General features: G+C 42.4%; 9 protein-coding genes and 1 long non-coding RNA gene across 24 annotated transcripts in view; 5 read left to right on the forward strand and 5 right to left on the reverse strand.

Annotated features, from left to right (window-relative positions):
- Positions 1-9,407, reverse strand: part of tau (microtubule-associated protein tau) — a 32,248-nt gene extending 22,841 nt beyond the window's left edge. For 3 of the 13 annotated variants that reach the window (XM_070217780.1, XM_070217786.1, XM_070217782.1), the window contains exon 1: positions 1-71. This exon is cut by the window's left edge and continues 1,429 nt beyond it. Coding sequence is in view for 6 of the 13 variants with exons in the window: in XM_070217787.1 (XP_070073888.1) it covers positions 8,695-8,935 (241 nt within the window). In the remaining 7 variants the exon portion in view is untranslated. Of the gene's footprint in view, positions 76-8,694 lie in introns of those variants that run through there. The other 10 variants (XM_070217788.1, XM_017153796.3, XM_070217784.1 and 7 more) reach the window with 9 other exon arrangements.
- RpS10a (Ribosomal protein S10a) lies at positions 3,948-4,565 on the forward strand. Its single transcript, XM_017153855.3, has one exon. The coding sequence runs from the start codon at positions 4,030-4,032 to the stop codon at positions 4,516-4,518; it is 489 nt and encodes a 162-aa protein (XP_017009344.1). The 5' UTR covers positions 3,948-4,029; the 3' UTR covers positions 4,519-4,565.
- A 1,052-nt stretch (positions 9,408-10,459) lies between the features above and the next one.
- Positions 10,460-13,019, reverse strand: Mlc1 (Myosin light chain alkali). Of its 2 annotated transcripts, XM_017154107.3 has the most exons (6): positions 12,902-13,018; positions 12,748-12,775; positions 11,478-11,783; positions 11,324-11,410; positions 10,971-11,017; positions 10,460-10,865 (listed from the first exon to the last, which is right to left on the reverse strand). In XM_017154107.3, exons 1-5 carry the CDS (start codon positions 12,902-12,904, stop codon positions 10,974-10,976), a joined length of 468 nt encoding a protein of 155 aa, XP_017009596.1. In that variant the 5' UTR covers positions 12,905-13,018; the 3' UTR covers positions 10,460-10,865; positions 10,971-10,973. The 2 variants fall into 2 exon arrangements, with proteins under 2 accessions (XP_017009596.1, XP_017009601.1); XM_017154112.3 differs by lacking the exon at positions 10,971-11,017 and having other exon boundaries at positions 12,902-13,019.
- Positions 13,020-15,362: 2,343 nt separating this feature from the next.
- On the forward strand, positions 15,363-35,019 carry unc80 (unc80, NALCN channel complex subunit). Its single transcript, XM_070216751.1, has 30 exons — positions 15,363-15,458; positions 16,115-16,381; positions 17,012-17,038; positions 17,333-17,353; positions 17,410-17,742; positions 17,800-18,099; positions 18,159-18,296; positions 18,357-18,670; positions 18,849-19,048; positions 19,111-19,292; positions 19,477-19,589; positions 19,771-19,788; positions 20,078-20,222; positions 20,643-21,078; positions 21,436-21,633; positions 22,061-22,346; positions 23,993-24,095; positions 24,155-24,772; positions 25,173-25,905; positions 25,964-26,101; positions 26,790-27,088; positions 27,146-27,324; positions 27,375-27,948; positions 28,039-28,596; positions 29,006-29,309; positions 29,544-30,493; positions 31,425-32,888; positions 33,629-33,797; positions 33,864-34,528; positions 34,583-35,019. Exons 2-30 carry the CDS (start codon positions 16,127-16,129, stop codon positions 34,817-34,819), a joined length of 9,957 nt encoding a protein of 3,318 aa, XP_070072852.1. The 5' UTR covers positions 15,363-15,458; positions 16,115-16,126; the 3' UTR covers positions 34,820-35,019.
- Positions 35,020-35,535: 516 nt separating this feature from the next.
- On the forward strand, positions 35,536-37,019 carry Hsdl2 (Hydroxysteroid dehydrogenase like 2). Its single transcript, XM_017154151.3, has one exon. It carries the CDS (start codon positions 35,691-35,693, stop codon positions 36,927-36,929), a length of 1,239 nt encoding a protein of 412 aa, XP_017009640.2. The 5' UTR covers positions 35,536-35,690; the 3' UTR covers positions 36,930-37,019.
- Positions 37,020-39,120: 2,101 nt separating this feature from the next.
- On the forward strand, positions 39,121-41,189 carry LOC108065551 (uncharacterized). 2 transcript variants are annotated; one of them, XM_070216933.1, is made up of 3 exons: positions 39,121-39,260; positions 39,330-40,314; positions 40,367-41,189. In XM_070216933.1, exons 2-3 carry the CDS (start codon positions 40,294-40,296, stop codon positions 40,817-40,819), a joined length of 474 nt encoding a protein of 157 aa, XP_070073034.1. In that variant the 5' UTR covers positions 39,121-39,260; positions 39,330-40,293; the 3' UTR covers positions 40,820-41,189. The 2 variants fall into 2 exon arrangements, with proteins under 2 accessions (XP_070073034.1, XP_017009055.2); XM_017153566.3 differs by lacking the exon at positions 39,121-39,260 and having other exon boundaries at positions 39,284-40,314.
- Positions 41,190-41,242: 53 nt separating this feature from the next.
- On the reverse strand, positions 41,243-42,126 carry LOC138913373 (uncharacterized). Its single transcript, XR_011419077.1, has 2 exons — positions 42,067-42,126; positions 41,243-41,992 (listed from the first exon to the last, which is right to left on the reverse strand). It is a non-coding gene; the product is annotated as an uncharacterized lncRNA (long non-coding RNA).
- Positions 41,448-42,210, forward strand: LOC108065494 (uncharacterized). The gene is made up of 2 exons (XM_017153497.3): positions 41,448-41,581; positions 41,643-42,210. The coding sequence occupies exons 1-2, from the start codon at positions 41,561-41,563 to the stop codon at positions 42,081-42,083; spliced, it is 462 nt and encodes a 153-aa protein (XP_017008986.2). The 5' UTR covers positions 41,448-41,560; the 3' UTR covers positions 42,084-42,210.
- A 64-nt stretch (positions 42,211-42,274) lies between these two features.
- Sce (E3 ubiquitin-protein ligase Sce) lies at positions 42,275-43,892 on the reverse strand. Its single transcript, XM_017154142.3, has 2 exons — positions 42,504-43,892; positions 42,275-42,445 (listed from the first exon to the last, which is right to left on the reverse strand). The coding sequence occupies exons 1-2, from the start codon at positions 43,758-43,760 to the stop codon at positions 42,401-42,403; spliced, it is 1,302 nt and encodes a 433-aa protein (XP_017009631.2). The 5' UTR covers positions 43,761-43,892; the 3' UTR covers positions 42,275-42,400.
- Positions 43,893-49,223: 5,331 nt separating this feature from the next.
- LOC108065901 (uncharacterized) lies at positions 49,224-51,572 on the reverse strand. Its single transcript, XM_017154163.3, has 4 exons — positions 51,362-51,572; positions 50,324-51,307; positions 49,546-49,662; positions 49,224-49,492 (listed from the first exon to the last, which is right to left on the reverse strand). Exons 1-4 carry the CDS (start codon positions 51,457-51,459, stop codon positions 49,390-49,392), a joined length of 1,302 nt encoding a protein of 433 aa, XP_017009652.2. The 5' UTR covers positions 51,460-51,572; the 3' UTR covers positions 49,224-49,389.
- Positions 51,573-53,181: the final 1,609 nt, after the last annotated feature.

Consider the following 53,181-nt stretch of genomic DNA (forward strand, 5'->3'; position numbering starts at 1 on the left):
TACGAAACAGAGCCGCTTTTGGTGGCCAATGCCACATATATTGGCCCATATCATTTGCATATGTATGGCCATATATCGTTGTGGGTTTCAGTTTCATTTTCATTTTCTGCCTGCGGGGGTGGCGAAAGCTAAAGCTCGTGTATCGGAACAGACGTATCAATATAGTTCACATTGAGTATTGAGTGGGTGCTTTCAAATTTGATGGCTCTTTCTGCATTTGTTTACATTTTATTGTTTTGGTATTTTTGTGGGGCATTCTGTCTGTCTTTGGTTACCATTAGGGAATTTTGTCATGAAATTCGGTTGCCAGCTGTAACATGACCCAAATTGTTTTTGTGGCTTATTGATTCAACAAAAGTTTTTGGTAGTTCGGCGGTTTGGCAGGTTCTAAGGCCCAAAAAGAAATCGCAGTTTGATTTGTTTCGCAAAGGGTTCTTCATTCGATTCGACTGCCAATGATGTATGGGCAAGGTCGGTTCTGAATAAAACATCCATTAACCATCCGATTCGGCTTCTGTTATTCAAATTATGCTCGTAAATCATTTGTGCAGGGGCATGAAATACAGTGCTTAAGTGCAGGCTCCAAAATATATATGGTTTGATATATAATGGGTACTTGAAACCCAAAACTCACCGCATCGGTATCACTCATATTAGAATTTTGGACTAGGGATTTACGTTCTCGGCACTGTCTGGCAATTAACTTAATGCGGAAAAGTTTTGCATTTAAATTAGGGGTTTTCTACTTATTTTTTGGGTGAATCGATATAATTGCAAGGAACTAGGGTTCTTTAAACTGGAGGAGCTACACGTGCCACACCCGATTGGCAACTAAAGCCAGCAACTGCAACTTCTGCCGACTCAGAGTCGAAATGGCCAACTTCCTGGCAGAAAAAAATAATACAAAAAATAAAAGAAGAAACAGCAACTGCAAATTAGGGGCACAATGATTTGTGATTTACTGCTGCCGCGGCTGACATAAACCGAAAATTCCACACAATGTTCATGTCAACCGCAAAAGCAAAAAGAACGGCAACTCAACTGTCATTTGTGGCCAAATGGTCTTGGCCAAATTGATTATCAACAATATGGGGTTGGTTGCACAGGTAACTGCACATAGAAAACCCCCCTAGAATGCTTTTCAATTAGATTCACCCTCTTTTCTAGCTGGCAAGCCAGAAATATTGTTAACAAAACTTGGTCCTTCGACAATTGAATTCGCCACTGCAGTTGATTTTTATCCACTATCAGTTGTTGCAGTTGGCCATAAAAAACAAGCCCACAAAAGCCCATGCAATTGTATCGATTTTCCTGGCCAGAGGGCAATAACTTGGCTATAACCACGTACAGTTGCGAGAAGGCTAATGCACTTTGCACTTTGAGTATGTTTTTTATGTCGAGAAGGAAGTGTAGTTGATTTACCTAAAAGAAACACGCACTTTTTATAGGAAAATGTCACTAAACTTTTACTTAATTTTTTTTATTATTTATATTTAAGTTTTCTTAGACTTTTTATTTATTTAAATATTTTTTTATTTATTTCTGAGCCACGAGCTGACTCTCTAGACTGCGTTGTGTTTGGCGCGAGTGTTAAAACTCGACTGCTTTTATTTGCCTTTGAAAAATTTCGAATTACAATACTTAGAATTTGTTTTGATACTGGCGGAGCGTAAACTGTGCTCGTAAACTTCTCGGGGCGCATAAACAGAATGTGTCCTTGCGCAGTTCAAAGAGTAAGCTAGGATATTTCTTTTCCTTTTTTTTCTTTTTGGTTTCTTTTTGTAGAGCCCCGCTTTATTCTATTGACATACAAATTTATTAGTGGGGCGCCGGGGAAAAATGCAAATTCAACACGCCAACAATGAGAGAGCGCTGATTTTATATGCAGATTTCATTTGACTTGATTAATTTAATGGCCAACGGGGGAGGCATTTCGACGCGCATTTGTGCAATTTCTGGGCCGTAATCCTTTTGGTAGAACAGGTAATCGGTAATACATAATATATAGGAGGCACTACCACGCACCGCAAAAATATTATTATCCAGGTGTTGTTGTCATAGGTTCCCCTAATTGTTGTCTATTTTGTTTACAAGCAGCCAGCACGCAAGTTTATTGGGGGCTCTAATGCGTAGACATAAAAGTAAACCAGCGACGAACCCAACTGACATGAGGGTAGGACACTAAGGAATCATCCTTAGAAAGGGGGAAAGGATTTTAGTGTCTGACTAGTTCCTTACCCTAATTCGATTGTCAAGGTTATGGGGGTTTACTTTTCGGTTGGTTGCCGAGGTTGGGTGGGTTTAACAAGGACCGATAGATACGGCTCTTAACGTTTTTATGCTTATTTTTAACATACCCATTAGTGAAGCAAATTTTGGTTTATTTTACACGAAATTGCATTCCATTAAGTTGCATACAAACCTGGAAGAAATAGAAATAATTTGATTAATATTACTATGTCAATGTTTAAAAAAAGAACCTAATAATTGACTTAATTTGTTACATTTTAATAAGTTTGTTTGAACTGTTTTTCTATAATTTATTTAAAAATAACGTTTTATTTTGTTTTAAACGAATTCGCCTGATTTAATTTTCAATTCGCCTCTTGGTTGATGTCCTAGATAAGCTAATACAACAACCCAGGTTAAGCCAATACTACAACCTTTAACTGCTTGCACTGCTTGAATTTAAAAACTGTTTACAATTCAAATTTGAATTGTTTAATATGTTTTTCCTTACAAAATTGTAAGATATTAACTAAAAATTAGTTAAATAATGTAAATTATATAAAATATTTCACTTTACACTAAAAAAGATGCTGAAAAAGAGAGCCCAAACATTGTACATCATAATAATTAGCTTAAGCATTTTAAAAATCACCCTTTAAATGGAAAATTCAATTTTGTAATCCAATTAATTAGTAGAGAATTGCTTAAATATTATGTAAACCGAGTGAATTTAATCGGAAACGCATGCAAAGCAAGGTCGACTGATTTTCGTTGTCACTTGTCGATGGGGTGGATTTGCCACCCCCAATTGCTTTCGTTTTCCTTTCATCCCGGCATTTGTTTTGCTTGGCTTTTGGGGGATGCAGCCGGTCGGTGGGTGGGGTGAGTTTAAGCTCACGTTGTATCCATCGGCATGCCTTCCTTTTGGTTGGCTTCCCTTGGTCAATTTGTGTCTGCGTTTCGCTTCGCTCATTGATTATTCTATTCAGCATTCCTGCGGGGGAGGAATTCCTCATGTGGTTGCTTTGCCGCCCGAACTGCGCATGTTTGGCCAGAATATCCTGCGACGCAATAAAGATGAATCACAGTTTCGCAGGGAGTGTGAAAACAAAAAACGAAGCTAATGCAAGGTGCATGAAAAAGGGTGAATACACCGAAATAAAAGGGTCAATGGAAAAGCCCCTTGGCTTGAAATTGAGTATTTAATTTTTCAACTTGAGATAGAATGAAGAGTTTTTGATTTTATATGCAATCTAGATGTTTTCTTTTCATATTTTTATATATCTAATGGTTTTAATTGTGTGGAAAGGGCCATTAGGTTAACATTTTACAATATAATACGGAAAATTCAAGAAACTAATTGTTGCCAAACTTTTTAAAATATATTTCTATGGGAATTTTATAAATAAAGTTTGTATATAGTGTTCAAAAACGATAGTTCAACTAAAGTGTGGTACTATTTTAGGGATCTTAATGTTTCCGGACGGCTAAAAATAGATTCCTATTTAGTTAATACTTACGGTCCCTGATTTATTTCTAAAATTCCAATAAATATAAACTTTATTTCGAAAATTCCAATAGGAATACATTTTAGTAGTGTTTAAAAACGATAGGTCAAATAAAGTGTGGTATTATTTCAGGGATAGTATTGTAATTCCGATACTATAATACCATCCGAAAAAATCAAAACTTAAGAAAGGTCACATTAATTCAAGTTTCCTTCTTTTTCCTGTGACATTTCATCGAGTTAAGTTTGCTTTTCCGAAACTTTTCGTTTAATTTCAACCAAATAAGTCTAAGATGTTCATTCCAAAGGCCAACCGTGTCGCCATCTACGAGTACCTCTTCAAGGAGGGCGTGATCGTGGCCAAGAAGGACACCCGCGTCCTGATGCACCCGGATCTGGAGACGGTCACCAATCTGCAAGTCATCAAGGCGCTGCAGTCGCTCCATTCGCGCGGCCTGGTCAAGGAGCAGTTCGCCTGGCGGCACTTCTACTGGTGCCTGACCAACGAGGGAATCGAGGAGCTGCGCAACTACCTCCATTTGCCGCCCGAGATAGTGCCCTCCACTCTGACGCGTCCCTCTCGCTCCGACGCGGTGCGTCCGCGTCCGGGAGCTGGAGGACCTCGAGGCGGGGGCTTCGGAGGACCCTCCAAGACCGACGAGGACAGATCGACCTACAGACGTGCTCCACGCGATGGTGATTTCGACAAGAAGGGCGATGTGGGACCAGGATCCGGTCGCGTCGAATACCGCGGAGGCTTTGGACGCGGCTCTCGCTACTAAGGCATTTTGAAAAATAAATCAAATTAATTGGGATGAAATAATCCTCTCATTAATGTCATAATTCTTTGTTTATTTATCGGATTTATTACATTAGAATTTAGAGTAGTAACGATTTTCTTTCAAAATATCAATTTAGCAACTTCCGGTTGCCCTAAAAAGTTCACAACTGGCCAGACTTATAACAGGAATAACCAGTTGAACTTTAAAATAAATGGGCTTTTAAATATTACTTTTGGTTAGTTATGACTAGTGGTAAGATTTTATGTGAAATCGATTTTTTAAAGTTTAGTGACATCTTATTGGATAAAATTGAAAAAAAAAGTGAAAAATGTTTAAATGATCAAATCCTATTTAAATCCTATTGATAAACAAAAGATTTCACAAAAAATTCGAAGTTTTCTACACATGAAAACAAATACAAATGTTTTATTAAATTCTGTTCCTAAATTCCCAAGTTAGTACATCAGTTGTTATTCCCCTCAGCGACCGACACCTTATCAATTAATCAAGAGCCAAATTTATGGCTATATTGAGTTAGGACCTCTGGTGGCGCGTATTTCGTGTTGAACATGGCTTTATTTATGGATGGTCCAACTGGCTGGCTTACCAAACCGCGTAGCTTAAACATTTGTATTTTTGACGCACTTCGATTTATTGATTGGATTGCCCATGCCACAAAATGTGGCAATTGTCTGTGCGGCAGCCGCACGCACGATATGTCAGCCAAAAAGGCGATGGTGAGCCCAAAATGGACTTGGCTGCAACTTCAGCAACCAGAACAACAAATTATGCGGCGTCTGCTGAAAGAGGCATTAGTTAGTTTTAGTTGGGATGGGAAATGGGCGGGGGAATTGAGATAGTGATTGGGTAACCCACCCAACACTGAAGACTCCCCTGCGACTGGGGAAAGTGCCAACTGCAGACTGGCCATAAAATCGTGGAAAATCGGGCAAGTTCCAGTTATTTTGAATCGAAATCAAAGCAATCGCCCCCTGGCCGAGTTTATTGAACTGGAATTGGAAGTGCCAACTTTTGCACAAGGTTCGATGTTCGCGACGAAGCCATTTGACAACTCTTTTGTGGCTTTAATTAGAGGGCCGCTTTGAATTGGGGATTTGCATGGCGTCGCGTGTCTAGCGACACTTTGTTCGCGGGAAAACAATTAAGCAAACACCCAACAGTCCATAGTCCTTTATTAATTTTTTCTTTGCAGCCCGCCTTATTGATCAAACTTTTAATTTTTGAAATTAATTAATCAGCCCCTGAGAATGCCATCAGTTACACAGAAAAAAAGACTAAAGATCAAATTGATATGTGCTGGTTAATTTAAAATATTTTAAAAATAAAGTTATTCATAAAATTTTCAGAAAATATTAAATTTGATATATTTAAACAGTATTTTTATAACTTTTATGAAATGTTTCAATCATAAATATGACAGTAATCGGCTTTTAATAAGGTGGAAATGACCCTATTTCTTATAAAAAATTTTTTTCTGTGTACAAAATGCATTAAAATGCCAAAGTAAGAACCTAATGAATGTAGTTTTGTGCCCCATGTGCATGCTAATTTCGTGTCTAGTCAACAAATTAGCCATAAGGCGAGCTACAAATTCCCTAATCGATTTACCGACTAATTAATTAATCATAAAGAATAGAGACCATATGGGCAGGCCATGCGTATCCCAAAGTCACAAAATCTTAAACCAAAAACCCAAGTTCGTCTTGCTCGAATAGTTTTAGCAGAATTAGAGGTGCGCCACACAAATATGGCTCCAAATATTTGGTAATTGTTTCTCAAAGCGGAAACCTTAACAATTAGCTGAGTTTTTAGAGCTTTCCGTTAAGAAAAAAATAAATACCTACATAGGAAAAACTAGCGCACGCCCCCAAAACCAAGAAAAATCAAGAAAAACGAAGAAAAACCGAAAAAGACAGAGAGTGGAGACAAAAACAGAGAAGCGAAAATCAATTGCAGCGCCAAATGCAAATGAGAAATGAAAAACTGGCAGCGTTTTGTGATAATTGAAAAGCCACCGTGAAAATGGGTGACAGAAATTGCAGCGAATCTTGGCTATTTATAAAATCACTGAGTGTAGAATGAGAGAATAGATGGGTTTGTTTTCAATAGAGCGGCATTACGTCACATGATGAATATTAATATCAGGTGGGGGTATGAAGTATATGATTGACGAAGAAAGTAGAAAGCCTTTTCCCAACATGCTTATCAACACAAAGCACGACCGAGTGCCACTTATAATCTAGATGATATAGATGATTTAGGGCGGGTGACTTCATGTGCCTGAGAGAGCCTCCGATGGTAATCAACAACTATATTTCTACTTTTATTATTCGCCGCGAACAAAGCTATAGTATCGCCGCTCTATTGTTTTTGTTATTATTATTTAGCCGAGCCGGTTTGCTCTTGACTCGAACACACTTGATTTAATCATCACCCGAGGCAGGGGTGTATCTCTTTTTTGCTTTTTAGCTGCACACATATCACACACTGCCCTAATGAAGTCAACTGTTTTAGAGATGGATTCCGAAATGGATCCAAGTCGTGTGCGGAATACCCTTTGCAACAGGAAATTTAGAATAGAATTTAAAATTTAAGCAGCTGATGGGAGAGAAGTCTGGTAAACTAAATGACCCCGTGACAGAGGGTGCACACAGCTTTATTCGAAACGAGGTCAAATGCAGAGCAACCACAACACCAGTGCACTGGGAAAAATATTTACTTTATTTAGAGAAATTTATTTCCATAAAGGTGAAAAATACACTTTGCTCAATTATGCTAATTTTTAGACGATAAAAATAATTAGGTTTTTATGTAATTTTTAAATTTTTTTTAGTCTGATTCCTCTATAGTTTTAAAATGATTTCTTATTTTATTAAAGAAAGTATCTTAAATTATAAAAATGTTTTTTTGACTTGTGTAAATAAATATCTTTAGGTTTTACAACGAATACATATTAGATTTATTTATTTATTTGCTTCACTTTATGGCGACTTTCTTAATGCCAGTTTTAATCTTTCTCTGAGTGCAGCAGCCGCATTAGCACGAGCTACGCTGATAACTTTTATCGCAATCGTCTATATCTGTATCTATATCCATAACCACTATATCAGATAGATACACACTTGTACCTAGACAATGCAGCGGTCTGGACAATTAAAAGCTAGGGGGTGGTCTTGCAACCTGCCATAGTTGCAGGTCATTAAACCGAGAGAGCTGCGGGCACAATGAAGCCACATCCACATCCTGGCCCCTTCCACATCCTGCCGGCAGTCGAGCCCAAAAGCCGTAAACTTGCCGGTCTAAGCTGTTTTTCAAACAGATCACACAGCGAACACCGAACCGGCTAAATCTATTTGCATAATGTGAATGCGAATGTGGCGGGTGAATGACGTGAGTCGCGTCTGCATGTCATGTCCTCCTGACATAACCATCAATGTCCTGGGGTGTGCCGGCAATATAATTTGCCTAATTGAGCCGTATAGCTATCGCCTAATGCAACTGGGCTGAGTTGAGTTGAGCTGAGCTGAGAGAGGCGTGCCTTGAACTTTCCTAATTGATTTTCTGAAGCACACACGGCGTATGCGTAATGCGCTGTGAAGTCACTTTTACTTTGAAAAGCAGGTGTACTATATAGTACACAGATAATAAAAAGTATGGTGCATATAAGGTACTTTCATTTATTTATAAATAGGTGCTAACTTTTTTATGGGTCAATAATATCAAAAATATTACTATCATATCATTCAATAAAAGTACACTCATGAAATTTTTGTTCTATACCTCCGTCTAGAATCATACGAAAAAACTTTTAAAATATATATTTATTTAATGAAACCCGTATTAAGATGTTTTAATAGAATATTCCTGACATTATTATATTTTCTAAAATAAAAAAAAATTTCTCTTGATACTATAATCATTAAATTTAATATTTTTTCATCATCAAAAACATTATCATATTGGATAATTTATATTTTCTCAGTTAGCTCATAGCTTTACCACTGTTAGTAAGCTTTATATAAATAAATAAAATATTTTTATAAGCTGTAGAATATTATATCGATGTTTTTGACTCCAAAGTGCTTACAAAAAATGATCCAAAATATTGTCATTCTGTATCTACATTTTTTCCAGTGCTCTTAATATCCCCCTTACCTTTTTGATCCTGATTAGCCCTCGCAGTTGCAGGCTTCTGTTGTTGTTGCTGTTGTGGTTGCTGATGCGATGGTGGTGGTGCTTGTTGTTGTTGTTGTTGCTGCTGTGGTGGTGCGGCATTTGCTGCCGCTGCTTCCTGTTGCAGCTGCTGGTGGGGCAGCTGAGGGGGGTGGGAGGAATGGGGCTCGCCTAGTGGTGGCACAGCATCCAGCAGCGAGCTTTTCTCCAGGACATCCGCCATATTGAAAGTCGTACGAACGAGTTGGTATGTTTGTGTGTGTATCTGTATCTGTGTGTACCGTGCCTGTATTTGTTGCACTCACGGGAAAACTCAAAGGACCTCCTCAGGATCTGTCGGTATTTTTCCTGTGTGTGTGTATCTTTGGGCTAGTCCTTTTCACTTTTGCTTTGCACTTTGCACGGTTTTTCAGCGATTGGAAAATGATTTTGGGTCGGCGTTTTATTGCAATAGAAATACAATGAAAAATGCTCGCAAACAATAGAATATATATATATTTGACGACGTAAATGACAATATATGTAAATATTGTTTCAATTGCACTAACGCTCACTCACTTCACTGGCACTCGGCTATGTATTTTATTTGGATTTTTTGCTTGGATATTTGCTAGTGCAAATTTTAAATCGGCGAGACAGCACCCGCTCCGTCTTCTTGTCGGTTTGTTATCTCGTTTTCAAATGTTCATTTTAACGTCCCCAAACGTATTATCGTAACGTATCTCGTATCGTATTAAAACGTAACGACACAACGTAAAGTGCAATCAAAACGTAAGAGCATGAGTGTAACTAACGTCCGAAAATGTAACACGTAAGCTTGCGCTGCGTAATCAAATAACAACGTAATCCAAGACACAAACCATTAGAGTTCTCCCAAGTTCTCCATTTAAAATTTGATTAAAGCTCTCTCAAGGATAATTATACCTATAAACAGGGGTTATTTCTATATCGCGCTTTCAAGAAATCGTGATTGCCATCGTATAAACATAGTATATCTGTATAAACGCTGAGATCTCGAAAACTACAAAAGCTAAAAGGTTGGGATTTCGCACACATATTCTTGGACTTCCTCTAACGCCCACAATATCCTTAAGGGACTTATTATATAACGCTCACGTCTTTAAAGAATTAGGAAAAGTTTAAATGCAATTTTGTTGTGATCAAAAATACCTATTCCCATTTTTTTTAGTTGGACCTTTTATTAAAAAGTTATGATCAAAAAATAAATCGGCCGCTAGATCAAAAATTTCAACAGCCGCTAGATGATGCCAGTAGCTTTGATGACTGCTGCTGATAGACGAAGTTCTCTACTTGTTAAATCTAGAAACCTTGTTGGGCACCTATTTTACCAGAATTACGACGAAAAAAACATAGAATAAATCCAGAGCAAAGCTAAATAGTTTCCTAGAATCAATGTTATTTACGAAATCTCTTAAAGAGAAATTAGTTAATTTTCATTTCTTTGAGACTGAAATAATAAAAAAACAAGAAAGCCAAAACTCTTCTAAAATAGGCCGTTTTTATGGGATTATTACCAACCCTCCCTCCCCTCTGAACGGCTTGTTTCATTGGTTGTGCAACACCTTTGCGGCCGCACAATTATTCTTAGTGTTTATTTAAATACATTTGACTTATTTCACTTTCACACATTCACATGGTAAACTGAGAAGGCTCAAGGCAACAGGTAACACAATTGGTCACTGCCCCTTTCTTTGGCTCTTTCGTGGGTGTTGAATTTGCCTAAACATTATTTTATTTGCTATTTGGTTTATTTACGTCTCATATAAAATAATCATTAATTATTGCTTTGCTATTGGGGTGAACCAACAACCAACAAAAAATTCATAACAAAATAATGTGCACGAAACTTTAAATTTTTTTCAGTTTTTTTTTTCGTTATTTTATAATTTAAATTTTTTTATTTTTTAAAAAATAATATTATCTTGAAGTTCAATTTTGCAGTTGTAGTAGCAGAAGTAATTTTTAATTAAAATAATATACGAGAGAGATAGAGAGAGTTAGCGATGAATATAACATCTATGGAGAATGGTTGTCGCTAAAAGTTTGTTGGTGTTGTTGTTGTAGTTGGTTTGTAGCTGTTGTTTTCAACTATTTTAGCTGATCTGGTCTGTCACACATTCTGGCGAGGAATGCTGTGGAATAGAGGGTAAGAAGAGGTCGTTATTAGAAATGGGATCATTGGAATCGCTGGACAAGTAGACATCCAAACGTGGGACCTGGGTTCGATCCCTACTTACTGTTTAGTCGAAGACGACGGGATCGCTCATCAGGCGCTGGACGAACTCTGTTTTATTTTACGGTTTTGGATCGACGATAAACGTGCAGAGACCATTCGATTGACATTCAGGAGTTGGTTTTTGTTTTGTTTTTTTGTTTTTCAAGTGTATTGGTTTTGGACGAGACACGCAAACATGGATTTTTGGGTTTTTTGCAGGTCAAAGTGCACAGTGCAGAGTGGTTTGTGGGATATTTTTGGTTTGTGCGCAGACAAAGAGTGACATGTGGAATAGACAAACGGCGTTTACAAATCGTATACATATGGGCACAAGAAACATTGGACCTGGGTCGCTCGAGGAATACGAATACTTACGAGAGTAGGGGATAAATCCTTCATCATCCTCGGGATCCATGCAGTCGGCGAACAGAGTCTCGACCTGCTCGTCATCCAGGCTCTCACCTGTAAGCAGGGGGAAAAAGTTCCGGTTAATTGGCGGTTAACTTTAGGGTTATCTATAAGTACTAACCAAGCGCCAGCAGGGCGTGCTGCAGCTCAGCAAGCATCATGGTGCCGTTCTCCTCCTTGTCGTAGAGCTTCAAGCACTCAATGAAGTCCTCGTAGCAGCCCTGCTCCTTCTCCTTCTTCACCTGCGAGTAGATGGGCAGGAACTCATCCATCTTGATCTTCTTCTCGTTGCGCTTCTTGGTGCCGCCCATCTTCTCGATCAGCGCCAAGGTGGGGTTCAAGTTCAGGGCGCGGAGGGCATCACCTAGGTCGACGGCATCGATGCCCTCGCCGGCGGAGCCCATGACTTCGAAAACGAATTCGACATCTGCGCGGAAGGTAATTTTATTAGTATTTTATTTATTATTTATTATTTTAAAAACCGAACGTAAACCGCATCAAAAATATTGTTTATATCCGTTGGTTGCATTTTGCATTAATTGTTTTAAAAATACTTTCGGGTTTTGAGATCTTTAGTGGGTGTTGGCCCACCACCCTTCGTAAATGGGGTCGATGTGGTAACCCTGAAAAATTCTGGTACGCACATTTTTGGTCATCATGAAAATCTTGACATGGCCGGGCATTGGTATGCGTGAGTGGGTATCCGGGAGAGTAACACACTACGTATACGTAATCCGACACCCGAACCGAACGCCTTCGCCCTCGTCTACGCTATATACACACAGCATATATACTCTCTCCCTCTCGCTCTTCCTCTTATTTTCTGTGCGTTTCGAAAATTCGAAAATAAATCTCAAGAAATAACTTGGCCAAAATTAGATCTTTCGGCTCGAAGACGATCGCGCGTTCGTTTTTCCGACATATACACACACGATTTTTCGTTGTTGTTTTTCGCGACTTGGCGGCTTTTCTATAACTCAAACTTAACTTTGCACTAGATTTCGATCTACCGGAATTGTGTTGGCCAACTATTCTGGTTCATCGTTCATCTGTCGATCGATGAAAATAGCTCGGGCCATGATGCATATATAGACATTCCTTAATGAAAATTTTCCGCATAGTGTTATATATAGGCATAGGCATACGATATATTCCAAGTGATTACGAAATATGTTCACCGACTTTTTGTGTACTTTTTGTTGTTGTTGTGTATCTCACACGCGCACATTATGCAATCAGAATTTTTTTCTGCATTTTATTTTGGTTTTTAGTCCTTTTGGCTGGGTTATTCCGGGTTTTTTCTTCGATTTATTATAGTTTATACGTTTAACATTGATGGATTTGACGTTTGAGGTTAGAGATAATCCTTTTTGTGCGGGCCTTCAACTTACTTTCAACTTCACGCTTTGGAACATCAGCCTGTCAAGGGAATCGAAAAGAGATTTTTAGGGTTTTGCATTAATTTAAAGAATATATTTTGAATATATATCACTGAATATTTGCAGAGGTTGTCTAAAGATTCCTTGGCCGGATGTGCTCACTCACCATTTTGTCTGTTTGATGCGAAAATCAACTGTATCGCGGATGAGCTCGGTCTCGACTGAACGTTATTCGTCAGCGGCAGTACGGCAAGGTAATTCTGAGGTGAAAGCTAGCCGAAGCACTCAGATACATTTACAGATACAGATTCAAATACGAATACGAATACGCATATTCGAATACGAAAACGAATAGATGACGAAACGCTCGCTCGCTCTTTTCCTGCGCAAGGCTATACACACATTATAATATACGATCGGTCGTATGTACGATGCCAAGAATTTACTTTCATCTTGGGGAACTTTTTCGAATGCCACTCTCTTGGGATCTATTGGGGATCTCTCCTATTAGGCATCCTATGGAGCCTGAGCTCTCTCTGTCTCTCTAAGACCAGGCTATTTTTAACATTTTTGTTTTTTTCGTCTATTCTGTGAATTTCTTTTTATTTTTTTGTGAAGGCAAAATAATAATCGCTTGTGGCATTCCCAGCCGGATAGTGTTGAATATCATTCGATGTTACAGATGATTTTGCAGATAATATTTTCTGGGCAACATATGTAGTTTTTTGAGAGGTGGGGGAGTGGGTATAAGAATTTATTGTTTAGCGCTGCGCAATAGATTGCTGCCTCCATGGGTTACCAACTATATGTACTATGTATTTGGCATATATATGTATATATTTATACACTCATCGACCCTGATCGTCTTTTTGGCAAGCCTCGCGGCCTACGAGTATCTTTTCGAGCGTATTCCTCAGGTCTTGCCTGTTATCATTCGAAATGTTTTGTCAGCCGGTCGTTCGTGGGGGTGTTAAATGCCCGATTTCTTGTTTGTCCGAAACACCTGAAAGCCTTTTTTAATATTTATACTATACTATACTATAGAATAGATGTTCCAAAAGTTCGTTCTCTCATCGCATCTACATAGAAGGCGCATTACTGGCCCCTCAGGCGCCTTATTGTGTCCGTCGTCTCTACAACATTTTAATGCGTGCTATTTATAAAAACTATGACACAGATACACGAAGCGTATTCAGAGCAAAAATGTACAGCAACAAATATTCAGCGTTTGGGTTGTTTGCCTAGGTAAATGGGTTTATATACACACAAGCCATATAAATCCCGATCAAAGCTGATGAAAGAGGTGCTTAGAAGGCGGAAAAAAGCAGCTAGCAATTAAGCTCCATGCACAGGCCATTGGCATTTTGCCGGCAATCCATCTACATGTCCTTGTCCTTGTCCTTGACATTCTATGTAAATGTACGTGCCTGCCTTCTTTGACCCAGTTTTTAAAGCCCAGCTGTGTTGCCAACTTCCGGCTGATGCCACTCTCTTGGTTGTCTGGGCTATCCATCCCTTCTCTCTGTCAATAGAGCCTTCGGTTCGGCTTTTGGCCGCGCAGCCTCCCAGGCCTTGTTATTGTTTACTTCTTAGGACCACCTGTTACTTTGGGGGAGTAACTGGTGCATCGAGATTTGGCCCGATTTGGTCCTTAATCGAACAGCTGCTATCAGCAGCCGATGGATGCGGCAAATCTGCGCAGATTAAAGTGCGCAAGTCATTGATAAATCGTTTTGGGGAGATGTGAAATCATGGGAAATATTTATAGAACTTGTTTTTATAAACAAAGATTTTGGATTAAGGGTTTAATGTTTAAAACAAATACAGTCAATATTATGTAACTCAAAAGAGATTGAGTGCAGTATTTCTAAAAAGATTTATTCTATTTTTAAAAATGATTAACAGGTTTAAAAAAGTTCAATAAATAAATGTAACTAAATAAATAAATAAAATATTTACACTTTCTTCAAGAAATTGTTTAAATAAGTTTTTAATAAAGTTATCAATTTAATTTACTAGGAATTATTGGAATAAAGGAAACTTATTAAGATAAATTTTAATAATTTCTTAGATACATTTGAACTCACAAACAATTTAGGTTAAACCCATAACATATAAAAACCACAACAAACTTAAACTAGATGAACCAAAGTTTGCTCACCTAGCAAATAGAATAATTAGTGGACAGAAGCATGTGTATTGCTTTAATTTCCACCGAAATTCCCACAGGACAGTGACTTATGTTTGGCTATTACTTCTTAAATACTCGACCATTTATTTGCAGACGCACCCCCGGAAAGCGCAGACAAAGGAATTTAATGGCCATCCACCCGGCGTATACGCAATATCCACCCTCTGGCATTTGTTATCATTGATAAGTGTGCTTCAAAAACAGGGTGTCTTGATCAAAGGGCACATTAAACCATCCAATAACAAGTGCAAGGACACCCTCTAAGCGGAGAGCAGCCTTTTTAGCCCCTGCCAGTGCGTATACTTAATATGGAGTGCGGGTGGTTAAGTCTCTCTCCGCAAAATATCCTGTATACGCACTGCTGGCCTGCTGCTGTCGGCATTGGAAACGATGGCGAGCCAGAGGACGAGGGCGCCGGAGAGGATAACAACGACAGGGAGCCCAGAGCTCGTCAGTTAACGACGCTTGTCTCAGTTGCATCCGAACGCTCCAGCAGTAAACGTTATCCAGAGCTGGCTACGCGCAAATCAAGGTAAGCCCTTGCAGAACTATAGAACAAAAGAACTGAAAAAAGGGGCTCCCCAAAAAAGTACACAAATTGAAATCAAACAAAAAGTGCTTCACAGTCCCTGTTCGGGCGCCACTACAACCGTCAGTAAAAGGTTCAGCAATTAGCGAATGTCCATAGCCCAGCCCAGTTAACTTGAAGAAGAATAAAAAACTGATGGCCAGAAGCGATTTCCACCAAAGGGTGCGGCGCCAATCAAGCGTTTGATTTGAGTGTGTGCTAAAGTGCCAAACAATTGACAGTTCGACGGCAATTAGTGTTAAAGGGAAAAGTGAAATTTTCCTGCAATCTTCGGGTTATATAAGTCTGTGAAAATTTTTGTGCCCCAAATTAGCATGTATACCAGAAACCCAGTTCTGTATCTATAACCCAGTCGCCTCGTTGCGGAGTCTGCGTTCTGCGCAGCGTCCCAGGACCGAAATCTCTGTTTTGTTTTTTTCCGAGGAGGGGTTGCGATTGCGGGGGAAGTAACCACGTACCACATGGATGTGGCACTGACCTAGTCGACAAAGAAGAAGGCCCAGAAAGCAACAAGCCTGCGCACGCAAATACCTGTTGCATATATCAAATATTCATGAATGACTCTCACTTAGCCAGCTGTTGCATGTTGTCCTTTTCAGCTGGCCACCACCATGGTGACCACCAATGCCGCCGGAACGGGGACAGCAGCTACAACAACAACGAGCAATGCCACCAACAACAACAACCTGCAGACAAACAACAACAGCCATGGGGCTACAAACAACAACAACGATGACTTTGACTTTGACCAGGATAGTGGATTGCAGGACCTCGGCTTACCGGTGTCCGTGCAAACATTCCTGTGGCGTCAAATAGCGCCCTTTATTCGGCCGAAGTTAGGAAAACTGCACGAGTCCACGTGTCTGGTGAGTTTTGGCTTGGGCTTTGCTAAAAGGAAAAAATCACAGATCGTGTTTGCCAAAAACTAAAGCTAGGATGACCAAAAACAAGGACATTTCAACCCCAAGAACTTGGGTGCTGTATATTCGCTATGCGTGTGTTTGTTGTAAGGATGGACTGTGTAAAATACCAAAAAAATAATTACCCAATTGGCAAAACCAATTCGATGGAAACCATAAACTGTGTTCGATGTCTTCTACTTTTGATTTCTCTCAGCCGAAAAAACTTGGAAAATTGGAAACCAAAATTCAATCCCAACTTTGATGTTTGATGTTTTATATACTTTCCTGCATTCGATTTAGTTTCTTATAACAACTACTAACACGGCCACCTTCCACAAACTAAACATGAAAAACCGTCTTTCAGGTATACAAGAAAAGGAAAAGTTTTACTACATTTTATTTCAGCAACCAAAAAAGTATGCTCTACTTTTTTATAAACTTAACTCAAGCTTAGAAACTTTTCCTGCTCTTGTGTACAATCACATTCAGTATGCTTTCAACACACGAAACCAACTAAAATCACAATAATACAATGACAAACTGTACAAATTAACATTGTAAAATCTTTCGCAATTTGTCTGAATCTGAATGTAGTTTTGTCAACATGCACCGGGACACCATGTAAGTTATAAATGTTTGTGGTAGTAGTCAAAGTAACCCCTTTTTGCTAACCCCTAAAGTTTGTTGCGCTCAATGTAGGATTAGTTAAATAATTTCTTGTACATTGAGGCTACGAACTTATTTGTTTCCCCCTTATATTGTAGTTGTTAAATGTTTCATGTATCTATTTTTAAGATTTTTTTATGTTCTTTTAAGAACCCCTTCTTTTGCTGTAATTTTGGTAGCTTTTAAACATCTTTGCTGCGAATTTTTGTTATAAATTCTACTATTTCTTGCCCACTTTTCGGTGTTCAGGAGTCGAAGGAAGCCTGCAAGGTGAATATAAGATTAAATATCTACCAAATTAAGTATTTATTAAGCCATTTTTCTAGTCCTTTGAGAAAGTGCTCGTGCAGAACATCCAGTTTGGTCTGTCACCGCCGCTCACCAAAGGATTAGGTGTGATTCCCAGATGGCGTCTGTTGCAAGGAGCTCTGCCCCATGTGATGCACGCCTGTGCCGCTCTGCTCTACAACAGGGTGAAGGACATGCAGGCCATTGGTCCTGTGGAGACCAAGCTGTTGTACACCATGCAGTGGATCCTTCTCTATGCCGCCGAGGAGTGTGCCGATGACGAGGGCGGCGAGGATCTGGCCTTGGGCGATGCAGCCGAGCCCAAGTCCAAGTCAATAGATCAATACTTATTCTCGGTGCCAACAATTACGGTGGGTTAAGGTATATAAATTATATTTCACATCCTTTATAAAATCTCTTTCTTTCAGCTCTTTGTGTACCTCTTTGCACCCATCATACACCATCTCAAGGAATCGGATTTCCAGAACTTTCGCCTGGAGAATGGTATTAAACTCTGGCAGGGAATGTGGGATAACCGAGCTCCGGGCGCTCCCTGCTTTACGGCTCCCGTTAAACCCAAGGCCAGAAATCTGCTGTGTGCACCCACTCCTAAAGGATCTACTGATGTTTTTCCCGCTCGAAAGCATTCGCTCAGTGCGGATGCCATGTCGCCCAAGGCGGACTCTCCACAAAGCGGCATCTCTGACTATGGAAGGCAGGATGAGGAGGTTTGTTATTAATGAATACAAGTAGCTTCATTACTTTATTACCTTGATTTAATACGCAGGGCTCTTGGGTTTCTTCTCCCAAGGAATTCGCCTTTCCCGAAACCATTCCAGAAGAGGCCTCCAGCGTGGAGGACGAACGTGTGGTCATATTTAGGCTGCCCTCGGCGCCACAACTAATGGATAACTCCTTCTTTACGGTGGGTGATTGAGCTGAATTTCTTGTTTTAAAGATATAATATTTTTTTCTGACCTATCAGGCCGATGCGAGTCTGCTGCAACAGCAGCAATCGCAGAGTCGCCGTGGAAGTCGCCAATCGATGAACTCCCGCGACAAGGACAAAGTGCCCTCCACCAAGTTTGAGTTCGATCAGCAGGAACTAATGCGTGGTGCCTCGATGAAGGAGAAGCGAAGTGCTTCCATCGAAAAGGAGACGGACTCGGACAAGTCGGAGAGCATTAAGGCAGATGTATCGGCAGCCACTTTCCTGGATGTGGCTGTGCTCCGCTGTCTCTTCATTTCCCATTGGCAGGAGGAGGGCATCTTCTGGAGTCTTCAATATCTATACAACCGGTGAGTAGTTGTTGTTAGTGTGAACAACAAATTTCGTAGCGAGCTAAAACAGTTTATTACATTTGGCGCCCAACGTGGGGCATTACTCTTAACTTTAACGTTCAAGCTAACTTGAATAAGATTAAAAATTTTTTGTATAAAGTATTTAACACTCATATATAATCCCTTTCTAATCCAGACTTAGTGACATTGGTGAGGAGGCGGCCATCACCTTAAACCAACCTCGCAAACGCTCAAATTCCTTGCCCATACCGCAAATCGAGATTTCACTGTACCAGGGACCCGGCAGCAATAGTCGCGATAGTCCGGGAAGCTCTGTGGTCAAGGACTACATCGAAATACCAGATCAATCGCCAACAGTGACAGCCTGTGTAGCAGGTGAGCTTTGAAATAATTTCAAAAGGTCTTAACTAAGATATATTTTTTAACCACCTCTTTAGAAGAACCCCAGAGTGCCCCGAGTACTACAGAAAGACGTGGCAGCGAGAAGAAGAAACGCGTTAAAATGGCAGATCTGAGGCACTTTGTAGAGACCAAGATGTTCTCCAAGTCGGAGAAGAATTTGGAAAAAGTAGGGCTCGACACAAACTCAGCCAATGGCAAGACACCACTGCAACATGCAGTAAGCGGAGCAAATACCTTTTTTTTCAATGTTCCTAAGTGTTTTTGCCTGGCTCCCGCTTATAATCCCCCATATAAATAGTTCATTCTAAATGGTGTTTGTTTGGCTTGAGAGTTTTGAAATAATATTAATGTAACAGCCTTGTAATTGAGTGATTATAATGAAGTTTAATTATATCATTTAGGAGTACCATCGCAGCCTGGACACGGGAGAGAAGAAGCTGTCGCGATCTGCCTCGATGATAAGTCGAGAACCAGCCAGTAACTTGATCAAAGGCAAATCGATGCCCAGTCTCAGGTAAAAGGAAGCCCCGAAACAGAAAACCAATCAGGCCTCTGACACCAGAACCAAAATTATATAATACATTATACACTTCCAAACGATTCTCGAAATTCCACACTCTTCAGAGACTCATTCTTTGCTCTCGAGCTAATGCTATATATTCTATACCCTATGACTTTCTCCACCGATCAACCAGCTGTCTGCTTGATAGCGGGTGAGTTTTGGTCTACGAAGCTAACTAACTATGATTTCTATTTCGATCTCCAAGAAACACACTCTATGCTTAATGTGCTCTAGGTCACAGTTATTTCTTTCCCCCTTCCAATGTCTTGCCTGCTTACCTTTCTGGCACCTGTCCAAAGCCTGTTTCTGTCTCTCACCATCTAAACCCACCCGCTGCCCTACCCCCAAAATATACCCCCCTGATCCCTCAGCTTGCCGCACTCCGTTTTTTGACTAATGCCACACACATGCTTTCTCGCACGTATCCTACAAAATACCAGATTTTACAGATACGTAGAGCCACCCAAGGCCCCGAGGCCATCGCAGGCAGCCTGTCCGCGTTCCACGGCGTTCTATCCCCGGAATCCCATCATCACGGTTACGGAACACACACCCACTCCTTCGCCCGACTACATGAAGCGACAGGTGAGCTGTTATTATTTTAAGGATTAAGGGTGGGGTTATAAAAACAAATGTATTCGGATATAATTTGTAGAGTAGAGCCTTGGTTTTCTAAAAAACCATTTTACAACAATTTTGTAGTATTCATTGTAACAGTTAAGGCCATTTGCTCATTCGAAAGTTAAATTTAAAGTAGCGTTTAAATGTTGAGAATGTATGTTAATTTAATGTTTAAATGATATGATGATATGATTTATTTATCGTGAGAAAAATGAAATAAATTTTGGTATTCAAAAAGTGTGCAACAATACATACAATTTCAAGGTTATATCACTACTTTAAATTTAACAAGCGGACGAGAAAACGACCCTTAGTATACCGGTATTTCCTTATATCTTAACCTTATAGTAAGAACCAATTCAAAGCACAACTATTTTTCTGCAGGGCTCCATTGACTCCCAGCTGGATGCCCTGAGTAATGGCGGAAGTATTGCCGGCATGGGTGGCAATGGGGGTGGTAACGGGAGCACAGGAATGGGCAGCACCACCACCCGCTATCGTGGTCAAATGCTGCGCTCCCACACGGACTCCCACATCGATTACACGGGAGTCGATGAGTCGGAGGCTCCGGGCTCCTCCTTCTATATAACACGCGATGGCGGCATTGACTACGAGATTATCCTGTTGGCCATTAGTAATGTTTTCAAGCGAGATCCGGCGCAAGTTTGCTCACTGCGTGTTTTGGAAGCTGGTCTGAATATTTGCGAACTGCTTATTGAAATGGGAGTTCTGAAGTTGGGCGAGCATGCTCACGAGATCTCGATGAGCATTACCCGAAGAGCCCTGCAGGTACTGGGATGTCCACACGGATGCAATGATGGTGAGTTTACTAAAGTTATAACCCTCTTAGAAAGTTAATTCTTGATTTTAATATTTCCATACTCAAAAGTGATCCAAGAACGGTTTTACATATATCAAGAACAAGTGTTCTTAGTTTGAGAGTACTTTTTTGAAAACAAGTATTCTCGATTTCACTAAAAGTGTTCTTGGTTTCAAGAAAAAAAATTCTCAAGAGCACCTTTACTCTTGATTTTAAGAACACTTGTGCTCAAAAAAGTGAGAAGAAAAAATTATGAAATCAAGAAGATTTGTTCTTGATTTTTTCGTTCTCAAGTTTTCTCAGTGTACCTAATACAAATATTAATGAAAATTAATAACTTAACCACTTTATTCCCAGGTGTTCGAGGTCCTCCAGCCGACTTCCTGCGCAACCAGTGCCAGAAGATCCTGTCGCGCATGCTGAGGCAGGCGGGTCCCAGGACCAAGCGATTCATGCAGGAGATGGTGAAGACCTCGCCGCTGCCGGAGCTCATCGACTACTTCCATGCCTTCCTGGCCTTCTGCGTGGACCCGAGCTCCCTGCTCTCGCCCCTGAGTAAGTGTTTTGACCCATGTCGATCATAAAAAACCGCAAATGCTGGGCTTGGATGCCAAAAAATAACCCTATTTAGGCGCACCAACTACCCTATTTTAATACGATTTTAATCGATCCAACCAGACTCTTGAGTTCCATTGGCCATTTTGTGTTGGGCTTCCCTCTTACCTTGCCTTTTGATTTGCTCTTCCGGCCCCCGAAAATCCGCATCCCCCATGCTGTTTGTGGTTCCATATTGTTTATACCATTTTGATGCATGCCAAGACCTTTTTGCTAATGCTTTTGAGTTGTCCCTCCCGATTCTTTACTGTCACCACCAATACGTTGTATATATATATATGTATGTATGTATGAAATGATGATGCAATAGCTCATAAACGTCAGAGTGGATTTAAAAATGCTAACACCGATATTGGCGGCGTACCAGGTCAGGGCGGCTATTCGACCAATTTTAGCGGCGGCATGAGCGGCGGCGCCGAGGCCCAGGTGGTCGGAGCGGTCTTCAAGCCGCTGGTCAGCCGCTTCGTGGAGGCCCAGAAGGATCTCAAGGGTCCGGAGAACATAGCCCTCTACGGCGACATCCGGCAGCTGGTCACGTACGTCAAGGGCGCCCACGGCGGTCCCTTTCGCCTGGTGGCCCTCAGCGGCATTCTGGCCGTCACCCCGAGGCCCCACAAAAAGGGTCCCTCGTCGCAGACCACTCGAGTGATCAGGTGAGCAGCTTATGAATTGATACAATGAATTATTTTGAATTTATTTATTTTATGTGAATTAATTTATTTGAATTTTGAGTTTAATCGATAAATGAATGAATGGCATGAATGTTGATATAATTCAAACGACATTTTCATTTGAAGGAGCAAGGGCCATAATTTTGAGGTTCAATCTGCCTGAATTTTTGTATATATGCAGTTCATATTGATTTATGCAAAATTTTCAACTATTTGTTTTTAAAAGAAAACACAAACAAATTCTGAAAAATTGAAAAATTTTATAAATAATATTCATTGAATTCGAAGTGAATTAGAAAATCATTCAATTCATTTCAAATATAATTGACTTAAGTAAATCAGAAAATTCATGGCATACTGGATTAAGTTACAAGAACTAACCTTTTTGGTTGGAAATCAGGTTTCGCATTTTGTGTTAAAATACAGTTTTCATAGTGTTTCTTGGATGTCATTTGATTAAATTTTGTCCCAATTTCTGTATGGAATAGCTGCCACTTTTCGGCTAATTTACAAAAATTAATGTTTTTTTTATCAATTTTGATATTTTTGTTTTGCGAATAATGCACAAAAATAATATATTTAGTTTTAAAGGCCAATCAATTGTGACTTTGATGACGAAATCAACGAAATATGACATTCCATATTTGGAGTATTATTTTTCTTATTTTTGTTGTATTATTTTTAAAATTTTTTTTTTATTCTTTTTTTATTTATTTTTTTTATTTTCCTTTATTTTTTGAGGGTAAAATCAGGATCTAGATTTTTGTAAGAAATAGTAGGGGAGAGTGGGGGAATTTCGTCAGCATTTTTTCAAAGCTATTTATTGTCCATCTTGAGACACGTTATCATATTTCTATTTTTATTGTTAAATGCGGTTAGCACTAAGCTTTAAAATGTGACATTCCCCTATTTTTTTAATTAACTTGGTGATTTATAAAAAATTAAAAAGTAAAACCAATATACTGGGGCAATCTCACCACATAGGGGGGTAAAATCACCACACAACTGGGGAAATTTCGTCACCTGAAAAATGTAGGGAACTTTACGCCTGTAAGTATGCTACACTGATCAAGCGTACCATTTTTGTTGACGTCCTATATTTGTTGCTGCTGCTGGTAGTCTGTTCGAAAGCCAGCTCGTCAAATAAAAAAATATGTATTTAAAATAGGTGCGAATTTACCCAAATCATAGGGTGACGAAATTTCCCGACACAGTACTTTTTTAGAAATAATTATTTTTCTTCCGAAATTAGGCGCGAAGTTAAAAATCACTAACGCAGAAATGCACATTATAGCACTGTGTATTATATAAAAAATCGTGTATCTTATTCCTTTTGAATTGTGGCATACAGAAAAAATTTCGTCGCGAACTAAATGTAGCTTTTGAACTGTTAAAACACACGTAATATTATAGCTTAATTATCTTGGCCTTCTGTGCAAAACAAATGCATTGGTTGTGTCTGGCCGTCTTGAAGGACTAAAACAAAAAAATTATATATTTTTACGACTTATGGATTCCGAGATATTGCAGGTGACGAAATTGCCCCTGTGACGAAATTCCCCCACTCTCCCCTATTTTTTGTGCTATAATCATTTCCTGGATTAATGATTCCCCACCTATTTTTCCAGACACATTCCCCAGGCGAATGTGAGTCAGAGCCTGCAGAACGACGACAACCGCTCCCAGCGGCGTCTCCTGCTGAAGAAGCGCAGCACCTCATCGGCCTGCGCCGTGGTGAGTCAATTGCCCAAATCCCAACCCAAGGCTCATTCCCGCCTGCATCATTTCAGAGCCTGCTGGAGACGGAGGCATGCGAGGAGCACTACAAGACCAGCCAGTCGCCGCTGAGCAACTTTCGACGCAGGACAACGGGAGTTCGACCCACCTTGACTCCTCGGCACAGTGAAAGAGCCCTGCTTTCCGATTCCACGTCCAGCTCGGAACGCAATTCGCTGGGACGGCTCAGCGGCTTGGTGCGCTGGTTTCGCGGCACGCCCAAGGAGGCCTCGTCCATCGATCTGGAGATCGGGTCCCTGAACCCCGAGATCAGCTCCACATTTATGCGGCACGCCTCGCTGAAGATTCAGCGCGGACGGTCGAGCGATGGCATTGGGCGGTCCATCCAGCGGGCCAAGCGACGCGTCGAGCGGCGGCTGAACCGTTTCGGCGGCATTGTGAAGGGCAAGAAGAAGGTGGGCGGCATCGAGGAGACGGCGGACTTCAGTCGCCGCTCGTCCTCGGACATGTGCGATGGTCCGCGCGAGTCAGAGGTGGTGATCTTGAAGGAACGCAAACTGGTGCCCACCGAACCGGTGCGCGTGGGCATGCTGCGTTTGTCCTTTCTCCTGGAAACCTGCGCCCCCGGCTCCTTTCCCGATCCCCAGCTGGTGGCCGCCGTCCTGGATCTGGTCAGTATACATTTCTATAGTTGGTTTTGAATGTTTGAACGATGAGATCTCGGAAACTACAAAAGCTAGAAGGTTGGGATTAATCACACTTATTCTTGGGCTTCCTAAGCAGCGCTAGTTTGTTTCATCCGAGCGCCACGCCCACATTGGCTTTAAATGAGTTTTAAAAAAGCCTGGCGCCCACATCTTTACAGATTTTGTAAAAGTTTAAGTGCTTAGTTTCTTGTGCTTATTAATACCTACCGAAGTGTAGAAGGAAATTTTCAAATCGGACAATCCATTAAAAGTTATGAGCAAACAATTAAATGGCCGCTAGATGGAGCCAGTAGCCCTATCTCTTGTTTTAATTATTTATTCTTGAAAGCGAAACCCTTTAATAAACCTTACTTCTTGTTTCTAGCCCCAAGCTCCTCTGGTGGCCAGAGCAACCTTCCTGCTGGAGTGCGCCCATTTTGTGCACTTGTGCAACAAGGGTCAGTGGCCCGCGTGGATGAAACAGAACGTGGGCAGCTACCGGGCATCGGGCGCGAACATCAATATCAACCAGATGAAGCAGCAGGTGAGCCAAACGAGCGCAAGACGCACACACATCCTGCAAAGGGCCGCCGGCAAGATGTTCCATCAGTGGGCGGAGATGGTGGGTGCCCGTCTGGAGGAGATCCTCTTCACGGAGCGTCTGCAGTACGAGGCCGTAAATGCGAGTCTCACGGATCCCGAGAAGCAGCGCGAGCTACTGCAGCAGGACGAGGAGGAGGACTTTCTGGACGAGACTTCGGTGAATCCGCATGGCAATGATTGCCCGCACTCCCTGAAGCTCATTGCCTGTGTGCTGCTCTTCGAGATCACCGCTTTCCTAAGGGACACCTATTTGATGTTGCCCAAGACATCGAAGTTGATACATCGCGACAAGCCGGCGCCCTGGGAGAAGGTTTACCGCGAGGCCAATCGCCGCTGGTCCATGGCTTTGAGTTCCATGGGTCACTCGCAGACCTCCGCCCAGAGCCTGCAGTCGATAGCAGCGGGAAATGATGGGGCCGGTCAGTCGGAGCGGAAGATATCCTTTGTGCTCCACGAACCGGACAATGAGTCGGAGAATAGTAGCAACACCACGCTGACCAAGGAGGGGGAAGAAGGTATTAATCAGATTTTCTTTAGGGTATAATGATTCTCATCTTCTTTCCTTAACCGCAGCTCGTCGACCCACTGCATCGGCTGTTCGACCTTTCCTGCTGAGACGTGGCACTGCCACCACCACAGGAGGATCCTTCAAACGTCGCTCCCTGAAGCTGCGACGCAACACCAAGGACAGCAAGGACATAGAAACGGATTGTAAGTTAATTATATTTATAAAAACAAGAGAGAACGCTATAGTCGGGTTGTTGTCCCGACTATCTAATACCCGTCACTCAGCTAAAGGGAGTGCGAACGCTGTGTCGGGTTGGTGTCCCGACTAATAATCGTAACTCAGCTAAAGGGAGTGCGAGGGAGATAGATATATAATTTTTGATTGCGTATAACTTTTTAATGAATGGTCCGATTTGAAAAATGTCTTCTACATTTCGATAGGTATAAATATACACAACAAAATTGCATTTATACTTCTCGGAAATCTTTAAAGATGTGGGCGCAGGACCCTTTTTAAAATCGTTAGTGGGCGATTGTGGGCGTTAGAGGGGGCGTGGCGCTCGGCTAAAATAAACTTGCGCTGCGTAGGAAGCCAAAGAATATGTGTGGGAAATCTCAACCTTCTAGCTTTTGTAGTTTCTGAGATCTCAGCGTTCATACAGACAGACAGACGGACAGACAGACGGACAGACAGACGGACAGACGGACAGACGGACAGACGGACATGGCTAGATCGACTCGGCTGATGATCCTGATCAAGAATATATATAGTTTATAGGGTCGGAAACGCTTCCTTCTACCTGTTACATACTTTTGCACGAATCTAGTATACCCTTTTACTCTACGAGTAACGGGTATAATAACTAATACTTACCTGTAACTTAACCCCCAGTCAACATGCAATCGCGGAGGAAGGTCTCCTCGCTCTCCGATCGCAGTGACACCTCGGAACAGGGCATGATCAGTGGTGGCGAGGAGTCACCCGGAATACTAAGCGACGATCAGCAGCCAGAGTCACCCACTGATTCGAATGAAAACGATGATACGGCCAAGAATATGCCCTGGCTAAAGGCGATCATTGATTTGATGTCCAGTTACAACTATTACTGCACTCACAAAGGATATTGCCATCCCTTCTGCTACAAACGACACATGAGATCCTGCACTCGTTTGGTTAAGGCCACTAGGAAGGTTAGTAATCCCCAGATTACAGAGATCTTTAATTATAAACACACTGAATTTGATTAGGTTTATGGCGAGGAGTTCGGCTTCACCTTTGATGCGGATCATCCCAATGTGGAGCCCACAATAATCACATCCAGTAAACCACATACTTCGCGAGCCCGCTCCACACGAAAGGTTTCGGAGCAGAGTTCCACCCAGACATCGCCGTCCAAGCGAAAGGATAGCTTGTCGCGCAAGGATCGGTGGGTTGTACCTCTATAACATAATCATAAATAATATGGTTTTCCCACAGCATAAGTGATGATCCCGATTTGGAAATGGCTGAGAAACTAGCCAAGGCATTTCGTCAGGAGAAGGAGATGAAGATGCAGGAGGAGCCACCCATCCTCAAGTTCATCCGCATCCACATACGCAACTTGTTCCACTTTCCGTTGGCCACTTTGCTTAAAGGAGCCGTTGTGCTCACCGAGGAGATGGTCATCGAGGCAATGCCAGCTGCCTGGGAACTTCTCCTTGAAACCAATCACGATACAGCCACCTCCAGTGCCGCTGTATTTCTAATGGGTTCGGTGAAGGCCCAGAACTTTGCCTTTGACATCATGCAGCGCGCCCTGAAGCACAAGGATCCGGACATAAGGATCGGGGCTATCCAGCGATATCTGGTGCTTTGGAAGTGCCGTTTCCATGTCTGGCCGCGAATGGAGGAGAACGCCCATGATGTGACCTTCAAGGTGCCACCGGGTGGCATTGAATTCACACTACCCTCGCCCAAGATTGGCATTGAAAGTCTGCCGGTGGTGGATCCACCCTGGATGCCGGTACAGCAGACAAAGGACATGGACGTCACCCTAAACCAAGATAGACATGTGAGTGAGAAGGCAGCCGAGACACTGGGTTATGTACTGGTCGAGGGGGGTTTGCTTATAAAACTGATTAATCACCTTATAATATTTCAGAGATCCCTGGTCACCGCCACCAAATCCCGGAAGATGCAGCAGACGGAGGCCATCAGGAATGCCCTGCGTCAGCAGAGGGACAAGCAAAGGGCAGAACGACACAGTTTCCTGATCACCATGATACCCATTAGTCAGCAGGCCTCCCATGAGCCTGGAATGGAAAAGCTGGAGGACCATGAGATCGAGGAGGATCTCGATGGCACCCGGATGTCCTCGCACCTTCACCACGCCCACTCGCTCTTCCCCTCCGTTCTCTGCTCCTCGGTGATGCAGATCGTCGGCTGTCTGGACGATGCCGCCATCGGTTCGGATGGCAACGCGGTGTACGAGATTGCCTACCAGGTGATCTGGGTTTGCCTGGTGGAGGAGTCCGCTTTGTTTCTGCGCTATGTCTTCGAGCGACTGACTAGGGATCGTCAGGATCAGATGTTCAAACTGCTGAGACACCTCATCCGATTTGTGCCACGTCTGCCGCAACAGGCGGCCTTTGCCCTCTACAACTCGATTATAGGCTACATCATGTTCTACGTGAGATCTTCGAATGAATTGAAGCAGGAGGTAGGTGGTTTTCCATTAATTTGAATTTAATTTTAATTGATGTAATATCCAAGCGCTGCAAGCGTAAGCTTATTATTATTGAGCCAGTTACTTTGACAAAAAATTGCTTATTACATTTAGATTTAATACTTAAAAGCTAACAATTTTCAAAATCGTTAAACTACAGAACTATTGAACATTTAATTCTTAGTATATAAGATTAATTTTTTTTTTGATTATTTATTTTTTTTTATACGTTTTAATGATTTTTACCTAACAATACTTATTTATACTTTTATTGTGGTTTTATAAATTCCTTAATAATAATTGAAAATTGAGTTGCGCTCCTAATAGCTTTAAATTGATGGGGAGATTGTTTCTCCCATTCTTACTTCATAAATATTTTACTAAACATACCTCTACTCTTCAGCTTGTTGGCTCTGCCTTATCTGTACTTTGGATGGTGGTGCATTCCGTGCATGGCATCATGTTCAAGGATCTAAAGCAGATTCTGCGCAAGGAGCAATGCGATGCTTCCATCCTGCTAACTGCCAATGTGCCGGCGGCCAAGAAGATCGTGGTTCATGGACCGGCCGATGATGACTACAACATACCCTCCCAGTTTCCAGTGCAGGAGGACACTCTGTTCTGTCAGCTGCTGAAGGAGGCCCTCGATTACTATCCCATCGATGAGAAGAACACCAGTCACTATTGTCTAGTGGACTACAAGAGCAGTAAGTCGAATAAACCAACTACACCCAAAAAAAATCGATATGAAACGTAGATCGATTTTAGATTATTTAAGATCAATTTTAATTTGATATGTGGCTAGGTAAATTTGACCTGGTCGAAAAGAGTACTTCATGTAAAAACGATATGGGTTTAGCATGACCATATCGATTTTACGGTAAAATGTTTTTTTGAGTAGCTATTTAATGAGTTAACTTCTCGTTCGTTTGTTTCTTCAGGTAAAATCCTCAATCCCAATTGGTACATCCGTGACTTGTACTTCTTCAAGAGATCCCAGTACCCGGAAGTGCGTCTCATGCTCATGCGACCGGAGGAGTCCTTCCTGGCCCTGCAGAAACAAGAGCTGACCAAGAAGTTTGTCGAGATAGGAAAGGTGCATCTGACCTGGGCAATCCTGAAGAACGTGGACATGGTGGTGCAGCGAGTGGTGTTCCTGCACGAGGAGCTGATGAAGCTGCCCTCCTTCCCGCGCAAGGCACTCGAGGTGGATCTGGATCTGCACCATGGTGGCGAGTACGGAAAGGTGCTGCTCGGGTTGGACGTCCTGCACAAGTTCATGTGGGTGCGTCTGATCGCCCGTATGTTCGAGGCCATGGCTGGAAATTTTGCCTACTCGGCGGACATCCAACTCTTTCTGAACGTCCTTTCCGGCGCCTCCATTCTGCATGCCGAAGATTCGTGCATCATGCGCTATGTGATGGCCACCTTCATCAACGCCGCCTTCAACTTCAAGAACATCTTCTCCACGAACGGTTACTTTATGATAATGCCCACTCTGTTGCAAGTCTATTCCCTGCACCAGACCAACAAGCTGATCACCACCACCATTGAGTATGCGGTCAAGCAGTTCTATCTGCTCAATCGCAAGCCCTTCATCCTGCAAATGTTTGGTTCGGTTTCTGCTATTCTGGACACGGATGAGGATGGCACGTATGGTGAGGCCCACAAGGTGCAGTCGAGCTGCCTCTTCAATCTGCTCCTCAGTCTGGAGGATCCCTCGCCGGATCCTCTTAATATTGCGGAACTGGTCAAGGAACCGAAACCTTTAAAGGCCATTGACTTTTGTTACCACGACGAGGATGATGATGTTACTGTTTTGGACTGCATTACCCTGTGTGTAATGGTGGTATCCTACTCCGCCGAGAGCACCCGAGGATATCAAATGCTTGTGAGTGCAAATTAATGATTAGATATAGAAGATATCTAGAAGATATTACGATTTAGCGGCATCCAACTATGGTTCATAGTTATCTCTTTATGCTGTTCACGTACGGTTTACTATGGTTTACTACGGTTCACAACGGTTTACTATGGTTTACTATAATTTAGTACGGTATACGATGGTTTACTACGGTTTACTACGTTTTAATTTGGTTTACTATGGTATACTATGGTTTACTACGGTTACTACGGTATACTATGGTTTACTACGGTTTACTACGTTTTACTAAGGTTTACTACGTTTTAATATGGTTTACTACCGTTTTTCTCCGGTTTACTATGGTATACCACGGTTTACTACGGTTTACTATGGTTTACTATGGTTTACTACGGTTTACTATGGCTTACTACGTTTAACTACGGTATACTATGGTTTACTACGGTTTACTCCGGTTAACTTTGGTTTACTACGGTTTACTATGGTTTACTACGGTTTACTATGGTTTACTACGGTTTACTCCGGTTTCCTACGGTTTACTCCGGTTTACTCCGGTTTACTACGGTTTACTACGGTTTACTATGGTTTACTCCGGTTTACTATGGTATACCACGGTTTACTACGGTTTACTATGGTTTACTACGGTTTACTATGGCTTACTACGTTTAACTACGGTATACTATGGTTTACTACGGTTTACTCCGGTTAACTTTGGTTTACTACGCTTTAATTTGGTTTACTACGGTTTACTATGGTTTACTACGGTTTACTCCGGTTTCCTATGGTTTACTCCGGTTTACTCCGGTTTACTACGGTTTACTATGGTTTACTTCGGTTAACTACGGTTTACTTCGGTTTACTACGTTTTACTATGGTTTACTATGGTTTACTACCGTTTACAACGGTTTGCTATGGTTTCCTAACCCTAGAATCCTTTCAGATAATTCTAGAGGCCATTCTACCCTGCTACCTCCAGCAGATCCAATCGCCCAGCTACATCCCACTGCAGGGCAAGTCCGAGCGGGACATTATCCTCCAGCTGGCGGTGGCCATCCGCACCATGGTGCACAACTGCGAGGGTCTCGCGAAGAGCTACAATGGACCGTACAGGAATAGTCCGGAGCACAAGGGCTCCTCGCAGCGCAACTGCAGCAGGGGACCTCCATGTTCGCCCGGCTTGGACTTTGAGGAGGAGACGCATCCAAAGTACTTGACGGATGCTCGAACCAAGAATATGATGGACTCGGCAGAGGATTCGGAAATGATACGCACCGAATACCGAAGGCCTCGCGACGTTTTGCTCTCCGTGGTGGCTGATTTCCTCACCAAGTCCACCGTTCGTCTGGCGGAGCTGGCCAAGAAGATGCCCAGTGACACCAAACCCACCGAGGTGCTGGATGCCAAGTGTCACATTCGTCTGGCGGACATTGCCCATTCCCTGCTGAAGGTTTCCCCCTACGATCCCGAGTCCATGGCCTGTCGTGGTCTTCAGCGCTACATGCAGGCGGTTCTCCCAAGGGCAGAGTGGTCCAATGACACCTTACGCAACGCCCTGGTCACCATCCTACGTCGCATCGACAAGGTCTTCCTGAAGATCTCGAAGAAGCCATCGATCAGGAGGAACACGGACTGGGAGGCGGCCGCCGGACTGCTGAAGGGCATCCACGAGACGATCATACGGCACTCGTACGTGCTGCACTGGCAGCAGATGAAAACGCTCATCGGCACGGTGCAGAATCTGATCGTCAACGAGCCCGGATCCGGCATCCCCGAGGGCGTCTCCAGCGCAGGAGCAGCGCTCATGTCTCAGAATCCGCCGGCCTTTTTCTGCTCGGCGGTGGTGCGTCTGGTGGCCCTCCAGGTGGTCAGCCCGGTGGATTGTTTCTCTCTGGTGCAGATTTGCGGCGGCAGTGCCGAGTTTGCCACGCAGGAAAAGGCCGAGGGCTTTCTAATGCATCTGATAATGCCACTGTGTCTGAAGGTTTGCTCGGGCCGAGGCGTTTCCGATGTGGGCGAATTGAAGATGACCGACGTCTCCTTCTTGCTGACTGCCGTGCTGAATGCGATGAGTCCGCCGGCGGGGAGAACCGGACAGGCCGTATCGCAGATAAACCGTGTGACCGGCGACCTACGCGCCGGCTCGCTCACTTTCACCGGCAGTCGGGATGCCAAGCGCCCAGCCCGCATCTCCGGTTCCCTCTACCAGGCCGCCTTCCTGGCCCTGCGCATCGTGTGCATCTGCTTCGAGAGCCGGCTCTCCAACGAGTGGCCGCGCATCGTCCGGGTGATGAGGGATCTCGGGCGACGCAACGAGGCTGCCCCGGATCTCTGGAGCTTCATGGAGTTCGTCGTCACGCACCGAACACCCTTGTACATTGTCCTCCTGCCCTTCATTCTGCACAAGGTAATTTTGTGATTTCGTTGGAATATTTCTAGCTAAACTTCGAACTTGGTGACTTGGGTGTATTGTCTGTATTTATATGACCCCAGAAATGTTAATCTTTTTTATCATCATTAACTAATAATTAATTAACTCATTAAGCAGAGAGAGGAATGAGGTCTAAAGTGGTATACTTGGTAACCCTTCTTCCTTCCACCTAAACCTTGATTTTGTGACCCTTATTATGTATTCATTGGTGACCCCAACGTATTGAAATAGTGTTGGGTATAACTCTTTAATTTTGTTCAATACAATTGGTGACCTTTATTCCCTTTTTTTCAAGTAAAGTGGTATACTTGGTAACCCTTCTTCCTTCCATTTCAACCTTGATTTTGTGACACTTATCCGTAGACTTCGGTGACCCCAACGTATTCAAACCGTGATGGGTATAACTTCTCTTTTTTGTTCAATACAATTGGTGATCCCTATTCCCCTTTCTTCAAGTAAAGTTGTTTACTTGGTAACCCTTCTTCTTTCTTTCACTTTAACTTCCATTTTGGGACCCCCATTTGTAGTCCTTGGTGACCCCAATACAAAGTTTATTAAACTCAATGAGTTTAAATCTCTGAAAAAGAGTTGGGTATAACTTTCCATTTGCTTTCAACATCCTACCCCTGCACTTTGACCAATACCCCAGATTTAAAACCCCTAAATCTTAGTGATACATTAAAAAAAGGACAGCCCTAACGCCTCACCTCTTCCAGATATCCCAACCACCCATCGGCGATCACGAGCGGCACATGCAGTTCATCATCAGGGAGCGACTGCGAGGAACTCCACCGCAGGGAGGGATCAAGTCCAAGGGAGCCCTGCTACTGGAACTGGCCCGGGAGCTGCGTGACCTGCGCGACGAACTGGAGGAGAAGCGATACGGTAAGATGCGGATAAAGGGATGCCCCATCCCATTACTCCCACTGCACACGACCACTCATGTTTCAGTCTCCACAGATCGCGAGAGTTCCGAGCAGAAGAAGAGCGACACACCGGCGGCAACTAGTGCGGCAGAAGCCCACAAGTCGCAGCAAAGACCTTCACTCATATCTATCTTCACAGGGACCACCACGGGCCAGGCCACGCACTCCCACGTCTCCGCGGTGCCGATCGACTCGCGCAGCGGATCCGGCGGCATTTGCACGCCCAGCGACACGCTGTCGCAGCAGACGCTGCACCCGCCGCGGGAGTCGCTCTCGAGCAGCTCCACGGGCCGCGAACGGGAACACACGACGACCAGCGAGAGCCAGAGCGGCGAGGCGGACGCAGGATCGGCGCCCACGCTGGTGGGACCGACGCCCAGCGGTTCGGGTCATGGTCACCAGGGAACCACCTCCGCCTCCACCTCCGCCGTGCCCTCGCATCTCTCGCATTCGCAGTCGTTGCAGCAGGCGCCCTTCAAGGCCCAGCCGCCCAAGCTGCGCTTCGTTTCGTCCGTGGAGTTCCGGCACTCCTCCGGTGAGACATCGACCACTCCGCTCTCTCCGGAGAGCCCTGCGGAGGATAGTTCGGGGGATCATACCAGGTCAAGGCTGCAGCGTTCCAAGGCGGCCAGCAGGAAGACCTTTAGGCTGAAGCGCAGTCGCCTGACGCCCATGGAACCACCCAGCATTGTAGGTGCTACGGATATATCCTAAGATAAACCCACTAATAAACCTCCTTCATAGGTCACCTCGCAGGAGGAGCCACCGCAGCAGGCACAGCAGGCCAAGACCCTGGGTGAGATTTCCTGGGACTCGGTTTCGCAGACATCCTCCACTTCCGGGTATCGGGACAACAACAGCCTGCAGACCGGTCTGCTTTCCCCTGATGGTTCCTTGGGTGGCATGACCCTGGGTCGCTCACCCTCGCAGCACTCGCTTTTGATGGTCTTCGAGGGTCAGGACGAGGACACACTCATTTAACAATCACAGAACGGCGACCGGGCCTACGAACTTTAGAACCCACGGGGTTCTATTAATTAACAGGAATTTGTAGTACTTAAATAGTCAAAAAGGGTAGTTAGTTGTCGGGTGTGTTGAGTTTTATATAGACGAATCGTTGTTTTCCATTGTGTGCCATTTTTGTATTGCATAGATAAAGTTAGAAACTAATAAAAGTACTTGGTAGCCGTTCTAATTGTGACTTTAGTTATTGTGGTTAAGGAAGTGGTAAAGATTTTACTTGGAAAGTTAATCCGTTACAAGTGGCGCCTAAATTTGAATATGTATAACAGCATGGTCACCCAGATCTACCAGCTGCTTATCGATAACTTTGTATCGAATATAGAGATGTGCATTTGTCGTGTTTTTTGGTAACACACAAAATGTCCATTTTGTCATGAAAATAATTTATATATTTTGTTCAAGTTAATTTAATTAAATAAAAAATGTAATGTTAAATATATGTTTCATAGTAAAATAAAAACCATTTTTAAATACGATAAATGAAAATCAAACTTATTTCCTAAATAAAAAATGTTTCCTTCGAATTCAAATGGTGTACATAAATTGCATTATATTTACACTCATTTAATAATTTTAAAAAGTAATTATTAAAGATCTAATATCGTTTTCGTGCGTGACTGAGACTTGCCCATCTCTAGCGGTCGCAAGACCCCACCGGGGGAGAAAAGAGAGAGCAGATGCCGCTCTCTCGCTCGCCGACTTGTTGTGTGGATCAAATCGGCTGAATCTGCACTTTGGACTTTCTCTTGGATCCCCGATTTCCAGCCGTATCACCGTTAACAGTGGGAATCGAGATCTCACGGCAAACGGTCTATAAACTTTGGACAGGATGATCAACACGGGCAAGCTGGCAGGACGGACGCTGTTCATCACGGGCGCCTCGCGGGGAATCGGCAAGGAGATCGCCCTGAAGGCGGCCCGCGATGGAGCCAACATTGTGGTGGCGGCCAAGACGGCGGAGCCGCATCCCAAGCTGCCCGGAACTATCTACTCGGCGGCCGAGGAGATCGAGAGGGCGGGCGGCAAGGCCTATCCCTGTGTGGTGGACGTGCGCGATGAGCAGCAGGTGCGCGGCGCCGTGGAGGCGGCGGTGGCCAAGTTCGGTGGCATCGATATTGTGGTCAACAATGCCAGCGCCATCTCCCTGACCAACACGCCGGGCACCGACATGAAGCGCTACGATCTGATGCACAACATCAACACACGCGGCACCTTTTTGGTGTCCAAGGAGTGTTTGCCCTATTTAAAGAAGAGCAACCACGCCCACATCCTCAACATCTCGCCGCCGCTGAGCATGAAGGCCAAGTGGTTCGGCCCCCATGTGGCCTACACCATGGCCAAGTACGGCATGTCCATGTGTGTGCTCGGCATGGCCGAGGAGTTCCGCGATCAGGGCATCTCCGTGAATGCCTTGTGGCCACGCACTGCCATCCACACGGCTGCCATCGAGATGCTCACTGGTCCGGATTCGGCGCAGTGGTCACGCAAGCCGGAGATCATGGCCGATGCCGCCTATGCCATCTTGAGTAGGGAACCCAGGCAGTCCACCGGCCAGTTCTTCGTGGACGACGAGGTGCTGGAGACGGCGGGCATTACGGATTTGACGGACTACGCCTGCATTCGCGAGAACGCCGACAAGCTGATGGTGGACTTCTTCGTGGAGGAGAAGGGCGCTCCGGTGGAGGATGCTGCTCCTACCGGAGGAGCTTCGGCTGGCACTCCAGCTGCTGGAGCAAAGATACCCCAGCTGTTCCAGAAAATCGAATCTCTACTCTCGCCCGAGATCGTCGCGAAGACGCAGGCCGTCTTCCAGTTCAACATCAGCGGCGCCGAGCAGGGCACCTGGTTCCTGGACCTCAAGAACGGCTCCGGCTCCTGCGGCTCCGGAACTCCGCCCGCCACTCCCGACGCCACGCTGACCATGAACTCGAACAACTTCTTCGACATGTTCTCCGGCAAACTGAAGGCGGCCCCCGCCTACATGACCGGCAAGCTGAAGATCAGCGGCGACTTCCAGAAGGCCCTCAAGCTGGAGAAGCTGATGAAGGCCCTCAAGTCCAAGCTGTAGGTGCAATCTAATTGCGGAACTTTCTGTTGTTTACACACTTTTGATTTTATGTATTTCCCTAATAAAGTATGAGATTCTTTTAAATTGTAATATTATCTTCGGTATTTGGAGTGGGTATTGGATTTTAGAAACTTTGTCAAAGGAAGAACATTTTGTTTAATAATGCCTATGAATTTTATATCATTTATTTTATTATTTTTATTTTTGTAAAATGTTAGTAAGGTTCGTTTGAAAAATAGTGATTACCGACTTCCAGAACGCCCTCAAGTCCAAGCTGTAGGTGAAATTAAGAAACTTTCTGTTGTTTACAAACTTTTGATTATATGTATTTCCCTAATAAAGTATGAGATTCTTTTAAATTTTAATGTTATCTTCGGTATTTGGAGTGGGTATTGGATTTTAGAAACTTTGTCAAAGGAAGAACATTTTGTTTAATAATGCCCATGGATTTTATATCTTTTGTTTTATTTTTTTTTTTTTGTAAATTTTAGTAAGATTTGTTTGAAAAATTGCGATTACCGAGTATCACAAAGTCGAAACCCTCAAAAATTTGAGTCAAAATAAATCAAATAAAAACACCTCTTAACGAGGTAAAAAACTAGTGACGACCGCACCTTCAACATACAAAAGTTCTGATATCAACATTTGTGACGAAAAATTATTACACTCGTCATTAAATAGACTTTCTAATATTTTCTCATTCGGCCCGCCCTAGCAAACTATTCCAGCCTTTTTCCCTTTACAGGCATTTTCTATTGCAGCGTGACGAATGAGAAAAGATTAGAAAGTCTATTTAATGACGAGTGTAATAATTTTTCGTCACAAATGTTGATATCAGAACTTTTGTATGTTGAAGGTGCGGTCGTCACTAGTTTTTTACCTCGTTAAGAGGTGTTTTTATTTGATATCAGAAGTTTTTGTTTGTTTACATTTGCTCTCATAGGAGCTAATATATACATTTAAATTTAAATTGGTCAATCATTATTTTTAAACTATTGTATTTTAACAAATTAAGTTAAAAAGGCGTTGAAGTATTTCAAAATACCTTTTAAACGAGGTATAGCACATGTCTGTACCTTTAGTAGTGTAGAACTTACAAACTAACGAAATTTAGCTATTTTTAGCTTTTTCCCGCTAAAGTAGCGGCTTTTTCCAAAAGTCGTAGAACAAAAGATTCCTATATGGAACTCTTAAGTGCAAATTTACTGATTCCATGACCCTAAAATACAGTTCGGATACCCTCCCACAAAATTCAATACTCAGGGAGCGTTAATTGTTCGAGCTGGCAAAAGTGGCTATTTTCGTATAAAAATAACTTTTAAACGTGACTTTTTACAGTAATGTGTTATATACCAAAATTTAAGGAATCTCAAGGGCTATACAGTTTAAGGTTTTAAAGAAAATCGTTAGAGCCGTTTTTGAGAAAAATAAAAAAAAGCTAAAAAAAAAGTTTTAAAAAATTGTCTTTTGTTCATATTTTTTTAATTATTACATTTACACAAATTGCATATAGAAGGCGTTTATAGCATTTAAAAATACCTTTCAAACGAGATGCAGCACAAGTCTGTAGCTTTAGTAGTATATAAGTTACGGATTTCCGAATTTTAGCTATTTATAGCTGTTTTCCCGCTAAACTAGCGAGTTTTTCCAAAAGTGGTAGAACAAAAGTTTTTCATATCGATGTGATGAACGTCATATCAAATTTTCAAAACTTAAAAAACATGTTTTGGACAAACTGACAAACTGACAAACTGACAAACAGAATTAAATTTTCATTTTGGGAAGACGAAGGAAATCTTATTTTGGCTATAACTTTTGAACGGAGCGTCGGATTTTGACAAATGACCCCTCATTCGACGGGTATTTTCAAAAAGAATACAACTAAAACATTTCGAGGGGGCTTTTATCCCCACCGGCCCCAGCAGCTCCAAATTTCGAAATTTTCACTTTTTCACTTTCACCGCTCTCTCTCCCAAGCCAATTAATTTTCTTAGAGGGTTGGTATGCAATCCTGTTAGTTTTCGCAATACCTTTCGATAGGTATATCATTCATTATGATCGGACCATCACAGTTGATTTTCATTTCTTCGTGTATATATAGTAGTCGCCTTCGCACACTCTCCTGGTGCGCTTCGTCACTACATGGACTGCCGTCCATAGTGATGTTTTTTATCATTCTGAGTGAAATGACTCAATTTTACTGAACAGTCAGAAAATGTTGTCGTATTCTTGAGCAATTATGAATTGCGGACACAGCCCATTATTCTATACAACTAGTAAAAGGAAAGACTTAAAACTAAACTCATCATCATGGAGGATGCTAAGAAAAAGGTACGTAGAGAAAATATAGGAAATAAGAAATTCAAAAGTGACATAATAATAATTTTTCAAAAACCCTAGGAGAAATATATGTGCTTGCTGGCCTGCATTTATACCGCCAAGGCAACGAATTTCGGAGAGAAGATCCTTGAGGAGCAGGTAGCTTCCGTGCTACTCAAAGCTTTTATGCAGGATGAAGCCGGATACCAACTTCCTTATGGATATAAAGTAGAACAGGCCGATAACGAAATCAGCTTGCGAATGTATGACAGTTGCAACGAGTTTCTTGAGGAGGCCAAGATCGTCTTGTGCGGAAGCGATGGGAGCGAGTGGGAGGAGCTGAACCTACCTGAGATAAGGCTGTCGATTCCAGTCGAGGAAATTGAAAGGATTCAAGAAATATGCGATTCAAGGAAAAAACAATTAGTCAGTGCCAATTAACATATTTTGTAGGAAGTATTTTAGCGCTTAATATTAAATTTTTTTTCTGTTTTAAAGTTTTCGGTTGAGTCAATGTGACGAACACATTTTATTAGATTTTACTAGCTCAATCCTTAGTTTAAAAAGTGATAATAATAAGTGATTATTATTTTAGAGAGACATATAAATAATTCAATTAGTTTAAAATTTTAACTCAACGTAGAGTAGAAATTATATTTCCAAATTTACTATCAAATAATTGTGGTTAACGAATAACGCACAAATGAAATATGAATAAACCATAGATTAAATTATGTTATGACTATATATTTTGGAAATAGATTCACTATTGCTCAAAAAAACAGCTTCCCATACATTATTCTTAGTTTTGGAATAGCGCGGGTAACAAGTATTCGAGCTCATTTAGACTGACCATAGTTCATCGTTAGAAGCACCGTACATCTGTATTTTCGGCACACCTATGAGCAATCATACTTTCCATATTGTTGACCAATAAAATTTGGGTAAAATAATTTTACCGGTCATAAGAGCGAATTATGTGTGTTTTGACCCTGCGATAAATAGCCGAATTGTAGAAGGATTGACATAATCTAGGACATTCACCATGGCCTGCAGTTCGTACAAGGTAAAGATTGTAAAATTCTAAACAGGAAGTGTATTAATCATCGGATTTTCAGGACAAAACGGTGCAGCTGATTAAGTGCTTCTGCGGCTGCAGCGACATGACCATCGCCGAAGTTCGGAGGATCTACTCCCTGTCGAATAGTGTACACGAAACATTGCTGGACAAGGAGGCCACCAGACTGCTGCGAAAGTTCATGGAGACGAGGCGTTCCGGCGACAAGGACGAGGCCGAACAGTACCTGGATATCTACGAGAAGTGCGCCGAGTTTCTGGAGGAGAACCAGCGCACCTTTGCCCAGGACGAGGTCGATGAACTGGTGGATTTGGGCCTGCCCTATGACCTGGAGCAGGATCTATCCAGACGGATGCTCAGCGCCGATCGAACGGACATCAATCGGGGTCTCTACCGCATCCAGGGAAAGTGTCGCAACGAAATCGAGGCCAGCAGCGATTTCCGGGACTTCAGGGACGCCATCGTGGCCAAGATGCGTCGGGTGCCGAAATGATATAGTCTTTATATGATATATGCTTTATGTGTTCACCGTGCAACGCCTTCCAAAGTCACTTGGTTACCTTTGGAGAACCGCACCAAACCTCGCTCCTCTCTCCACACCTTTCCCAGTGCCTTAGGGGCCACCACAATCATTATACTCTGGATCAAACAACGAAGAAACGGAAACCGTCCTCCTAATCTCACTGTGGCTTCCGAGACGTGCTAGAGCCTTTAAGCTCACCAAACATTCACATTCTATTGAACCCACAGTTACGGAATATATAACTTTTTACCTAACATTAAATATATAGTTGTTTTTATATTGTACGCTTTGTAATCTTGTTACGCACTAGAGGTATAGAAATAAATTACCTGATCCGAAATGCGAACGATACATATTTTCTTATGACGAGTTTATACCTTTATAACCAATTCGGAACAGTCACAAAATCAAAATATTTATTGGTTAAATATGGATCCATATTGTTAATGCTATCTTGGAAACAAAAACGTTCAGTAATCGGTTAGGAACGCATATCAAATAGGTCTTTTCCGGGAAATCGCCATAAACGTTTATAGAAATATACGAAATGCATTTCAAATAAATATACGATCCATGAAGTGATTGATAAAACCTGGACCTTTACCATTCTTTGTTGATAATGCAATCTTGGTTATAAAAGCATTCCGAAAAAGGTAATTCACAGTCATTATTGAAGTCGTCGCCAGTGAATCCGCATCAAAAACATTCGCAATGGCTTCCTATTCGTACAAAGTAGGTAAATCCAGACCAACAAAAAAGGACTAAAAATAATAAGCCATTGAATACTAAACAGAACAGGGCCCAGGAAATGATCAAGTGCTTTTGCGGCTGCTCAGATATCTCAGTGGCGGATGTCCTGCGGATTCAAGATCTGTTTGGAAGGGTTAAGGACACTCTAGCGAACAAGCTGGCCGCCAAGCTATTTCGCCAATTCATGGAGCAAAGACGTCGCGGCGATAAGAATGAAACCCAGCAGTACCTGGACATCTACGAGAAGTGCGTTCAACTTGAAGCGCAGCCCATTGTCACCCCTGAAGATTTTAACGAGCTAAGCAAGTTGGGTCTTCCCCGTGATTTAGAAAAGGATCTGAAGGACAACCGGATGGAAATCAATCAATGTCTGATCCGAATCCAGGTCAAATGCTGCAACGAAATTGAGGCGAGTGACGATTTTCACGATTTCAAATTGGCAATTGCCAAGAAATTGAAATGCGTACCGGAGGAAATGAAGTAGTCCGTTGGTCTGTTAATAGCAGGGACCGTAAATAATCGTTATTTGAGATTTTTACTTTAAAAGGCCTACTGAAATTTGTACACGTTTGAATCAACAATTTAAAACTAAATATCACAGTAGTCTTTTTAAAATAAAAATCTCAAATAACGATCCCTGGTTAATAGATTAGATTATCCCTGGAAACTTTCAACTTTTACTTACAATCAAATATATATTTTGTTTTATAATGAATGCTTTATATACGTGTCAAGCTCTACATCTAGAAATATTTCCAGTACAGAAATAAACGCCCTAAAACTAAACACCTGCCGTACTGCTTAGGTTTTCTTCCACGAGTAATACATTTCCATGGGCTTGTTTACCTGGATAAAGATTAGTAAGATGATTAGTAAGATTCAGATTGGAAAACTATAGACTTACCTTCCAGAACTTATCGTTGACCTGATGCAGCGTTTGGTTGCCATTCAGGATGACCAGTTGCTGCGGCTGCGGCGCCACGTAGATGCAGAAGTTGAGCAGGCGACAGGCCTCCGGCAGATCGGCGCCTAGATCGAGTGTTAGCCGCATGGCCAGATACTTACTGAGATGATCGACGGTGGCATTCGCTGTGGTCTTTATGTATCGCACGCAATTCTCCTTGAGTGCCCGTATTAGCTGGTTATCCGCCGACATTTCCGTGGGATGTGGCTTGAAAACGAGCTCAATTTCATCGTTGATCCCCAGCTCGCCATTGCCCTCGCCTTCGGTATCGATATTGGAGTCGCCCTCGGTGCGGCAGTCCATCTGGGAGTCGGACTCGGACTCCTCGGACCTTTCCGAGGTCAGCACCGACATGGCGCGCTTGGGTTTCGAACTGCTCGAGTTGGAGGGCACCGGCGATGGGGTGCTCCGCATCGAGGGCGGATTGGAGGCGTCGTCTACCTGCATCCGTGTGGCCGAAGTGCTGGCGCCGCCACCGGAATTAACCGACGACGAGGGCGCCGCATTGGAGGCGCTGGTTATAGCCGAGGCGGCCGAAGTGCCCGAGTGACCGGGATCCCGGTTCTCGCGATCTATGCTGTTCGTATTGCTGTTGCTGTCGTTGGAGGCCGTGTCGTGGACATGCATTTGATTAGAGGCATTGCGGGCAACGGCGGCGGGGGCACCTGGAGCAGGAGGTGCTGCTGTTACCGTAGGAGCACCATTAGCATTACCACCTCCTCCTCCCTTGGTGCGAAATCTTTGCGGCCTGTTCTGCGACTGCAGCTTGATGCCCTCGTTAATCGAGTTGACCAGCGCCTGCTGCGACTGCGTCTGGTTGAACTTGGCCATCACCTTCTCCTGGATGGCCTCGTACTCCTCGCGACTGGGGTAGATCTTCGAGATGAGCAGGTCGAAGTTGGGATCGGCGCGCAGGGAGCGCTTGGAGACGAGCTTCTTGCGGCAGGTGGGGCACTCCTTGTTGCCGGAACGCAGGGCGGTCACAATGCAGTCGGAGCAGAAGCGATGCAGGCACTCCTTCGTGGTCATCGTCTTCTTCAGCATGTCCAAACAGATGGGACACATGAGTTCGCTGTGGAGGCTCCGCGGGGAGACCGCAATCTCCGTGCTGTCCGTGATCACCTCCTGCGGCTTGCGCTGCAGCTCGTACAGCGACAGCTCCCACGTCTTGTTCGGCGCCGGGTCCAGCGAGGTCATTTTCACACCAATTCTGAGGCTTTTCGATACACAAACACGCTTTTCTTTCTCAATTTTCGCTGAAATTTTCCAAATTGGCCTGCAGTATGACCGTCGCTCGGCTGTTTGGTAAAACCACCACCGTGGAGGGTCGAACTGGAAATACTGTTGGTATTTTATTTTGGTATTTTTAGATTTTAGTACAAAGTTGGCGCGCACATTTGAAATATTTAGATCTTGTAAAGAACAAATTATAAACAGTTTAACAAAAAAAAAAATATTCCCAAAATTATCATTAAAAAATTGTATTTGAAATGGAAAAAAAGTGTGTAAATTCTCACACATATTAAACTTTTAGATGTAATTTTAATTATATTAATTTATTACACACTTACAAATTTATAGATTAATTTTCGAAAACTAGCATAACAATCTCGCGGCTTTATCAAAACAATTTGTTCTTTATAGTGTTTTTAGAAACAGTAGTTAAAAGACGTCGCATTAAAGTGAAAATATTCGATTAGACACGTAGGATTGCATAATTTTAGGCCCATAGATTTGTTATTTCTCTGTAAAACTGTAGCAAAAAAATGGTTAAAAAGCACGCTCTACAATTTTACAAGTTTTTTGAAAAGATTACTAAAAGCTATTTAAAATTCTGATTTGCAGTGGCGTTAACTACCATGGCCAATAAAATGGAGCCCAGTGTTTAATATGGATCCGCCAGATCCTTTTCGGTTGACACGCTGTCAACACCTCAATTTCCACGATTTCTTGCGGCTGTCAATCAAGGCGTCTGCGGGCATTTACCGGATCCAGCCAAATATGGCTTAAATGCAGAATTGCCGTTAGCTAAATTGCAACCGAATGGGATTCTCTGTGTGACGCTGTGTGGGGCCAACGAGAATAGAAAATAGAGAATTCAGAATGCAGAATGCAGTCGGTTGGTAATTGAATTAGAGGCACTTGGGAGACTCCTCCAGTCTGCATGCCCGATGACAATGACCCTTGGAGCGGTGAGCATTCCATTACTTTTGGATCGCTTCGGTTAGGTAAGGTTAGGTTCGGATCCGATCGGATTGGATCGCGTGCTGTTGAGGTTTCCCAAGCCAAAAGGTTTTCCCTGGCGGCCCCGACTCACCTGTCACATTCGACTAAGAAATGCGCATGTGCGGCGGGAGTGACGTGGCAAATAAAATAAACCATAGGCAAATGCCGACGACGCCGCCGTTTGAACGAGCGGTGAAATTGCTGGACATGCCTGGCATGGCCAACAATAAAAAAACGGGGAAAAAAAGGGTAAATAAATAAATATGTAGAAAGAAATACAGTTGTCATATCCCAAAGGCGCAGGCGTTGCCACTTTCGAATTCCTCATTAGATCGCCCAGCTAATTATCGTGCTTGGAAGGCGTGGCTGATTTTCGCTCACCCTACCACCAAATTGCTGCCTCATGGCAGCGGTAATTGCAGCATCTATATATGCACTCAGGAAAATATATCATACCAATACAATGTTCTAGTTTTCAAAAACTAAGGATTTAAACCAAAAACATTTTTTTGCGATTTTAAATTGGATAAATATAAGCCCACAATTAAAAGATTGAATGTTTTGACTCACTTTTCAAAAAAATTGATTTTTTGACCAATTTTTGAATTTGGTATTTATTTATTCTACACTTTTACCAAACATTTTCAACTTGGGGAACAGGAAAAGAATTATTTTGCATTTTTAAAAGGCGTGCCTTCATTCTTGTTTGCAAAAAATTGTCAAAAAGAAATTATTTCGGATTATTTTGTTATTTTGGAAGGAATAAAGGGATTAGGATTTTTGACAAATAATACTCCTGTTTGCAAATTTGTAAACTTTAGAAAACTAGTGAATTATGCAGGAAATGTAAAAAAAATATTTTTTCTAGTTTTTCCAAGTGCATTTCAGTATTAGCCTATGCCCGGCAATTTTCAACTTATCGAGGTTATCCACCGCGGCACCTGACCAGCAGAACCGCCTGAGCCACCGAGCCACCGCACCACTTGAACTTGTGCACCCACACGACGCTTGCGGATCGTTGCTGTCCTCGATTCGCCGGGTTCACGACCCACATGGCTGCCTCTGCCTCTCCAGAACTGGGTCCCCAGCTTTCTTGAATGATCCGATGCCCAGCACAGCCAGCTTTTCCATCCAAGCCAACGTTTATTGACATTAATCATTTGCGGCAGCTTGCGGAAATTTGCAAGTACATGGTATAGGTATACCTAGCAGGTACTTCTGGGAAATGGAAATGGAAATGATTGCCTCTCAGCACACTTTTTTTATGGCAGCTTTATGGGGAAGGTGGTTTACTTTACGGCCAAGAGGCCAGGTTTTCCGATTCCGAATCCAACGGGCGAAAAAAAGGAGGCAAAACCAAAGTTTCTCTATTCCATTTTCTTTGATTCTTTTCTTATTTTTTGAGGGCATGCTGTTCTTTTTTTGACTATTCAATCATATTTTTTGGCAGACCGGAAGGAAGCAGACGCCATTTTGCTTTTGTTGTTCGTTGTCTGCGCCATTTTGTTGGGCTTTTTGTACAGTTTTTCAGTAAGTTCATGTCTGCGAATTTGCAGCCATTGTTCGCATTTAAAGTGAAAGTTGTGCTCTGTTATAGAACGAGCCAAGCTGACCAGCCAGTAACTACGAATGCCTAATTGGGCTTAACGAGCTGAACTCGAGGTGGGCGTTGATTTTGATGTTGGCTTGTTACAGGGAAAGCAATCTGATTGAGCAGAACACTTTAAAATTTAATTTAGAATCTATTACTGGAGTTTTTCAATTGAAAATAATTTCAGTCAAAAGGGATGAGTTTTACGACTTAAGAATTCGCGTTATATACCCAAATTTTAAATTAAGGTAAAAAAAATTTCGGAAATTGGAAATTCGCGTTTCATACCAAAATGTTCAATAAAAGTTAACAAAAGAGTTTTGGAACTTAAGATTAATCGTGTCAAATATCAAAATGTTCAATTAAAGTAGAAAAAAAAGTTTTCGAACTTAAGAATTCGGTTTTCATACCAAAAATTTCCAGAAAAATTAAAAAAAGTTGGTAATTGAATTCTGTACTTCCCAAAAATACAAAATGTATATCAATATCACACAGGAAGATATTGACTTAAAGATAGTAATTTGTAAATTTATCCAAAAAATAGATAATGAATATTTGAAATCATTTCTTGTAGTGTACTGGTTAAAGTGAGCATGGCCCGAAATTGTGAGTAGACCGCAACATGCCACTTAGCCCCGAACCCCAAATCAATGATGGGCCTGGATATGGAGTGCTATGCCATGAGAATGGAAGTTACGAATTCCAGGCCAGATTCAGACAGTTAGAATGTCACCCACACACTCGCACTTACACACACGCGAGTGCCCACCTGGAATTGCAATTGCAATCTGTTAACTTGTCCAAAACAAAGGCTGCCACTTCCCAAAACCAAAGCCAAAAGCAAAATGAGAACCAAAAGCAATGCCACTCATAGCCAACAATTGACAATAACAAGCAGGCGGCGTCCACCCAATTTTCAACCCAAACCGTTGGATATTCTTTCGGTGGATTGCAGGGAGTGCTGGAAGTGGTGGACCACTGAAGTGGCTCGGCAACACAACATCATCGATAACAACCACTGAAACAGCAGCCGCACAATTGGAGTTCTTCAATTGCCCACTGTCCAAATATTGCCAGAGATCCCGAGAACGTAGCGCATTGTTTGCTCGTTATTATGGACGTGCAGAGAAAAAAATTCGATATGAAATGGTGTCATTTCTACCATATTTCATATCAATAAAAAGACGATATGATTAATGTCAAATCTATGATGCAAACATATCAACTTGATATTTTATCATTTCATAAATACCAACTTTAGTATTTTTTGAACCAATATTAATCTTTATTAATATCAAAATTATATAAATAACTTGATCTTTAAAAAATATTAAATTAACCTCTTCATATCAATCCGATCTTTTGTTAATTTGTTTTCTGTGTGGCTCCTGATGGGAACCTGACCTGGGATTGGGTTTAAGGATTGGTATGGGTTTCGGGTTCCTTTGTCTTTGGCCGCTGATACATACCATAAATAAATCTCAATTAAACTGCAACCCCTTTTTGCCGCGGGGGCGTTTCCCATGGTCCCGTGGTAATCAATCAGTGGACCCGGCTACTCCCAAGTTTCCAAGTTACCATGGGATGTCACAGATGTCTCCGCGCATTCACACCCCAAACTCTCCAGGTCCTAACTTTTCGGCTGCCACTCTTTATTCTTTTCTATGCCACGCCATGCGGCACTTGCATGTTTATTATTTGGCCTGGCTTTTAAAAGCCGGTCCCGATCTGCAGACTGGACACAGTCCATACAAAGAGTGGTAAGAAATGTAGGAGGGGCAGGGGTTCGAACCTGGCCAAGTCGCGACGACGTCACAGTCGTTAGGCGTGACTTTTGTTATTGTTGTTTGTTGCTTTTTGCATACCGTCGGAAAAATGGGTAAATATGGTTAGGGGAGCGGGTTGGGTTGGGGGAATGGGAACGTAAACAAAAAGCCGAACTCTAAACTCGAAGTCGAAGCCACTCCACGAATAACCAAAGGCGGAGAAGAAAGAAACCAGAATGGTTCTGCAAACATTGATTCCTGGATACTCTATTGTTTAAAAAAGGGGTGCAACAGAAACAGAAATTCTAAAAGTATGCAATAATATATTCCTTAGAAATAAGTGCAATGGATATTTTTTACAGTACCTTTTTAATCTTGTTTAAAATTTTTGGGATTCGAAAGCATGTATACTTCCGTATAAAAGTATGCAATAATATATTTCCGAAAAGAAAGTGCAATGGATATTTTTTACAGTATGCTTTTAGACACCTTTATACGTAATTTTTAATTTCATTCCAATAGTTTTAAGATATTAGTTAGATTTCTTTTAATATCTCACTGTTTTTAACCAATTAAGTACTTAGAAAATAAAAGTACAATATTTACTACTTAGGATCTTATCAATAACCCTAAATTAACCAAGAGAGTTTTAGAAACAAGTGTAATTTTTTAGAAAATACTGGCAATGCCTATTTGCATACCAATTTCCAAAACAATTCCAAATGGTTTTTCGGATGAGGTTTCTTTCCGGGAACCCAAGTGATTGTACCAAACTGGGGTCAAACCAATGCGGTTAGTCGTTAGTCATGATGGTTAGTTGCAGCACCCAGCTGAAATGCCCGAATCCCCTTGGTATTTTCGTTCTGTTTCTGTGGCATAAACGGCGACGACGACCGTCCCGCTTCATTCAGTCTTTGGCGAGATTTTATCGTGTGCGGACGTGTCTGCGGCTGACTTGCGAACTTCGAAGTCCGAATAACGAATGTCGGATTCCGAATTCCGAAATTAAAAAACTATTCACGCGATTTTAGATGCAGTTTTTCCACATTTGGCGCCACAACGAAAATACTTTGAGACTGTGATTCGATTGCAATATAATTTAAATTACCATTCAGCATATTACATGCTATAAGTGCCACACAAAAAACACACAAAGTTCATCGGGATGAGGAGTCCAAGCTGGATGAGAACGGCGACCTGGCTGCTGGGGTAAGTTTGCAGGATTAGGACCTTGGGTTCCTCTCTAACTGCGTCTCAGGGTCCAGCGTGCTCGCTCCTTTTTCGTTTGCGTGGCCATTTCCAGACTGCCCTTCGTCTCCTTTACTTCGGTTTGGGTTGCTTTGTTTCTGAAGGGGAAGGAAAATAAATAGGGATCGGATGAGAGTCATGAGTCACCTACTCGCTGGTCACCCGGTTCCTCTTGCGATGCATGTGCATCTGCAGACCACAGCGCCTGCACTTCATCGTCGAGTTCCTCGAGGGTCCGGTGGCCAACATCATCGCCTTACTACGGATTCTGTGGATGGAAGGCTTTTAGTTGGCCGGTAAATCAGCTTCGACGCAGATATTTTATTGTTATTTGCTTGGCAAAGTTACGCTGCAGAACTCTTACACATATCTCAAGAATTTCGTACTGCATGGAGCCATATTTTTGTCTCAACTTTGGGTATTCCTTTTACAATGAATTTAAGAACTAAGGTGTGCTGATTTTTATGAGTCTGACATTAAACACATTCCCTACTTAGCATTCATAAAGGGAGAAATAAACTTATTTATAGAAAAAGGATTTAAAAAATATTTCATGGGCTTAGGTCCAATATAGCTTATCATCGTAATCGCAGGAGGAATAAATAAATTCATGTGAACAACAGTTGTGCTTAAGTGAATGAATGAATAAAATAATGAATGCAGCAGGACCATTTTGTTAAATTTTTGTTGTTTGTTAAAAAATTAAAAAGAAAAAATCAAAACAAAAAATTGTGTGAGTAAATTCAAACGAGCTGGGAATGCTCTCCTTCTCTTCCCTAGAATATAATTATTAGATCTCCTATCCAAGATTCCCCTATAAGATTCCCCTAAAAAATAGTAAAGCAGACCTTTAAAAATGTGTGTATCTACGGATCGTCTTTTATTTGAATGCATTTTTATAGCACACCTTTTAGTCAACACATCCCTACCTTTTAATCCTGAACTGCAGATCCGAATTCAGATGGAGTTCCTTATTCTCCGCTTCGGGTGGTAATTTCTCCTTTGCTGCATTATCTCCGATCTGATTGGGGGGCACTGGAGTCAATGGTTCCAAGGACGCCTCCCTGGGCAGATCCTTCTCCACTCGCCGCTTCTTCGCTTCCAGCAGGATGAGATCCACCAGTTGGTTGACCGAGTTGAGAACTTCGTTGTGGATAAGATCGTTCTGGTTCCTGATGGAGTCGTGGATAAGATATAGAGCCGCCAGATGGGGCTTAATTAGCTCCTCTTCGTCGTCGTAGGTCTGGGTTTCCGCCTCCTGCGAATCGATTTCCGTTAGGACAGCGACATTGGTACAGTGAAGCTCCGTTTGGGTGCTCAGAGAGGCGGTGTTAAGTTTGGTTTGAGATGCAGTGCTTTTGAAGCTAAAATGCGACTGGGTAAAACGACTTTGCATCGTCTGCTTCTCTGTTTGACTCCCCAGCGATTGCTGGCCGGGATTGAAGGTCTGCTGATCCCGGGAAATAAACTGGATCAGATCGGAGGTATCCACCTGGCTGCTGATCCACTCCTGGATCAACGTTTGACTGGCCGTGCTATCCAGTTCAATTTCTGTGCCCACTGCTGCACTGGCGAACTGCTGGATGGGATTCAGGGTTTGCTGTTCCCTGGAAATAATACAGATTAAATCCGAGGTATCCACCTGGCTGCTGGTCCACTCCTGGTGGGGCGTCTGACTGGCACTGCTCTCCAGTTGGAGAAACTCGGAACCCACTGCTATGGAGTTATGGGGAACCTTTTGGGTCTGGGTAAACCCATCCTCCCGGGTGATGAGACCACTTCCTCTATACCACATCCGTTGCAGAAAACGACGACGCTTTTGTAACCTTATATTAAAGGAGGATGTTCCTCGAACTCGCTTCACCTTGCGAATGATAAGCTTTCCCTTCTGCAGCTCGTAGTGAACCAGGTAACTAAGGTGATCACTTGATAAGAAGGTATCCTAACTACCTGATCCCAAAACTCACCTTACTTTCCCGCATTTGAATCGCTTGTGCCGACGTATGACACCTTTTGGACTCATAGACATGGACACCAATAGCAATTCCTTCAGATCGAAGCGCATTTTGAATCTTATTTCCTATGATAGATACCCCTCTTCAATAATTATACAACGTACAATTTTGAAATGAACCTTTTCTGTACAAAATTTTCCTAGCAGTGTGAGTTACTGAATAATAAATCCAGAATTATCCAAGGTGCTGCGATGTGATGTTTGCTGGCTTTTTACCAAAATTTTCACACGAAACGAAACCCTTTTCGAAACTTGGTCTTCAAAGAGCCCACAACACGCAACCTCATGTTGTATATCCTACTATATATATATCTTGTATGGCTGCGGGCTCCTTTGTGCTGGCAATTCATTAATAATTCAAAAATGCCGCATATGTTCAGCAGCAGGACAACAAAAAATAAAAAAGGTATAAATAAAAAAAATGCATTCACTTATTCTGCAATTTATCAATACCGAGTTAACATGAAAATGGCCACAAAAACCACAGCGCAGACACAGAGGACACAAAGGAGTAGGAGCTACCCGCCTGGGGTGTTTGTTTGGCTTGTATTGGCAGGGATTTTGGAATGGGAATTGGGATGGTACAGGAACGGTATAGGGGGAACTCCAGACTATACACCAAAAAAATCCGTAGCTTAACTTTTAATACTCGTTGTAATAAAATTATACTACATGTTGTATACAAATGTGTTGTTAGTTGAATAATAGAATATAATCTTTAATCTGTACTCTGTACTCTGTAGTATTTATTTAATACTAGATATTCTAAAGTTTACTTATTGTAGGTTAAAATCTATACCAAAAGTATCATTTTAATGCTTCCAAAACAATTATTTCAAGTCTTATCTTATTAAGATGTTTTTGAAACTAAATAGTTTAAAAATGTGGTATTAGTTGAATACTAAATATTATAATAGCTGAACTCTAAAGTATTGATTTCATATAACATATTTAAAAAGTTTATTTTTAGTAGATTAAATTCTATACCAAAAGTTTAATTTCAATACTTCCGAAGGTATTGAATATAGTCTCATCTTATCAAGATATTTTCTAAACTAAATAATTTAGAATAATTGTAAGAATAGTTTACTTTCTTTGATCATTTTTTTTCGGTGCATCAGCAGCAACAGCAGCAACAGCAGCATGTGGTGGCCAGTTGCTAAGTACGTGTTGATTTGGGCGCTTTCGATTGGGCTCCCATGGATTTGCAATCCACAAAATCGATTGGCCCCCATTCCCGTCCATCAGTTCTCCATGCTCAGTTCTCCATCTCCAGATCCTCTGCTCCTGACTGGCCTCTAATCCCGCCCGGGGGCACAGTTTCCCTGCCTGTCTTGCACTCGAAATTTATGCAGCTTCTTCGGCTTCTAAGGTTTTTTGTTCTTTTTTTGCATGCATTATGTTTTTTTTTCTTTTCTTTTTTTTTTAGCTTGGAGGCTAAGACTTGGCTCAGAATGCCGGGCACGTCGACTGGCCCACGGTTACATTTATTGCATAAAACCCAGCCAATTTCCATGATAATTTGTAACGAGCGCCGGACCGCCAATGGGGTTATATATACACTATGGGAAGTCCAGCTTAGTCGGTCAATAGCATTTGACAAAGGCGATATGGTATCGATCTCAAGATGTGATGAAAGTCCAGCAATATAATCATATTATGTGGCTTTCTAAGCCTGGGTATCGGTGATGGTAATAGCAACACCCCCGAAGATAGCGATATGTGTGCAGGTTCTAATGCTCCCATGGCTCTTGAATTTCCCAGTACTTTTCC

Source organism: Drosophila takahashii, chromosome 3R, assembly GCF_030179915.1.
Source record: "Drosophila takahashii strain IR98-3 E-12201 chromosome 3R, DtakHiC1v2, whole genome shotgun sequence".
Classification (NCBI taxonomy): domain Eukaryota; kingdom Metazoa; phylum Arthropoda; class Insecta; order Diptera; family Drosophilidae; genus Drosophila; species Drosophila takahashii.

Excerpts from the sequence above, each read along its gene's own strand:
- Hsdl2 (XM_017154151.3), top strand. The coding sequence starts at position 35,691 with ATGATCAACACGGGCAAGCTGGCAGGACGGACGCTGTTCATCACGGGC.
- Mlc1 (XM_017154112.3), bottom strand. Across the intron at positions 11,411-11,477 it reads GCACGCCCTGCTGGCGCTTG|GTGAGAGCCTGGATGACGAG; the intron begins GTTAGTACTTAT and ends CCCTGCTTACAG. Across the intron at positions 10,866-11,323 it reads AGGATTTATCCCCTACTCTC|CATTCCTCGCCAGAATGTGT; the intron begins GTAAGTATTCGT and ends TCTATTCCACAG.
- unc80 (XM_070216751.1), top strand. The coding sequence starts at position 16,127 with ATGGTGACCACCAATGCCGCCGGAACGGGGACAGCAGCTACAACAACA. Across the intron at positions 30,494-31,424 it reads CCCGAGGATATCAAATGCTT|ATAATTCTAGAGGCCATTCT; the intron begins GTGAGTGCAAAT and ends GAATCCTTTCAG. Across the intron at positions 32,889-33,628 it reads TGCCCTTCATTCTGCACAAG|ATATCCCAACCACCCATCGG; the intron begins GTAATTTTGTGA and ends CACCTCTTCCAG.
- LOC108065901 (XM_017154163.3), bottom strand. The coding sequence starts at position 51,459 with ATGCGCTTCGATCTGAAGGAATTGCTATTGGTGTCCATGTCTATGAGT. Across the intron at positions 49,663-50,323 it reads CTGCAGTTCAGGATTAAAAG|AATCCGTAGTAAGGCGATGA; the intron begins GTAGGGATGTGT and ends TTCCATCCACAG. Across the intron at positions 49,493-49,545 it reads AGGAACCGGGTGACCAGCGA|AAACAAAGCAACCCAAACCG; the intron begins GTAGGTGACTCA and ends CTTCCCCTTCAG.
- Sce (XM_017154142.3), bottom strand. The coding sequence starts at position 43,760 with ATGACCTCGCTGGACCCGGCGCCGAACAAGACGTGGGAGCTGTCGCTG. Across the intron at positions 42,446-42,503 it reads TCAACGATAAGTTCTGGAAG|GTAAACAAGCCCATGGAAAT; the intron begins GTAAGTCTATAG and ends ATCTTTATCCAG.
- LOC108065551 (XM_070216933.1), top strand. The coding sequence starts at position 40,294 with ATGGCCTGCAGTTCGTACAAG. Across the intron at positions 40,315-40,366 it reads TGGCCTGCAGTTCGTACAAG|GACAAAACGGTGCAGCTGAT; the intron begins GTAAAGATTGTA and ends TCGGATTTTCAG.
- RpS10a (XM_017153855.3), top strand. The coding sequence starts at position 4,030 with ATGTTCATTCCAAAGGCCAACCGTGTCGCCATCTACGAGTACCTCTTC.
- LOC108065494 (XM_017153497.3), top strand. The coding sequence starts at position 41,561 with ATGGCTTCCTATTCGTACAAA. Across the intron at positions 41,582-41,642 it reads TGGCTTCCTATTCGTACAAA|AACAGGGCCCAGGAAATGAT; the intron begins GTAGGTAAATCC and ends AATACTAAACAG.